At 37.1% G+C, this 67,813-nt stretch overlaps 1 long non-coding RNA gene across 1 annotated transcript; it reads right to left on the minus strand.

Annotated features, from left to right (window-relative positions):
- Nucleotides 1-29,528: 29,528 nt before the first annotated feature.
- On the minus strand, nucleotides 29,529-37,775 carry LOC108713248. Its single transcript, XR_001935134.2, has 5 exons — nucleotides 37,618-37,775; nucleotides 33,638-33,770; nucleotides 32,924-33,073; nucleotides 31,939-32,007; nucleotides 29,529-29,999 (listed from the first exon to the last, which is right to left on the minus strand). It is a non-coding gene; the product is annotated as an uncharacterized LOC108713248 (long non-coding RNA).
- Between the last annotated feature and the right edge of the window lie 30,038 nt (nucleotides 37,776-67,813).

The following is a 67,813-nucleotide window of genomic DNA, read 5'->3' on the forward strand; positions in this document are numbered from 1 at the left end:
ATAGGCTATTTGATGTACAGACACTTAAGAGAATATAAAAATACTGAATTAATGGAAAGAAATATGCACATTGTGTTCCTGGTGTGTATAGTGAATCAATTGCCAAACTGCAGTGTATATAATAAAACATTTAGGGGCACATTTACTTAGGGTCGAATATCGAGGGTTAATTAACCCTTGATATTCGACTGTCGAAGTTAAATCCTTCGACTTCGAATATTGAAGTCGAAGGATTTAGCACTTTTCGTTCGTTCGATCGATCGAAGGAATAATCGAACGATTAAATCCTATGAATCGAACTAATTCGAAGGATTTTAATCCATCGATCGAACGATTTTCCTTCGATCACAAATTGGATAGAAAGCCTATGGGGACCTTCCCCATAGGCTAACATTGAGGTTCGGTAGGTTTTAGGTGGCGAAGTAGGGGGTCGAAGTTTTTTTTAAAGAGACAGTACTTTGACTATAAGAATGGTGAATTTGTCGAATTCGGTGAATGGTCAGTTAGTCGTTTTTAGTTCGAATCGTTCGTTTCAAAGTCGTAGTCGAAGATCGAAGTAGCCAATTCGATGGTCGAAGTAGCCAAAAAATACTTTGAAATTCAAAGTATTTTTATTCTATTCCTTCACTCGAGCTAAGTTAATGTGCCCCTTACTGTATAGCAGTTGTTTTGCAGCAAAAAAATATTCACACCATCTTCAAGGTGGTCTAAATAAGGGGCAATACACATTCAAAATTTGCAGTGTACTTAACTGTCTAATGAACCATTACTACATTGTATTACATAATATTGCTTTTTTGATTTATTAGATATTGGAACTGTTTTAATCTTTACTATCAATGTGCTTTTTAATGCCCATATCAGATACCACTTACGTTATGTGCCTGTTGAGTACAGTAGATAGAAAGTGATACTTAACCACAACCAGTAGACCACCGTTTCTTAACTTGTGGGTCTGAATCCCAAAACAGGTCCCCATGCCATTTAGGGTGTTTCACCATGATCACCTTAATAATGTTAAATGTCCTCCTACAACAGTAATAAAATATTTAACTAATGTTAATACAAACTCTTAGATCATGATGCCGGCTTAAGATGGCCTCTTATAATGCATGTTCATACTTCCCAATATTGAGACGCCTTTGTCCATACTCTGATCTGCCACTCAGAATTTTTGTGACACTAGCTGATATTATATTTGTACAGGTATGGGACCTGTTATCCAAAATGCTCTGGACCTGGGTATTTCCAAATAATGGATCTTTCCGTAATTTTTATCTTCATACCTTAAGTCTACTAGAAAATCATGTAATCATTAAATAAACCCAATAGGCTGGTTTTGCTTCCAATAAGGATTCATTATATCTTAGTTTGGGATCAAGTACAAGCTACTGTTTTATTATTACAGAGAAAAAGAAAATTATTTTTCATTTTTCAATCATAGGAGACGGCCTTTCTGTAATTCGGAGCATTCTGGATAACAGGTTTCGTATAACAGATCCCATACCTCTACAATGTAATAAACTGTATATGTCAATATTTTATACAGTCTTATCTTAGCATTATCCAAGTGCGTTTATTATATTATTGTACTGTTTCTATTTCTTGTTTATACACTACTAGTTCACCCAGAAGTAAAAAAATGTGATGCAAAAGATTCTGCTCAGGAGTTTATAACCTCTGGCTCTGCAATGTTAGTGTAACAACCACATTATCAGGAACCTTGTTCAGTGACTGTACCTTGCGGACACACAGGTGATCACCTTTTGGGGCCCGGGGCTTTCAGCTGCGGAAACCAACAAGGAAGTGTGTAACAAAACCGTAAGCGAGTTACCAGCAGGGTTGTAGAGAAGACGTAGTCGAAGTCAGGCGATAGATTCAAGGCAGGCAGCAGAAATCGTAGTCAAGGGTCTGACAGAAGTCAAAAAACAGGAATCCAAAATCACAAACAAAGCTTTGGCAGGTACAGTAAAACTGGAACCAGCTTGGGCATTCACAAACTGGCCTTTTAAGCTGTCTTTGGCGCCAAATTCTAATTTGACGCGCACTGATGACGTCATGACGCAGGCATCACTAGAGCAGGAACCCGGAAATGTCTGTATGCGCAACGCCATTCAGGGAGAGACGCGCCGGGAGGTAAGAGGCTGGAACAATCTCCCGGCATGTCATACAGTTAGCCTATTTATTTGGCAGTCAACAGCATTGTTGTGAAGGTCCGGCTGTAGTTTAGCAACAGATTGGGTATCATGGACTCTTGCCATGTTCTGCTGTTTAAGAGGTGCAGTGGTTATTTGAGATGCTACTTTTTCTGTTCATACTTCTATTGTACACATCTTATTTTCTAGGTTTCAATTTGCAGCCAGCTATAAGAAAGAATAAAGAGAAAAATACATTACGTTATTAAAGAGCCACGTGTAAGTGCTGGCAGAGTGTCATGGTTACTTATTCTCAAAGCCTTTCCTCCCCTCCCTATCTTTGCCCTGGGCTTGATTGGGGAGTACCCTGCTGAGCAAGGTCTGCTCCATATTATCTGTAACCCATTCATGGCTGGAGTAGATGCTACCCTAGTGACAGATAATTCACTGCAGGCTGCAGAAGCACTTATGGAGTAATCAAAGCTTGGGATGGAATCCAGTTCAAACAATCTAGGGGATATGGGGGAACAATTACATTTTGGCAGCAAGCAGCCATGTACCTAATAACAATGTATTTGCATGTTTGAGCGATGAGGTGACTGGGATCAATAGCTGGGGGGCTAAGTAAAAGTGAGGCCAGGCATGCATGAGGTCCCAGATGAGGGACTTTATAGCTTTTGGACATGCCGGGTAATGGAGTGAGCGCTGATCAGTTCAGCGGTAACATAAATACAAACTGTAACAAGCAGACTGCATTCGTTCCCCAGCCAGCATGCTATGCCTCAGAGGGTCACTAGGGTTTATAGCTAAGGCTGCAGGTAAACATATGGCAAAATGATGTATTACTGAATAAAGATAGCTGTAATTAGAAGAAGAGACCCTACAACAAATAATTAGCTCTCTCTAAATCAATTACTGCCTGTCCATCCCTAATGAGCATATATGTTCCCGAAGACGTGAAAGACTAAAACACTATTAAGTGAAAATGCATTGTGCCAGACTTCAGAAAGCAGAAATCCCTCAAATCCCTGAGCTTTTCTAAAAGAATTTCTTTTGGAGGCATCCACAGTGCAAAGTTCGTCCTGATTTAGAAAATTCCCTCCAGATGTAATGACATTTGTAGCAGATGTCGCACTATGCCATGGTCAAGCAGCTGTTTTGTTGAGTAGGTGTCATATAAAAACATGGCAGTAAAGAGGATTTAGCTAACATTGTTCATTATACTGTAGATACCCCACAACTTAACCAGATCAGCAAGTATCCAGGCTGTGGCTTCAGGGAGCCATTGATACCTTCATTCGCCAATCACATATAGGCCCTGCAGAGTTGAAGTTGTCTGCAAACTAGATTAGAGCTATATCACAAGGTTCACTGTCCAAGGTGCTGCAATCCTGACCCCCATCTTTTTCTACAAAACTAAATGCCTACACAACTGGTATAAGAAAATATTCTCTCTATAAATAATATTCTTTGTAACACTGTTATACATTCCAAAGCAGATACAGGTAAAGCTTGTCAATCTGTGGTTCTTGTATAAGCTGCATCGGAATCTTCTATTCACTGTCAGGGCCCAAAGGCACAATTTGGAGTGCGGACCGAGGAGGAAGCAAATAGGCAAACACAGTTCGCGGTACAATGGATTAGGCAGAAGAATCGTCAGTTCAGGCAAAGGTCGGTCCAGGCAGCGAAGAATCAAGGTCGAGGTTTCAAAGAAAGGTCAAGAATCAAGAATCAATAATTCGAAAACACCCAGGAACTCTAGATAGAGAGAGAACCTTCTGGCGACCTTAAATAGGTGGATTTTCGCGCCAAAACGCGCTAGATGACGTCACAGGACGTGCGCCATAATATGCGCCAGCGTCTGCACGTTTTGGACGCCAGTGTCTAAAGGATGCGCCAGCATAAATACGCTGCGCGAAAATGCCAGCGTCACGCTGGCGTCTGATGGCCGCATGGCCTCTTCTAGGCGCGCCATCTTGGACGCGCCGAGGTCACATCATTAGACATATACATGGTCCTAGGGCCAGATTTACATAGTGGACGCCCCAAAGCCCGATGTTGTTCATCGCCTCCGTCCCCTCCCTTTTATTCACTCAAATTTTCCTCATCGGGACCAGAGCAATGGGGATTAGCACACAGGAAATTAAAAAAATTACCGGTATTGTATTTCCTGCGCATCCCCAGTGTTTCTGAACCAATTTGGATGTGGTTGGGTTGCCACCATAGGCCTGGACCATGTGGCCTCTCCACAAATCTGGGCCTGCATCGGCCTTTTAAATAGCATTGTCCAAAAGCTTGTTGAAATATCTTCTGGCCTTCTGGGTCCTACTGTCACTTGGGTTTCTTCTAACCTTTTGTGTCTGCTCCAAAATGAAAAAAAAAAGTAAAAAAAAGGTCTGGTCTAGTTACTAATGATAACGGCACAGCAGGTGACATTTACTGGTCACTGTTTCAAAAATCTTAGTTACTATAGGTTATTAGAACTGGGCAAAATGTGCAGATTTTTTACTTGACCCCCCATCATGTTTTAAGAGGTACATTTCTAATAAGATAGTGGAAGGATGTGCATTATCTGTATAACAATTAAAAGGCTGGGCTTCAGCATAGCAAAAGGATTGTTGGTAGCACACAGGAAAAAGCAACATGGTGGTGCAATGGTTAGCACCGCTGCCTTGAAGTGCTGGGCCCTTGGTTTGATTTCAGCCAAGACCCTATCTGCAAGGAGTTTTTATGTTGTCTGTGTGGGTTTTCTTTGGGAACATCTGTTTTCTCCCACATTTCAAAAACATACAGGCAGGATACTTACTTTACCTGATAAAAGTGACCCTATTGGCTTGCATGTGATGGGAAACTAAGCTCCACTGGGGCAGGGACTCGTGTGAATGATTTATAGTTTCTGTAAAGCAATGTGGAATATACAGTGCTGTATACAGTAAACATTCAGGGTTTGTCTATTCCAATGATACCCTACAGATCTACATATGAAATATATCCCCAATGTTATATGATCCCTACAGTAAAAAAAATCTTTATAGGAGCTAGCACCATTGCTTACAAAAATATCTTGCAGAAGTAGCAGTTCTCCATCAATATATTAAGACAAGCATGCTTCTCCTGTAGTATCCTTTTCCCGGATCTCTCTCTTGGAATAGAACATTTTGTGTTTGTTCATCATGATATATTTACTGTAGCCATAACATGACTGTTTTTATTAAAGCCTAGAACTGGACAGCAGCGACTAGTTATAGTTTAAAACTGAGCTGCACCATCATACTCTAGATTCTTACTGTTTGATTGATGCCTTAATTTAACGTTCAAGGCGCTGAGACTCTGCATAGCTTCCTTAGATAGAAAGCCAAAAAATGTTCGCTATGGTAATCTCTGCTTTCTTTTGAAGCTTAAATAGCTTATGATGATGCTGGAGCTTACTGGTATAACTTGAGTATAATATATAGTGTACTTGACATCTGCAAAGCATAAACTGTGATCATGGATGATAACATTAGATAACAGAAGGAGCCTAATGTGATAAACTAAAGATACAACGATAGTCTCCAAGTGGGTTTAGTGTATATAAGTAAGCTATTTATAATGTCTATTATGAGAAAGAATCGTTGGTCTTTGTATGTAAGTAGTGCAACAGCTATTTCCAATTCAATATAGATGTAATGTATTAGGAATTAATATGCACAAAAGGGGGGTATGTATGTAATCACACCCCATTGTAATATTTACAATATTATCATGAGCATGACAGGCAAGAACCTACCCAATTCATAAGAAGTAATCCTTACCTTCATAGATACTTCAATGAAAACTATGGTCTGGACATTATGGAACCAACAATGAGTTGCCTGTTAACAAGAAGCTCAACTTTAAGATACACAACGGGGCCGATTCACTAAGGGTCGAATATCGAGGGTTAATTAACCCTCGATATTCGACTAGGAATTAAAATCCTTCGACTTCGATATTCGAAGTCGAAGGATTTAGCGCAGAGTTTGATCGAACGATCGAAGGATAATTCCTTCGATCGAAGGATTTTAATCCAACGATCGAAGGAATATCCTTCGATCAAAAAAAGTTAGCCAAGCCTATGGGGACCTTCCCCATAGGCTAACATTGACTTCGGTAGCTTTTAGATGGCGAACTAGGGGGTCGAAGTTTTTTTTTAAAGAGACAGTACTTCGAATATCGAAATATTCGAACGATTTTTAGTTCGAATCCTTCGATTCGAAGTCATAGTCGAAGTAGCCCATTCGATGGTCGAAGTAGCCCAAAAAAAACTTCGAAATTCGAAGTTTTTTACCTTCGCATCCTTCACTCGAAGTTAGTGAATTGGCCCCAACAACTTTTAATTTTAACAAACCTTGATCTATTGCAGTCTCGAGGATAAACAAGGCTAACTTTTATTAGTCACCAAACCAGCACAAACCATAAAGTTTCAGTGTAAATATCGCCTAGCCGCACACTGAATCAACTCCAAGGGGACATGCAGTCGGCCAGCTTCCGCCGAATGCCTTTGCCAATTCAGTCAGAATATTTGGCAGCCTGTTTGAAAAATGCTTGCATCAAATGCATTCTGACATAAGATCATTAGCAGATCATTTTCGGTAAATTAAAAGCAGGCACCAGGACTTCCCAAAAGACCAAAGAGTTTCCTCCATTGAAATTCTTTTTTTAATTTATCTGTAATAAGGAATAGAAAACTTGAAACAAGTCTTACATAAATGCAGGTCTGTGCGAAGCTGGTAGCACCAAATGGATTACTGTACACCAGCAACCACCAGCCAACCCTGGACTAAGGAAATCCTTCAAACTGATTCCCGCTACTATGTTTGTTTAGTTATCTCATGTTTAAAGAGCTAATTTTTCTCAGGATATAGGGCTGCTTCTGATAGCAGGCATAATAAATATTACAAATTAAATAGCAAAAGAGCTATGAATGTAGAAGGAGAAAATGTGGTCCAGTAACCCATAGCAGCCAATCAGATGCTAATATTTAATATTCTAGCTCAGTTAGCTGCCAATCAGGTGTTATTGTGCATTGTTTTAGCTGTATTAGATCATTAGGAGCTCGCAACTGGATTACTTGTGCAGTGCATAAACAGCTCATTGCATAGAGAACCTACTTTTGACTCTGTGAAGCCTTTTCTGTATTATTACATGAACTTGCTGTTGTGTTTATAAGAGCCAATAATACTAAAGGAACCCTTTCTGCAGCAGAAATCTACCCAACATGTCCCAGATGCCGTTTTCCTTGTTAGAGATACAAACATATAATTTTGCTGATCTCATGTATCACAATACTACAGCAGGTGCTCGTTCAATTACCCACAGACAAAGACTAACATTCTGTTCATGGCCTCAATATAAAAAAAATATTTATATTGATACTTTTGTAATTGGACAAAAAACATGAAAATTCTAAACATATACTGTAAGTGTCTTTATTTAATTCAAAATAACTCATGTATGGCTAAATTGCCCCAAACTATGAACTCTTCTTGAAAAAAAAGAAATCACTCGATATTAGCATGTCAGTAACGGTATATGGAACACAGGATAGAATTTCTTTTAGATATTTAAGTACTGACATTGCAATACTATCACCTCTTTGTCATGTTTCCAGTCTGGCAAACATAAAATCCGCATGGACATTCCCCATCTGTACAAGTGAAACTAGATACAAAACACTTTAGTTTATGGGCTAAATGTTGCACACAGCAGCTGAAAAACATCCTGTATCCTAGAGAAAATGTAAGTAGAAGTTTATACATTTTCTTTTCTGTCTTTAGAGTATTTTGCTTAGTTTTATAATTTGGCAAGTCAAAAATTACAGACAGTCAATGCAAAGATGGGGAAGTGAATGGTGGCAGCAATTAAACAATAAGGGAAGTGTATTCTGTATCCATGCTTGAGAACATTTTACTATGGGCAGCACAATGCACATTTGTTAGCATTTGATCTTGTGCTAAATATTAAACAGGCCATGATTTGCTTGGAGTTTTTGTGTTCTGCCTGTGTTTGTTCTGTTTTCCTCCCACACTCCACAACATACAGATGGTTCACATGTCATTCCAGTTATACAGATCATTCTAATGTCTCCTTACATTAAAATGAATGGCAAGTTGTACCTTTATGTGCTATGTGATTTGTTTCACCTGTACTAGTAAATTAAATGGCTTCTGATTAAACCGATTCTAGTCTGTGTATGCAGGCACCTGCTGTATGTCTGTTTTAGGCAAATTAGGGTAAGGAATGAAGAACAAATTCCATAAAGCATGACTAATATTTGCTAGTATTGGTTCATAAATTGATAATAATATGTTATATGTATCCAGATGGAGATGACCATAACATGCAGATCATAGCAACTACGCATGAAAAAGGCCACATTCTCTCCAACAGAAAGTATGAAATTATTTCATGGGACCTATATAAGAAAAGAATAAGTAAGATGTTCATCTGCACAAGGTTTCAAGGCTGCTTTGGCATCTTCCTCATAATACTCCTTTAGCAAGTCAATGTTGTCTTTAAAAGACTCCAAGTAGGAGTAGTAGACAATGTCCCTGATCATAATGGGGCCCTGGATAGCAGAGATTGTATACAGGTAAAGCATGGGGAAAGCTGAATAATAAATATTTACATTAGTGCCAATATACAGGTAGTATATGTAGCAGAAGATGGAAATTCCCAATGACATAGCAGATATGGTAGGGCAAGATGGAGACCATAGGTCAAAATAATAAGAGTTACAATTTATTATTGATTTCTACACAACCTATTGCAATTCAGCTGTTGCTGCACCCTCCCTGCTCTTGGTAAGCAATACCTGCATTGTATTCAAATAAATGCAACTCAAAAAGTGTGTTCTGCACTAAACCAGAGCACCACTAAAGACAGCCTTAAACTAGAGATCCCAGAGTATCGAGAAACTCCTAGTGTTTGTAGGCCACATCGGCTGGATACACAGTTGTCGTGAGATAATTAAAAGAACCGTTCAGGTTCCAGCAAATCATATTTTGTATACATGAACAAATTCTGTTAACGAGATTCAGACACAAATAGCTTTGTTGTAATTTTCCATCTCTGTTAATCTGTTAAAAATAGCAAGTATACAGTTTGCTCTGTTCCTTCTCCGACGTCCCATTTTTTAATCTAGTCTCCCACGGAGAAAGGACAATATGATTGAGGAAAAAAGGCTCTTCTTTGAGCGTTTAGAAATCAGTTGGGAAAAGAGCATGTCATCCAGACTCCAAATATTTCTCTACCGCAGGGCTATGACCTAAGAGAGTCTTCACTGCTGTGTGAATTGTTTCATATTGGCTCCCAATGTGCGCATTTCTCCTAGGAATATCCTTTTCAAGTGCCTGCCTTACTGAGTGCAATTGCTGTCATATTCTATACGGGAAGTGAATACTCATCAGAGTAGGCAATGAATTGCACACAAACAAAATGTCCTTGGCAATTTCATGTATACAAAGAGATGCGGCTCCTGCTTAAATGAGTGGGCTTGTATTTTAGTTTTGATTGTCTATGCCAGCATAATTATATTGTGAAGTCTCTGATTATTTCCTGTTGATTTAGCTACATTTAGGGGCAAATTCATCAAGGGTCGAATTTCGAGGGGTTAAATCCCTCGAAATTCGACTGGGGAATATAATCGAATAGAATCGAATAGGCAATTCGGGCGAATTTACCCGCTGGCGAATAGTCGAATTGGCGAATATTCGCCAGGCGAATAGGTGCTGGATCGAATATTCGCTTGAAGGATTTTCATTCGATCGAATGCCTTTTTATTCAATCAAAAACTTGGAAAACAAGCCTATGGGACTTTCCCATAGGCTTTTAAAGCAATTCGGTTGGTTTTAGGTGGCGAAGTAGGCAGTCGAAGTATTTTTAAAAGAGACAGTACTTCGACTATCGAATGGGCGAATAGTCGCAGCGTTTTTGAGCTCGATCCAGTACTTCGACTATCGAATGGCGAATAGTCGCAGCGTTTTTGCGCTCGATCTATTCGAATCATTCTACTCAGGCGAATTTACGCCAATTCGATAGTCGAGGAGCACAAAAATTCTAAGTTTTTTTACTTTGAATCCTTCACTCGAAGTTAGTGAATCGGCCCCTTAGTATTACTATATTATGAGATTTTTTTTAAAATGATTTGATGTTGGAGTATTTGTATATAAAGGTAAGTAGTAGAGTTAACATTTTAATGTTTGAGCCTCTATATCAGTTATGTATACGTGTATGAAACTCACCGGTAAAATGTCATTCAAGAACATGACATGATGGAGAGTATCACAAAGTCATATGTTTCAAAATGCAAATGGTTCTGTGACTATATAGTCCAATTTAGGGGAAGGGGGATATAATTTGTAAGCCATGGAAAAAAAAAGCTCAATAAAGGTTGTTATCATTGGCACTCTATTTCTTTAATTCACGTTTCCCTTTCTTTCATTATTACTCCTCTACGTTTTTCCTACCCTTCTCTTATGCTTTGCTCTCACTTTATTTCCCACTTGTATTTTTTCAATCTTCCCCTACCTTCCCCTTTCTCTTAGCTCTTCATATAATCTTGTTGCTTTTTCTTTCCTCTCTCATTTTGCTGCCCTTGTTTGTACTACCTTGATCTCCAGTTTACAATTCTCTCCTATCACATTTTTACTGTCCCATCTTTTCTCATCCAATTTTATCTACCCATTTGCTTCATTCTTCTCCCCATGTATCTTCTTTTTTACTACTAATCCTTCTCCTTTCCTCTTTTATCCTTACTTTTAGGATGGAGTCACTTTCTCTCATCTCTTCTGTTCTGCTTTCTTTTTATGCTTTCCCTCAACCTTCTGTATTAAAACAAATATATGGTCCCACGTTCTTCTCTTCCAACTCTTCTACCATGATCTTTCTGCTTCTAATAAAAGAATAGGGCTTCTGAAAACTCTAGACTTTATAAAGCAGTACAACCACTTCTTAGCGATTGTTACCTTCATTTCTTTCGACTGATCCACAATTGATAGCACTTATAAATGGAACATTTTAAGATGTTGCAATTTTGATCTAATTGACATTGGTGGATTCTATAAACAGTGCCAATCAATACAGAGACAACCCTAAGCAATATAAATACTACATCCATGATGATGGCAATAAACATTTTACAGTTCAGGTAACATATACTGTATGGTACTGTATTTCTAAAGCCAATCACTGATCAAATGGGTACATGTAGGTGTTTTTATGGGAAATAAAAATACATATTCAAATGTTCTGTACAGACATACACATATAAACCTTTGTTTTATTACTCATATTTGACTTTCTGTTTCCCAAACATGATTCATTACTTTTGTAATGACATTGGCATTCTTTATATCTGTCTCACTCTATAAATATATATTTCTATTTGTACTTTTTGTATTGTTCTATGTAAGTAAGTGAGATTTTGGAGAAATGCTTACTTGGTGTTGTGAGGGTTGCTTGTTAATCTGCTGAGGCCCAGGTTGAATATTTGCTCCTAAAGCAGAGTAAGTAGGTGCCTAAAGCCAAAGCCAAAAGAAAGACCTTTAAGAACCTATTAAATCTCACAAAACATACGAAAGGTCTCTGTATTAAAAAAAATAAAAAAAAGATATCATACCCAAACTACCATTGAATTTTGAACAACTTCTTGTCCTGGCTAAAGGATTGATTTAATGCAGTTAACAGACCAGTCATCCCAATTACAAACAAAGGGAGGAAGGCGATATTTATAACAGCAATTCCCTACAGACTGCCCAGTGCAGCACGCAGATACTAATACAAGAAGCCTTCAGCATGCATCTGTCTTCCTGTACCTCACTGAATCTCAACCACTAACAGGCCTAGTGTAGATATTAGCTGGAAACAAACTATAAAACCAGCTGCCCTATGGAAATGATAAAGGCTGAAACCTGATTTAACACACCAAAAACTATTTTCTACATTGTTATGCAAAGAAATAACAGCCACTTTAGCGATGGAATCAGTTATCTGGAAATCCATTACCCAGAAATCCCTGAAGTATGGTGATCCAAATTCGGCAGAAACACCCCATATCCGGAAAACCCTAGGTCCCGAGCATATCTGGATAACTGCTCCCATACTTGTACTCGGTTTTGTTTTATGAGTTAAAAATAATTGGGAAGTGAATTTAACTAAAAGCTTTGCTTTACATACTCTGGTCTTAGCATGGAGAACTCAAGCAACTACTGAACAGCAAATGCACAAAAACAAAATTTTAATTGCAGAAAGCTGGCTATACATACAGCACAACCCAGTCACTAGTGGGGCTGGCAGAGCATGGAGAGTCGTTGAGGGTCTTGGCTGCAGGCCCGGATTTGTGGAAAGGCCACCTAGGCCCGGGCCTAGGGTGGCAGGATCTTAGGGGGACGGCATGCTGCCCAACCACACCCACATTGGTTCAAAAACACTAGGGAAGTGCTGGAGATACAATAATTTTTTTTAATTTCCTGTGTGCAAATCCCCATTGCTCCAGTCCAGATGATGAAAATTTGCATGAAGATAAAGAATAAGGGTACAGGGGCGACGAACGGCAGTGGGCCTAGGGGCGCCCACTATGTAAATCCGGCCCTGCTTGGCTGGTGGCAAAAATGGCCCAACACCGCCACTGACCTGCTTCTAGGGCAACTAGTCAGCCCTGACCCTACACACCACCGACTGGAAGACAAAGTTTATTAAAGTGAATTAACCCTTTTAGTGGCACCTCTCTTTAAAGTGGACCTGTCACGTACAATAAAAAGCTGTATAATAAAAGTAATTTGCAAATTAAACATGGAACCCAAATTCTTTTTTTCTTAAAAGCATCCATACCTGTTATAAAGGACTTTATATCTGAGCTGTCAATCAAATAGTACCTGCCACACCTTTATGTCTGAGGCATAGAGGTGGGGTAGACAATTACTTTCAATCTCTATTCAGCACTTCCTACATGTCACTGCTCTCCACACATCCCCCCTCCCTCTTAACACTCTATAATTTGGTAGGGTACTGTGCATGGGCATTAGGTCCCCCATTCTGGTGCATACATAAGATTAGTGATACACAATTTGTCTTAATAACAGTGTCCAGAAAATGGCTCCCGCCTGCTTGCTGTGATTGTGTAATTCCAAGACTGAAAGAAACAAAATGTAAATAAATAAATGTACTATAAGTAATTTTATTTTGCTCAACTAAAGATATAGAAATTCATTTGAATTATTTCTTAGGCAGCAGTCCCCCTTTAACAATAAATCAATAGATGGAAGAGATACCAGCAACAGTAGAATCTACAATATTGGCACTATGGTACATTTATGCCAAGGCAGCACTATAATGGTTAAAATTGTTTCCTAGTGTAAACATAAGAAATTCTGCATGAATAAAAAAGTATGAGTATTTCTTTTGATGGCGGTCTAGTTTGGAATTTACTATTTTTTACCTGTTTTTAACACAGACTTCTTGATTCTTCATCACCAAATAAATTTACAGAATTCTCTTCACTCTCTTGAACTATCTTTTTTCCTCACTTGTGTGGTCTTCAGAATTCCTATATTCCATGTCTGTTACTTTCAGAAGACAGAAATGCCATCTTTACAGCTTGCTGCCATACTTTCTTTATTCGTGCTGCACAGGTCTGGTCTAGAACATGCCTAGAGAGTAAGTTCTAAAGGGCAGGAACCTGTTTCCTTCTTTGTCTCTTACCACATGGCACTGTATTTTTCTATATTACATTTTCTATATAAAATTTTCTAAAATAGTACAGCACTATATATATATATATATATAGCAGCACTACATAAACAAAGTTATACATGCATACACATTCATGCTCCAGTGTCAAACAGCCTCCCCCACAATCTCAGAGCCATAAGGGTGGCCAGACCCAGAATGATCATTGGATTATCTGTGAATGGGCACAGATAACTCCAATCTGATCGGGATACTGGGAGGTTTGGTTCTTCAACAGCTGGAGAGCTGAAACTTGTAATACTTTGTTAGTTGCATAAATTTATTATTTATAGCATAACAATAAAAGGAGTTTGTCAAAACTAGGTTTGCACATAGAAATATCTTGAAAATCTAAAATTTCCAGCATTTGTACGGCCTTTAGTTCCTCAACAACTGATGATCTGGCCTCAAATTCAAAGAATATTGGTTGAAAGCTTTTTACCTTGATAACATTTTCTATAAAAAATGCTAGTGTGGTAAAAAAGTCCTAAATTCTTTACACAAAGGTTACAAACAAGCTATAAATTGCAAGAGCTCCCGTCATCATTTCCCAGCAGATCCAGTCTTGTTTCTTGGTTGCTGGACGTGTTTAATGATGAATACATTTGGACCTTCAATCAGTGACACATGGTGCTCCAGCTGTATCATCTCTATTCTAATATTCTAAAAAAAAAGTGAAATGTCACACATTTTCCTCTAACTATAAGTTTCTGGGACTTGTTCCTGAACTTAAGAAAACCCACCTAATTTTATTTCTGCTGTATATTCTGTTAGAGGGTTGTGACACATTCCATGGTAACCTCATGCGTGCCAATAATCGTCCTTAATGATCTAATGTCAGGTCTACAGTAGAATGTTCTGTGAACCTGTAATCTCTGCCTCGCATCATGTGCAGAACAAATGATGGAAAGACAAGCCGCAATGAAAGTGGTTTTATGATTTTTATGAGTTCTGATTGTCTGACTTTATAACCATTTTGGATGCATTAAACAGAGCCAAACTAAAACATAATAATTGCAGATCAGTTCTCTCTTTAGCAGATTGTTTATGTGCACCTGACATTTCCTTAAAAGCTGGTCACTTCATTACTTAATTTTAAATGCTGTGTGAAAAGTAACATAAAAATGTTTGACAGGGGTCCCTCAAAGGCCCAACAATTGTGCGTGCAGCACATGGCTGAAAGGAAACAAGGGAGACCTTTATATAACAAGTGCCAATAGCAGGCAATAAGTACAGCACTGCCTAGTGCCTTGCAAAACCCTGGCGCTTCTGCTGACAACATTCTAAATAAGGCCCAAACTAAGGTGATACCAACAAAAAGTTTTGACTTAGAATGCAAATTGCACAGCTAAGGCAGCATTCGTTGATCCTAGGCTTTTTTGCACACTCATGCGCTATGTTAATAAATGTGGATGGCTTCCGTTGGTATTATTGTTAATAATACTTTAGTTGAACCAGCCTTATATATTAATTCTTAAAAATAAATAGAGTGTGCTTTCGATTTCTTTTCAAAGGAAAACTATACCCCCAAAATGAACACTTAAGCAACAGATAGTTCATATCATATTAAGTGGCATATTATAGAATCTTACCAAACTGGAATATATATTTAAGTAAATATTGCCCTTTTACATCTCTTGCCTTGAGCCACCATTTCGTGATGGTCTGTGTGCTGCCTCAGAGATCACCTGACCAGAAATACTTCAACTCTAACTGTAACAGGAAGAAGTGAGGAAGCAAAAGACACAACTCTGTCTGTTAATTGGCTCATGTGACCTAACATACAGTACAGTGAATCCTACGATCCAAGGGGGCGGCCCTTATTTTTTAAAATGGCAATTTTCTATTTATGATTACCCAATGGCACATACTACTAGAAAAGTATATTATTATGAAAATGGTTTATTTACATGAAGCAGGATTTTACATATGAGTTGTTTTATGCAATATCTTTTTAAAGAGACCTACATTGTTTGGGGGGGTATAGTTTTCCTTTAAGATTTAATAGTTAGTGTGTAGGAATATAACGGAGGATCGTTCAATACTGAGGACTGCCTGCCCTTTGGAGTTCAGCGTGAAACCTATAGTTCTTTTCCCTTAAATATATAAGTTTGCACATTAATATATAATGCTTCAACAAAAGTCAGTGACTGTCCCGTAAAATGGTTGTAAAAAAGTTGTACTGCAGTTATCCTTGAGTGATTAAAGGGGTGGTTCGCATTAACGTTAACTATTGGTATGTTATAGAATGGATAATTCTATAAAAAAAATCAATTGGCCTTCATCTTTTTTTTTTTATAGCTTTTGAATTATTTTCTTCTTCTGATTCTTTCTAACTTTCAAATGGGGTTCACTGACCCCACCTAAAAACCAAAGGCTCTGTAAGGCTACAAGTCAAAATTATATTCTCTTTGACTAATTAAAGTAAATCACTCTTCTTCATATCAAACAAGCCACTATATATGCCATTCTCATCCATAAATAAATCAATGACACTAACCCATTTGCTGACAAATTGGCAACATATATAATCACATGTCAGCAGGGTGTGCACCTACAATTCCCAGATACAATGTACATGGCACTTTTTAAGATTACACAGACAGTAACTTATTAACCCTCATGTTTATTAAAGTAGCTTTCAGCGAATGCCAATGTACTCTTATATGGGAATTGCTTATCTTGAGGTGTATACATGAATATTCCAACTCATTTTGGCATGGAAAGTTTAATAAAGGAAAGGCTGAGAAAACAGGAATTTGTTGCTTGCCATTTGACACGTACAGATGCATATGTTGCAAAACATTTTCATCATTTAGCTTTTTTCCCCCTCTGATTTGTACCAAATATACAACTGCTCACAATTTCCACTTAAGTGTGCAAAGGGTTTTTTGTTATTGGCTTAACACATTGTAAATTGCCAAGTAAATGTTCTCATTCAGTGCTTCTTAAGGATGCAGTTTTTTTGGACGGTATTGTGCACCACTGGTATAAAGCCATAGCACTCTTGTCATTCCTGGTTATAAAGAGAGGTGAAGACAGCTTGTTCAGGTGACAGACAATGGAACTCCATTGAAATCTGCCGTGTCTGTCATCCTCTATTTCATGCGGAAAGCATGTCCTAGATAGCGTGTGAAGGGTTGCCAACTTTGTGATTTCTAGGAGTATATGTTGACCAAGAATAGTTAACAAAAAAAGGAATGGACATTAAAAGGATGATACCATAAGAAGTGGATTTGTGTTATTTTTAGGTGTTGTAAAATAACAGAGAACTATTTTTTCTAGTGCAAAAGATAAAATGATAAGGATATGTTATTATTGCCTATAATGGAATTTTTCGTTTATGTAGAAACTGAAAGGGAAATTGGGAATTCCATAGGGATTTATTGAGTCGTCATATGTTTGAGTTGGTCATGTAATTGGCCTGCTTTGAGGAATTGAACTCCATTCGGTACTATGAGGTGTTAGAGCTCAACGGTCGAATCATTAACTCCTGAACATTACTATAATTAATGAAATGCTAGATAATGGGTGGCTTAAAGAGGCCCAAAAAGTGAATTGTTAACATATTTGGGTTTCTAAATATTACAGTTGTGTTTCTTACAAACAGTTGAAAAAACATTAGTAAGTTAGGGATTTCACAGTTGCCACAAACTGTTTCAAATTATTAGTTATATATTTTCATGAGTTTGTGGCCCTGTATTTATCCAGTGTCATAACTCTATAGGAAGCAGACAGTGACGGGTTCCTCTATAGACGATCTTAGGCCCAGATTTGTGGTAAGGCCATAAACACCTGGCCTAAGTAGGCAATAATGAAGTGGGTGATGGATGATGGAGTCCTCTGGATGCCGTGAAGAAAAATCCAAACCTGGCTGTTCTAGTTCAAAAAAATATGCGTTTGCATGTTTGAGTGGGCAAGGAGTGGAGCAACAGGTAGGTAGGAGAGCATGCCGGGCCCCTTCAAAGAGTTTTGTGCAGGGGTGCCAGTTCTTGTTACGCAGTTGTACTGTATTTATCATTCTGTTCCTGGTTCCATATGGCAATAGTTTATGGCTTGTGTTCTTTATCAATTAAAGGGAATCCCATCTTCCTATAGATACAGGGCAGACAAGTATTTTCAGATCCCCAATGTGCTCCTATTTATTCATGTTGAGTTTCCAACTTCCCACTTTACTGCTTAGTCTTCCTAAATAAAAAAAATAAATGGCTCAAAATGCTGAATTGCATTCAAATAGGACTTGAAACACAAATATCAAAAAGACAGAGACAAGGATTTATTTACCAAAGGTTCCTTGTCCTCTGATATAAGGAAGTTGTTGAAACAAGGAGTGATGGAAGCAGAAACCAGAGCAGCAAATTGCTGGTGGGGCTAGATGCATAATAATAAGAAGCACTTTGTTTCACCACGGAAATCATTAACTGACTTATTGTCCCTTAACCTCACCTTGCATAAGTAACACAACTTGGTACAGTAAGTAAAGAAGGGACAGAAATAAAATATTTAAAGTCAGTTCCATCACATTACTGTCAATAGAGTTGACCCGCAGTAACTTATGAGCTGAAATGATCAAACGCCTAGGAGTTCATTTATTAGTACTTGAAGGGGTCTGGTCTATTTCTATTGCATTTTTTTTTAATAAAAAGCCTGCCATTTAAACCATCAGCACCATGTCACCAGCTACAGTTAGCAGGGAAGACCATGTTGCATTATGGGGCCTGGACAGGCATCATAGTCCAATCTGCAGATTTAAAAAAGAAGTGGACTGTAGATGTATTTGGCTGTAATGTGGTGTGGGTATATATATATATATATATATATATATATATATATATATATATATAAATCAGCAGGAAGTAGTACAAGTAACCTGTTAAAAAGTAAGCATCTTATTGGTTGCTACGGATTACTGCACCTAGGGAAACTTTGTTTTATTGTATATGGGGAAAGCTTCAAGAATGCTGAGAATAAAAGATTTTTGCTGTAAATGTTTCTTTTCACTCTCTATTTAATATTGTTGGTGTTCAAATAAGACAGTTACCATAGCTGGATGGGGGAAAGACTAATAGCTATATTTATGAAACTATGCAGAAAGAAAGAGAATAACACCACACATGGCCACAATAGTGCCACAATCAATTTCAAGCTATTTTTGTGTATTTCAACTATCGAATAGGCCAAAATTTGATTTGAACATGAAAGAATTAGACTATTCGAATATTGAAATTTATCATGTACGTCTCTTTAAAACTTCAACTTCGACCATTCACCATCTAAAATCCTGACGAATCGCTGTTTTAGCCTATGGGGGACCTCCTAAAACCTATTTGGAGTAATTTGGTGGACTTCAAAAAATTTTTTGGGAAAAATTTTGAATCGAAGTAGATCTTACTTCGTTTCGAACGATTCGAATACAGCCTATTCACCCGCAGAAAAAAACTTTGATTTTTTTTCTTAAATTTCACTTGGTCTTTTTGTCTTCAAATTCCGAAGTTATGGGAATTCAAAAAAATTCCCATCAGTTTGAAATTCGACCCTAAATCTTACTTATTTATAAAGCTGTAATGATTGTATGGATGGCCCCAGCCCAGTTTTATCTAGCTATTTACAACACTCTCTCTACCGAAATCTGTCCCATCGACTTGAAAACTAAAATAAAAGCATCATGCCAGGTCTGGGGTGGTTTTAACATCATCAATTAAAAAATATGCAACTTTCATACTAAATATTCATTTTATTACACCCTTTTTGGGTGAACGGGTATGGGATCTGTAATCCAAAATGCTCGGGACCTGGGGGGGTTCCAGATTAGGGATATTCCCGTTATTTAGATCTCCATACTTTGTCCACTAAAAAATCATTAAGGGGCACATTTACTAAGGGTCGAATTTCGAAGTTAAAAAACTTTGAAATTCAACCATCGAATTTGATACTTCGATAGTCGAAGTATTTTTTCGATCGAAAACGGGCGTTTTCCATCGAAGTAAAAATCATTTGATCGATCGATTAAATAGATTCGAACGATTTTACAAAATAATACTTTGACGACTCAAAACTTAGCCAAACACTCAGAAAGGTTATAGGAGGTCCCCCATAGGCTAAACAGCAATTCCGCAGGTTTAAGGTGTCGAAGTCGAAGTTTTGTAAAGAGACAGTACTTCGATTTTCGAAGTCAACGTTTTTTCAAAGCTTTTTCAATTCAAATCGAATTTTGGCCTATTCGATGGTCGAAAATTACTTCGAAATTTGAAGTTTTTAAATTTGAAAATTGACTTCGACCCTTAGTAAATAGGCCCCTTAATGTTACACAAACTCAATAGTATTTTTTGGCTTCTAATAATGATTAATTATATCTTAATTGGGATCAAGTACTGTATTTTTCTTACAGAGAAAAAGGAAATCATTTTTTAAACTTTTGAATTATTTGATTAAAATGGAGCCTATGGGAGATGGCCTTCCCGTAATTCGGAGATTTCTGGATAATGGGTTTCAGGATAATGGATCCTATGTACAATATGCTCCACGGCTTTTGCAATATGTCCCTTAGAAGGATACACACAAGGATACCAGCTCATACGGCAACTGAATACAACTGCCATTTGATTACCATGAGCTAACAATCCCCTGAGCAGTGCAGTCAGATCATGCTCTCCTTCCGGGAATTTAAATACAGTGGGCATATGTGTATTTAGAATAAAAGACTATGTCTGAAATAGAAATCAAGCTGTTTCCTTGGTAACATATAATGAATGAAAAATGTTGTGCCCTTGTGATTTAGAAGCTGCCACATTTTCTTCTCTGTTCCCTCTAATTATTAATGATAGTCATACATTGCTTAACGGTGATAAAAGGCAATTGCGTGAGCCACAGTGCACACTGGCCATTACATTTCAACAAGAAATATAGTACTGGAGTATGACAGTATCATAGGAATGATCTTGTCTGTGAGCTTTAATATCCTGTAATTAAGATCTAATTATATTACGGATGATCTCACTGCTGGTAAATGATTAGTCTTTGTGCCAGTAATGTACAGTACAAGCGTTTCAGAGGTAACATGTATTATATAATAATCTTTATACAATAAAACAGATACCTATAAAATATTGATTATATAATTTTGTAAGAAAATCCGTATTATATAGTATATTTTGCTGCAACACTGATATGCTGGAATGATCCTTTGCTGATCACTAATTCTGTTTTTTTTTATAAATGTCCCAGAATGATTTTTCACATCTCCTTTGCCAAGTTAAAATGAAGTATCATCATCAGCAGGACAGCCAAAAGTATTTAATTGTATCTACGTTGGGATCAAGTACAATGTACGTTTGAATTATAACAGAGAAAAGGGAAATTATTTTCAAAAATGGGAATTATTTCATTGAAACGGAGGCACTGGGGTATATTTATCAAAGAGTGAAGTTAGAGATCGCCACAGTCCTCTAGAGTGAAATTCTGCCTCTTTCCATAAATTTCAATGGGATTTTTAAAACAGTATTTATCAATGGGCGAAAGTAAAAGTCAATCCATTGATAAATACGCCTTTCAAAATCCCATAGAAATTAATGGAGAGTGGTGGACTGTGGCGATCACTAGCTTCACTCTTTCATAAATATACTCCTATGAGAGATGGCCTTCCCATAATTTCTGAATAACGGATCCCATAGATGTAGTAATATAATTCATCTTTCCAGCTAGGTCCACAAAAGCATAGGGGGTTATTTATTAAGGCACAAACTGAAAAAGTCGCAATTTTTTGCGATTTATTATGCCCCAAATCTGTTCTTAGTTAGAATCTGAAAATACTCCATCTAAAACCTGCCGAATTCATATAAAAGTCAATGGCAGATGGCCTCATAACCATTTCAAGATGTTTAACCCTCACTAAATGTTCAGAGATTTCAGGGATTTCAGGTTTTTCGAGTTTATTTTATTGACCATGTGTTGATTTGAATGAGACTGGTATATGACTACGAGAGGAATATATATTCGAAAATATGGAAAAATGAAAGCATTTCCTATTTTCATCTATTTTGCATATATAGCCTTTACTACATTTCCTCATACAGACAAACTACAGCATACTTTAAAGGTTAATGCACATACTCAGATTTCATATTTAATAATACATAAAACAATGTAGAATATATGCTGTATGATTATAACTAATCAAGCCTCCACCAGTATTTGTTTTTTTAATTTATCATATTACCTGTACCTGTGAGACTGTTCAACAACTGTGCAATTTATCCACTCAAGTAATGTCTAAGTGTTACAATGGTTCTGTAGGCTGAATCACAAGTACAGAGCTTATCCCAAATCTCTAACAGGTAAACATGACTGTATGACTGTAAGTCATAAGTTTCTGTAACTAGCTGTCTTAAAGCTGCTGAAGGATTGTATCCAGTTGCATTAGATGCAATTTTGCACAACAATTATTTTGGATATTGGACTAAAACTCCTTTAGGTTTTTAGTTTTGCAAGTGTAGGGGACTGGTAAATTAGTTCCCCAGTATTATTTAGCAGGCAGTCCCCTAGTGTTATAGACACCTAACTAGGCCCTAAAATACAGTTAAGTGGGGGTACTGTTTCCTACTCCTGCTTTAAGCTATGTCCCTTGTTGTTTCTCACAGTGACCAATAGATGGCACTGCTAGAGTATAAAAGGATCTGAATCCATGCTTTCAGGGTCCATCTTGTGCTGGCTCTAGCCTCAGCAGGCAGGCAGAGCTCAAGTGGAACCTAGACAGGTCAAGTCTAGCAAGGATAGGCTACTCACCTTCATAGGTCACTCTAAGAGTGACAGACAGTCAGGATATTTAGCTGAGCATCTTGAGGCTCCTCCGAGGATTGTGAGTGGGATTAAGATCCAATTGACCAGAAGTAGGGACTAAGTGTACAGACCTAGGAATGATAGTTTCTCCTCAGGTTTCACTTAGGGAAATGGCTGAAACTGGGTGTACCTCCTCAAGGCTGCATACATTGTCCTCGTTCACGAGGGGACTTATATTGACCAAAGGTGCTGTGCGTATTGCCTATCCAATGTCGATGTATGATCCTGCATGCTATTCTTTATGCACACTCCACTGAGGATTGTATGTGTTCAATAAATCTGTTCAATGGTTAAGTTATAAGAACCACTAGCGCCCCAATTATTTGCACCCTGAATACAGTTACATTTGCACTACACCGTTGGAGGGCTTACTCCCTAAGGTTTTAAGGTCTCATCCGGAGCACAATACTAGGAGTGAAGCTTTTAGTCAGAGAAAGGTGCACTCATTTTACTATAGCGCTACACAAGCATTGTGTAACAGTTATTTGTTAATTTATTTACAGTATATTTGTTTAATAGCATTTTAATGATGTGCTGCCCCTATATAAATGATATTGCTCTGCACTTGACCCAGTTACTGGCTTTTAGACAGTTTCATACAGGGGCGGGCCAAGCCGACTAGACACCCTATGCAACCCAGCAGGACACGTCAATCCCTCCTTCACATGTGGAGGGTGAACACACAGAAAAGACCCAAGAGTGGCCAACCCAGGGAGCACTGCAAACCTGGACTAGGGGTAGGCAGTGGACCCTTCAGGAGGTACCCGCCCAATGCCCACCAGGCAGGTGCTTCTTCTGCCTACCCCTAGTTCCAGCCCTGGTTTCATATATCCTTGTATAATACCCCAGATACCAAAAATAATTTCTTATGCCAGCCTGTATATGATTGAAATTTCAGATTGCCTTTAAGATTGGTAGAAGTTATAATGATTAAGATAATTATCTTTCTTTAACACAGAAATAGATATCAGTTCTGAGTGGAACATGGTTGGAGGTATTGTAATAAAGGGCAGCATTTCTGCCTTGCAAGGCCAGGGTTCTAAATTCAATTCTGGTCTGGGCACTGCAAAGTAGGGATGAACTGAATCCACTATTTTGAGATGCAGCCGAATACAACATCCTTCGTGAAAGATTCGCCAGAATCTCGAACCGATTTCAAACCCTAATATGCATATGCAGGGTTAAAAAGAGCCATGGGCAATGCATGTGGTTTTAAAAAAAAATGAACGTCCTTGTTTGTGTGACAAAAAGTCATGTGATTTTAAGGATTCAGGTTCATTTCGCCAGGCACTTGGATTTGGCGAATCCAAATCCTGCTGAAAAAGAACCGAGTACTGAACTCCGAGCATCCCTACTGCAGAGCTTGATGTTCTTCTCTGTATGCATGGGTTTCCACTAGGAATTCTAGGTACCTCCCCATACTCCAAATACATAAAGGCAAGACAATTGGCTCCTGATAAAAGGTATCCTGGTGTGTGAGAATTTAATAAGGACCTTACACTGTAAGCTCCACTGGGACAGGGACCAATGCGAAGAATGTATAATCACTTTAAAACATTGCATAAATGTGTCAGCGCTATACAGTATAAATTACAGATAATAAATCAGTACATAATTCCATAACATAAGTAGCCCTTTCCTCCATTCCATTATAGTTAATTTCTGTACCTCTTGTTTTTTGCTAAAGTAATGGTTATACCATAGAGACAACCAGCAGAGCAGCAATATAGATACCAACATGTCAAATGTCAGTGTAGGTCAGTAAATATATGGTATGGGGTATTCTTTCATGTGACTGATTTACTATAAACAGTCAGTATTTAGTGAGCATTCTTTTGTACCTCATGCATTTGACAGTGTTTGGGGTCCAGTCATTTTGTTAAAGATCTTTGCCACTCCTGCTGCTTAAATACAGCTGTTTTCCTTCTACTTTAACGTGGTTCAGGTATGGATCTGCCTTACATTTTTTACTTTATTCTCTCTCTCTGTTGTTTTCATGTGCATTGCTCTGAAGCATGAAGTATAGTGTAAATTTCATAACACTAAAAATGCCAAACCACTTATTTCTATGCAGGGCGTACACAAATATTTTCTTTGAAGCAGAAGTCATGTTTTTATCGCAGTATGTTCTCTATCAGTCCTGGGGTGTTCAGAAATATTTTACTTTATTATGTTGATTCTGCTTAGTAGCACATAGAGAATACATATTCATAATTTGAATTTTACTAATTTGAATTATACTAATGGCATCTTAAATAGAATTACAATATATGGCTAAAACCTCTTCTAAAAACAAGTCCTAAGTTGGAACATATTAAATAGAGAAGTTGTGGTGAATTATGTGGGGGAATGCTTATATGCTCTACTTCAGGGATCCCCAACCTTCTGAACCCGTGAGCAACATTGAGAAGTAAAAGGAGTTGGGGAGCAACACAAGCATGAAAAATGTTTTTGGACTGCCAAAAAAGTGCTGTGATTGGCCATTTGGTAGCCCCTATGTGGACCGGTAACCTACATTGAGGCTCTGTTTGGCAGTACATCTGTTTTTTAAGCAACTAAAACTTGCCTCCAAGCCGGGAATTCAAAAATAAGCTCCTGCTTTGAGGCCACTGGGAGCAACATCCAAGTGGTTGGAGAGCAACATGTGGCTCACGAGCTACTGGTTGGGGATCACTGCAGTCTACTTGATAACATGAAGTCCTTTTTGGGAGATCTCTGTATGCCTATTTCCTTTACTAAACATTCCTTGAAAACCATTCTGAAGGCTGGTTCTGGCCTTGATAAAACTATAGCAGAGGGATTGCTTCAGCAACTATATCTGAAAAACCTTTTTATAGAGGGTTATTTATCAAGGTCCAAATTTATCTCAGTATTTATAAGTTAGAAATCCGAGCAACTCCGATTGCCCGAATGGACCTTATTTATGAAGAAAAAAGACAGAAACCACAAACTCATCGGATATCAGTACAGACATCAGCGCAGACACTGGAACCTTCCCCATTGAGCTTTTAGATGCTGGGGGTTTCAGATTCTGAGTTTTTAGACCATTGGACTTTAATAAAGTCCCTCTGAAAACTACGAATTATTCGAGGTTCGGATATTCGGACCTTGATCAATAACCCCCATAATGTTAAGTTGTCCTTAACCAAAACTGTGTACACAAAGAGGAAATGGCACATAAAATTAAGAACACTACTGCATTATATCAACCTACACCACTCTGCATCCATAGTCTGACTACTGCTGCTGAAATTATATAGTAGTTGCTGATTAAGGCTGCAAATATGACAGCTATTTTATTACTGGCAATTAATTCTTCAACACAGGATTGTGAGTGCATTCGCCTACAACATGGCGATTGTTTTGTTCAATTCTTTTTTATATAATACTTATATAATAATATCTAATCCCTTATATAATACTGGTTCTGTGCTGACAATGAATAATCTGTATTTTTCAGTAAGTATTATTTAATGTATAATGCCCATGCTTGCATAATGCAAAACACATTGTGCAAATTTTAATCTATTATTACTGTATATCAAGGGTTGATAAAATACAACTTTTAATTCTGAGGCATGCCTAGTTGCTACAATTGGTATCCCAAAACCAGAACAATCCCCAAGGTCCCAGTCATGGCTCATTCTTCCACCTATAATAGCCACCTTTGGCTTCAGGAGGAGCCCTCCACTACTCGGGTGCCCCCAGTTTTTAGTGTGAGAGGACCAGGGTAGGATTCTGGATAGGCATGGGAACTGCAGGTGGTACAGGAAATTGAGAACAAGAAGTGTAGTCGGAATCAAAGGCCGGGTCAAACATCAAACGGGCAGAGCGGTACAGTATCAGGAGGTCAAAGGCCGGGTTAGAATACCAATAATACAGCATCAAGACAGAATCCGAAAGAGTGTTCAAAGTATAGGCAGAGGTCGGAACAGGCAAAACAAGACTTGGTCAGGATCAGGCAGGGTCAAGAACAAATTAGAAGGACTCAGAATCGCAAATAGACCTCTACGTTGGACAATGCACAAAAGGCACCTGCGCCTTTAAATATTAGAATTTCGCACCCGCACAATGACATCAGACGCAACTGTGGCGAATATAGCCGGAATTGGCTGAAGACATGTGAAAAGCCAGAAGATGCAGCGCACAAACTAGGAAGGTGCCGGAGGAAGCAGACACGGCAGGCGTCCCCAATGCACCCCCACTAGACCACCAGGCAAGTTTCTCACACTAGTTCAACAATATCAAAAGTAACCAATGCAGGCTTATCTTTTGTGTGCACTCATACAAAGATTTGTGTGCGTAGACATAGGTGGGTTCAAAGTATTTCTAAATTAAGGGGGTTATTTATTAGTCTGAATGCCAAAAACTTAATCCGAAGATTTTGTGGTTTCAGGCAAAAATCCAGTAAAAAATCCAGAACTAACCCATGCAGATTTGGTCAGATTTTGATAAATATTGTTACTAAATCTTCTCTGCACACCACAATTTGTGTGCTAGCCTCAAAATGTATGTGCCTAAGGCCAAGGGCAGATGGATTGTTGGCTCTACTACTCTCGGCCTGTGTAATTTTTTTTAGGCTGAGAAAAGCGGATCTGCACCATACCCCATCTCCATTGATATGTATGAGATCTGCTTGTGTGCAGTCCTAGACAGCGGAGAGGAGGTCTTGCCAAAAGCAGGCATTTTTCTGCTTGACTAATCTGTGTGTTGACTTCACGCAAGTGATCTTATTCAAATAAATGGAGCAGCAAAGACAACGCTCCTTCTGTCCTTGGCCTTATGGCTCATACTAAGAGATGTCATTTTCAGCCATAGTATACCTAACTGATGGTTGAAGAAGAACCCAGCTACAGACCCAGCAAATTCTATTTACTCCCCATGTCAGTGCCTCTTTAATTTGGGGGGAAAAAGATGAACATTTTGCAAAATGAGAACATTGTGCAGTTTAATGGAAAGCAGATGTTTTTGATCATTTCAACTAAAGATAACAATCACTTACATAAAAAAACACTTTGATAAAATATGCAATTATAATGTTGCTACAAAAAAGATAAACTTCATTCATTGTGTACAATTTGTTCATTTATTGAATGGAAAAATGCACGAGCATTCCCTGTAAAATGATTTTCATATATTTTTAAGCCGACAGTTTAGTATTGAATTCTGGAAAACAATTAGCGTTGATTTTTCCTGTTCTGTTTTATTCCAGACCTTTGTCTTTGTTCATTTTTTACACTCCAAATATGTTAGAGAACACCATGATAAAGTTCTCTACTCATGACGACCTGTCCTTAAATAGGAAAAGATGTTCCAGACAATGCTAAAGTTTGAGATTACTTTTGCCCCAGATCTTAAAATTTACAATTTATTCTGTTTATAACATCAAAGCTTTAAAGTCTACACATTTAAGATCTGAGCAGAGATCACTGTTTGTACAGGCAGACAGTATGAGTAAATGGTATAGAGGAAGGCAGGTCCGGACTGAGAATTAAAATAGGCCCTGGAATTTCAGGTACACAGAGGCCCAATCAGCCCACACAGAGGTCCATAAAACCCCTACCAGCCCACTAAATACTGAATTGCTATGGGACCTTATAGCAGCCCCTCTGGCATTTGCCAGAACCCACAGATTGCCAGTCCGGGCCTGGAGGAAGGTGAAGAGGAACATTGGCTCCTCTGGAAAGTTCACGTTTTCATCTGTCTTTATATGTCAAACCAGCCTGATCCTATGTATTTCATAGGAAATGCATATCATCTGGGTGACCATACATGCACCAGGAAAAATATATGATCTTATCTGTACATATATGGCCAGCTTAATTCATGTCGGTACCATCTTTAAGTGCAAGTTCACCTTGAACTGAACTTTAAGTTGATATGGTTTTGGTATATTAAGAGTATTTAAAGTTTGCGTTTGTTAGTGTGGGGCAAATCAGTCCCATTTTACTTTGCAGAAAAACTTACAAAATGCAATCTATAATCCTTTTTCACAGCAACTTTATTCAAACAGTACAGTTTTTATTACAATACATTGGAGTTTATGGGTGTTTTTTTGTGGTGAAACCTGGGGAAAGATTTCACTCATTTAGAAGGTCATCTTTGGTCAGAGATCAAGTTGTGTTACAGACACCTGTAACTCTGCCCTGGTGTTTAGAATGAGGGAGGCCTAGATGCAAATTTCCTATACAAGCCCTTAGTGGAAAGTGCATGTGAGAATGACTGCTCTAGGGAGAGGCAAAATAAACTTTAAACAGAACCTGAACAAAACTCATCATTCATGTTCCTTAAAGGGTTACTGTGACGGGACAAAATGCATGACGCATCATTTAATAGTGTTGCTCCAGCAGAATTCTGCACTGAAATCCGTTTCTCAAAAGAGCAAACAGATTTTTTTTTATGCTTTTGAAATCTGACATGGGGCTAGACATATTGTCAGTTTTCCAGGAGTCCCCAGTCATGTGAATTGTGCTCTGAAAAATTTCAGTCAGTCTTTACTGCTGTACTGCAAGTTGGAGTGATATAACCCCCCTCCCTTCCCCCCCAGCAGCCGAACAACAGAACAATGGGAAGGTAACCAGATAACAGCTCCCTAACACAAGATAACAGCTGCCTGGTAGATCTAAGAACAGCGCTCAATAGTAAAATCCAGATCCCACTGAGACACATTCAGTTACATTAAGTAGGAGAAACAACAGCCTGCCAGAAAGCAGTTACATCCTGGCTCTTTCTAAAAGCACATGACCAGGCAAAATGACCTGAAATGGCTGCCTACACAACAATTATAACTAAAAATAATACACTTGCTGGTTCAGGAATGAAATTTTATATTGTAGAGTGAATTATTTGCAGTGTAAACATTGTAATTTAGAAATAAAAACTACATCATAAAAATCATGACAGAATCCCTATAAGTTTCCATTCAGGTTCAAACATATTTTTCCTTGACAGAAACACCTCATTGAGAATGACCCCTTATATGATGTTTATCCAGGGAGTGGTCACATTACCATTTTGAAGCCAGAAAGGATTTTTACTCCTGAGTAGCAAATTGAAAAAAATGTTCTAAGCCCATGCAAATTAGTGGTTGTTTTCTATGTATAGAAAAATAAATTATATTCAAAACGAATAAGGAGAATAAGGAGAGGATGTGAACTAAATTTCATACTGAGCCATACATGTATTAATTGCTGTTCTCATTACATTTACATTTCTCGCTCCTAAATTTCTGGTGCTTTTTTTGGCTGCATGTTGGTTCTAGTTCTTCCATCTTCACAACAGCTACAAAAAAGCAAAGTGGTGATCATGCCTCTATCCCTATAAAATATGTGTTACTGCAGATCATGACAATTCAATTTCTTTTCAGAAAAGCCGTTTTCCATAATTCTAATTATTCTGCAATGGATTTTCTTTAGAATAAAAAGAAAAACCAGATTTCAACAGGCACAGAACTACCAAGCACAATGGACATTTATTTGTGTAGCAATGTTGGTAATGGCAATACTGCCTTGCAATGAAATGGTTCCTATAATTTAATATCCTTGTTTCCCATGCTTGTTTAGAAGGTTCCCCCTATTCTATTCAGAACTGCTTTACTTTAAACACATTGGTAAGTTTTTTAGTGCTAAATGTATGGTTCCTTAATAGCAATGCTGTATTTCAACAAGTTTTTTTCCCACCCCTTCTGGAATTTCCTTTGGTTGTTGTAGAAACATTGTGATGACTACTTGATTATCGTGTTAAGGTTCAATATATATAATGAGTTTTAAATTCAACAGAGTTGGCTGGAATCAATCCTGGCTGTTTTCAAACAGCTGACTCTAATTATCAACTAACTGTGGTCAGTTTGTTGACTAAGTAACTAAGCAGTTACTTTTTTTACATGGGTGATGTGGGTGTTGGCTAATGTATTGATAATTTAAAAAGCGTGGTATGTGTTCATTCTGGTCCCCCTCTGTCTAAAATTAATTTTTGTTTAATGACCAGAAACCATTTAGTCATCATTAAGGGAAATCACTGTATATGGGAAAGCCTATCCATTATAACACTAGAGTACAAGTAGGGTGAAAATTAATATGGAGAAAAACAACAGCAGCTGCAGTGGGAGTTAGTGGTGCTACAAAAAAACAGGAAACACTTTCATATTTCTTTGCCATGTCAAAACAAACAAGTTTTTCTTTTATATATGCCAATATCACTTTAAGTCATAAAATTAGACTTAGGCATTATGGGCAAAGAATGTAGAGAAAGCCATTTCTATGACTGCTCTCTTATCCTCTGAATAATGGAATCTTTATTTTAATATCATTTCTACGGTTTTACACAATTAGGCAGGTTTCCAGTACAAGAGAAAAGCTATTTGGGTCTGACATTGGTTTTCAAGAAGCCTGAGAAAACTGTGTCAGCTATTTGCCTGGTGGGTGTGTAGTGGGCAGAAATCTATGTATGAAAGCAAGAAATGGCAAACTGCAACATTTCTGCAGCCTTCTAATTGTGTGTTTATGACAAGCATATTAAAATGCCCACATGAACCTCATTAGTCCTGTTATGGCCACAGGATCCTTAGCTATTATCATTAGCACCAATAAATATTCTTTGACCTTGTGATTTGCTCCAATAGCTGACACATTGTCTTATAATATATGCCAGCCCTATTTAGAAATAGTTATATATAGCTTTCAACAGAGATAGAGAAAGGGATAGATAATGTACATAGAAAGTTTGTAATTATACCAATTCTGGTTCCATGTCCTCATATTTTTCAAGGAGTTCAGTTGTTTTCCAACCCAACCTCTATAGTGATCTGTACATCACATCTACAGTGTTATATAAATTTTGATTTAATACTGTAGTTTATGCATGAATAGTAACCCATATCAACCTGTTATTTCCTCATTGTATAAGAGCACAGCACTTTGTTTATTCATGAATTTATGATCCAACATGGACATTTAAGGGGTTATTTATTAAAGTCTGAATGTTGAAAAAATTTTAATATAAATTTTGAATTTTTAGTGGGAAAAAAACTAAATTTTTTTGCTATTTATTAAAGCCCAATGCTTAAAAAAGTCAGAATCTAAAAAATCCAGCATCTCAGACCTCCGGAGTTTGTTAAAAAACATAAAGAGTAGGAGCCAAAGGCCAGTGTGGGCACTACCACAGTAGATGGAATTTCAATAATATGTAAAAAAAAATAGTATAAAGAGGAGGACATACTCACAGTTCACCCCAGTCCACAGGTGCATATCCATGAAAAAGCAATAGTTGTGAGTCCCTCCAAAAAATCAGCCTTGGGTAAACAAAAGTACAAAAGCATTTATTAGGACATAATGGATAGAGGCCTAACGCGTTTTGTGCCTGTTGGGGCACTTACTCATAGGCTGTATATTAGTTGTATATTAGTCAGTGGGAGAGGTCCCTATCCTATTTGGAAGTTTCTGTGGTCTGTGCTGGAATTAGCCAGAAAATCTGACTATTTCGGACTTTTCAGGGCAAAAATCCGAAGAATTCTGGCTTTTTTTTTGATTTTAACCAGTTTTTCCCCAATCCAATTAAATCGTACTTTTTAAATAATATATAAGTTCAAATCGTGGATTCTAGTTTGGTCGACTTTTTAATTTAAAAAAAATCAGATAAATTCAGATTTTGATTAATAACCCCCTAAAAGTCAACTAACTCAGTGGCTACAATGAATTAATGCGGTGGTGTAACTAGATATTTCTGGGCCCCACAGCAAGTTATTTTTCAGGCCCCCAAAATGTCTGGAGGCTGACCTGTTTTACCAATATTTATTGAAATTATATATGAATTAGGGTCTCATGGGGCCCCTTAGCTCCTGGGGCCCCCTGAAGCCGCAGGGTCTGCTTCCTCTATAGTTACACCCCTGAATTAAAGCCACACTAAGGGGACCATCCCATTACAGCAATTAATTGTTTTTAAACTGAAATGGTATAACTATCTATGTTTATGAATTTTGGTAGAAGATTAGTTTATGATGAATCTAGAGATGTGATTCGTGCTAATGAATTACCTGTTTTCAAAGAGTAATATAGTTATTATTTTTTTAAGCTTACATTACTGAATGTGTTTTTGATGCACATTCCTTAGTCCTATCTGGCACAAATAACCATGTTTTCTAATTCATTCTAAACAATCTAAGTATACATCCCTATGCACTTAAACCATTTTGTCCAGCAAAAAATTACCATACATAGCTTTAACATTGTTACTTTCATTGCCATTCTGACCCATGTTTCACACAGATGTATACGCATAGCCATTCTATCCCACGAGTTCTGCCTAGTCCGTCTTCAGCTTTTCAACCATTGAATCAATCGCAAGCATTTTGTTTATTCCTGGTAACAGTAAACAGTAAACATTAGTAAGTCTTTGAAATTTTCTTCCTAGAACACTAGAAACAGTCCTCAGTTCCAAAAAGAGTATATTTCTTAATTCCAATTATATTTGTAGGCAGATAGATCAATCATGGGACAACCACCTTATAATCTAACTATACTTCTTACTGGATATGCTTAAAATATAGACTAATTGACCAAATCATAAAAGGTCAGGGAAGTAGAGGAGTCTTTACTGTTGAAACTTTAATTATAATTGTGAGAGTAAAATACATTTAAATAGGTTCCTTTTGTAAATAATGTATTTCATTTTTGCACTTGTGCTAGGCAGTTTGGTTTTATTCAGTTTCAAATATCAGCAATTTTACTTAATAATGTAAAGCTACAGTGAAGTTGTTTCCTGCTTTGCCAAACTTTTAACAACTCATTAAATTCAGCAAAAACTTGCAGTGATGTAAAGAATGGCTTTCAGGTAGGATCTGGGGCCACTATAGTATTTATTATGAATGCTAGAATTTCAGCAAACTACGAAGAATTCCTTTTTGTCAGTAAAATGAACAGTACCTCAAAAGATGATGGGAATTTCTTCTTACACACGTTATTTGAGCATTTTAAAATCACTGTAGGCATTGCAGTCCTGCAGGGTACTGGAGTTGTAGCTGTCTTCCTCTCTGCTGTGTTCCTGTGGAAAACTGAACTGAAGATACATTTCTGGATAAGAGATCTTTCCATGAGTTGAGTCACCATAAGAGATACAGTATACAAACTTTTTTGCTTGGAATAGTTGCTTTGGTACAATTTTTTTGGGAATCTACACTAACATTTTGCCATGTGGTCTGTTTTTCCCAAAAAAATTGCAGCCTGTTGCACAAATAGCTAGTGTCTGCTCCCTAGCCTTTTATATCAACCAATGGCTGTCCAGTGTTTGGAAGATATGGGCTTCATGGGAGCATTTTTATGAAGTACAGCTAATGTATATTGAATATACTATTGCAGGGCTAAAAATGCCTTAACCACATAATTTCACCTTCTCTTTAATGCTAGTGGATTTTGGCAAAATTTAAATTGTCTGAAATTTTTGTATTCTTATGCACTTTGCACCATAAAAGGGAGGAAGGCCCAGTGCTCATTTTTCGAGTTCAGAGGCCTGCTGCATGCCCATTGAAACCCGTTAGTCAGAGCTTTATCCAAGAGGAGGGGTGGAGGCACATATGTATCCTTCCCCCCGTTCAACCCCTAACTTGCATATTATTCAGATGTGAATTGGGCCCTGTAAGGACAGGGCTATCTGTGTCTCCTTATGTTGTGGTCTGCAGAATACAGTTACTCTGGGGCTCAAGTACTTCTAAAGTGAGCACTAAGCATGTACTGTACACTTGTGCTCATTAGTGCTTTAGTACCGGGTTATAGTAAATTACCATTACTGTCTTATTCCAGATAAATGAAACCATAAAAAAACAAGAAATGCCCCATTTACTTTAATAGTGCACAATGCCTGTAAGTGGCTGAAAAAGCAATAGATAGGAAGTGGCTACCAATTATTATGAAAATCATTAGCCTTGAGCCTTTCTCTCTCCTTATGTATACAGTATGTTTTTAATCGTTGGATTAATAAAAGATGGATTTCAACACTGAATGAATTTTCCGTGTCTGCTGAAACCAAGTGGGATTCTTGTGCGCCTTTCAAGTCTTTTCTACCACTGTTGTAGCCATGGCCGGAAAGGTTTGTGATATTACCACTAGCTTCATGTGATTGGATTTCCCCGTGTGAGATTCGGATCCTCCTTATTAAAGACTTATTAAAGCCAGTTTTTGAATAAAGTATAAATGAATATCTCTGCACTGTAAAATGCATGTGTGAATGGATGGGAATGAATCTAAAAGTGTTCAGATGGATGTAAGCATACAAGTATAACTGATCCCAGCAAAGATTCTGTACAGTCCTTTCTAATCCGAGGGATGGCGATATAATCATTATTTAATAAATACAGTTAACATTGTAAAATATTCTTCAGGAAGTAACAACTAAGAAAATTATAAGCAATTTTTCAAGTGTGTCAAATGCATAGTCGCCAGAACTGGATAGGACAGGCTTGCTAGAATAACACTGTATTATAGCAATGGAACTTTATAAATCACCTGCAAAACAAAACTCAAACTTTTAATGGGGATTTACATTTAAAAACAATATTTTGAGACTATAATTCTGTGTAACTTTCCAATATATAATAATGTTGCATTCTCTGTTTTAAAAACCTATTTATCAATGTAATTGCTGATCAATGCAGAATCTGTCACTTGCTGTTCTTGGCACTGCTGATTCAGACTATTAAATCATTAAGAAGCCAGCTTAAATTTAAATCTAAGGAACTTTTAAATAGACATAAATTTAAGCATTTCAATGATTTTAAAATCTATCTGTAAATGTTACTGCTAATCAGTTTTTGTAATTTATTTAATTTTGAATATATAAATTATGGTTCAGATTCATTTCAGTCTATATTGGACTATTCAGAATTTGATTGAATCCAAAAATTGTTAAGGGTACCCCTAAATAAAGTGTCTGCAAGTTTTATATTTAAAGAGAAATTGGTACTGTTTATGATTGCTGCAATTTTGCTTAAAGATGTATAACTCCATTCTTATTTTGGTTGAACTTGGAAACCATTTGCATGCCAGTAGGGGTCATCAGTCAGCAAGGGTTTTCCATGTTGGCCAATCAGCTGTATAGTAACTGTATGGTCTTAAGTTACTTGTGTAGTAACACATCAGCAGGTAGCATTTGCTGGTTAGCTGAAACATCTGATTGGCTGCTATGGGACCCTAAATGCAGAAAGACTTTTTATTAAATTACCATTTTATTTGTATTGCTGCCTACTGTAGTGTAATTCTGGGGTCTTGGGTTCAGGGTTGACCAGGGCATTATCTAAATGAATATCTACTACCAGTTAAACATGAAAGCAAAGAGCTGTTTGGTTTCCATGGGCATCTACACTGGTGAGATAAATCAGACCACAACTAACCCATTTTTTGGCATTTTTTCCCATTAAAGCAAACAATAATTCCAAGGTTCCTCTAGTGCAGGGATCCCCAACCTTTAGAACCCGTGAGCAACATTCAGAAGTAAAAGGAGTTGGGGAGCAACACTAGCATGAAAAATGTTCCTGGGTGCCAAATAAAGGCTGTGTCTGCCATTTTGTAGCCCCTGTGTGGATTGTCAAACTACATTGAGGCTCTGTTTGGCAGTGCACCTGGTTTTTATGCAGCCAAAAATTGCCTATAAGTCTGGAATTTAAAAATAAGCACCTGCTTTGAGGCCACTGGGAGCAACATCTAAGGGTTTGGAGAGCAACATGTTGCTCACGAGCTACTGGTTGGGGATCACTGCTCTAGTGGCTTGCATTCATGGGAGTGGCTAATATTGCTATTGATGCCACATGCATTGGCTTGCCAGAAGTTATACCATACCCACTAGGAGTCAATTTTTTATCATATATATAATTACACATGTTTTTTCATAAAAACTCATACTGACTAATCCCAGTTGGAATCCCAAAACTCCAGATAAACCATGATTGGAAGATGGGGAACATGTTTTTCCAAAACTCTGCCTTGGAATCTATGGGGTCTTGAGATCCCCAATATGAGACCATGTGCTGAGGTTAGCATGCATTTCATAAATTGGTAGTTCATTTTCTCCCATATTGAAGCATCACTCACAAGCTGCATTTGATGCTACATCGCAATTGCAATTACTCTGGAATTCCTAAGAAAATTTGAAAAATGAGTGATTGGAGTACTTTACTTTGAAAATGAGTTCTCAAAGGAGAAGGAGAGGCTAAAAGTAAGTAAGCTTTATCAGAAATGTCTATATAAATACACCAGTAAACCCTCAAAGTAATGCTGCTTTGAGTCCTCTGTCGAAAGAAACACCACATTTCTTTCCTTCTATTGTGTACACATGGACTTCTGTATCAGACTTCCTGTTTTAAGCATACACCTCCAGGGCAGGGCTTGAGCATGCTCATTTTGCTTATATGGCAGCTTCTATCCTAAACAAACAGAGACAGTGTCTAGAGCTGTTTACTCAGGGATGGTAAAGCATTCTGCATAATAAATATTGTGGCTAATCTGTTGGCAATAAACTGTCGTGGAGCTTTCCTTCTCTTTCAAGGCTTCAGGGACTATGCCCAATTATACCTTGTCTTATAACTGATCCAAATTATGTTTATACCTACAGTGCAGTTTATACCAGCAGAACATTCAGCCCTGCAATTTATTTTTTCTTGTAAGAAATCAAATTTTTCCTAGAAAGCCATTCTACATATTTTAACATCGGGAACAAACACATCCTCAAATAGAGTCAATTAGTGCAGTAATCTATGTTTTATTCATTGCAAGGCTTCCATTGATTGCTATACTGTCTTATCTTTAGGAGTAAAATGATTTTTGGCAACTGACTTGTCTTTAAGACTGGAGACAAACAAACTGTTCTAGCCAAAAGACGAAGGAATGAGAAGCAGGAAACAGCTTGCATTGCTCACCATTCAAGGCCAAATTAGTAGGTTTCTCCTGGGGGTGGATGTTACTATCTGCATCTGAAGATCCCACTTCCCTTTATTCTGAAGCGTTTGTTCCTTTCCTGACCTCAGACCTGCAGCATCCCATTCTTCTAATGTCACAGGGAGTGAAGGTTTTTCTCTGGCTGTGTATTAGAACAAAGCAAAGTTATCATTCTGAATAACATGTGGGTGGCAAATTTGTTCTCCATGTTATAATTAAACATTTGAGCAAAGCTTTCCATTCATGCAAGTATTATTTTTCCCACTGACTGCCTGTGGGCTGCTGAACACCTCGTCACAGCAGAATACACATACTGTATATATATATATATATATATATATATATATATATATATATATATATATATATATATATATATATAGATATATATATATATATATATAGATATATATATATAACAGCACATAGTTTATGAGATTTGATTGAATGCCAAGGTCAGGATTAAGATCCCACCATAGATACTGTCTTTAATGATTTTACATCACAAAATCTTGATATTTGTTCTTCAATTTAGAAGTGTCGTGCTTGCTTTTCCCCCCAGCCCTTTAGAGAAATGATTCCACTTTTAGATTTCTTACTATCAGTTATTGACTAAACTATCTATCACTCCTAGAGTGATCTATGAAAGAGTATAGCTATCCACTTTACTAGGGCCTAAGCACCTAGTTTCCACTACCCATTCCCTTCCTGCCTGCTTGGTAAGGGCTAAAGCAATGGACCCAGACCGCATGGTTAGACCTTTATAATATAGCACAGTGCCATCTACAGTACACTGTGAGAATAACACGGGCTTACATAAGCAGAGCAGTGTCACAAGTCCCTATTAGGACCCATTTAGGCATCTAAACCCTTTAAGATTTGCCTGCCAATATTATGTGAGGGTGTCTAAATTATCACATCCCTACACATACATCTGATAACTATTAGTCATTACCCGTGAGCCACATTCAAATGTAAAAAGATTTGGGGAGCAACACAAGCATGAAAAAGTTCCTTGGGGTGCCAAATAAGGGCTGTGATTGGCTATTTGGTAGCCCCTATTTAGACTGGCAGCCTACAGGAGGCTCTGCTTGGCACTATACTTAGTTTTTATGCAATTAAAACTAACTTCCAAGCCTGGAATTCAAAAATAATCACCTGGTTTGAGGACACTGAGAGCAACATCCAAGGGGTTGGAGAGCAACATGTTGCTCACGAGCTACTGGTTGGGGATCACTGTTTTACATAGTCAATTCCTTGCCTCTGATGTGGAGCCCATTCCAGATATACTTACTTCTGCCTCTCTGCAGTTCTGGGATAAGGTTTTGACTAGGCTTCTTAACCCAGAGTACAGTAAAGCTGTCACTAAATGATATGGCTACAGGGAATTTCCTATATTATATCACCATTACAGCAGAAACCCTAAGCATATTGCAAAATTCCTATATTAGTAACTGCACTCCTCTGTCATGTTTTATTTTGGAATCACAGTAAAATGCAATGCACAGACACAACATGATCAATAAGTGAATGAACCTTCCTTACTTTCTTTATAGATGAAGTATAGTGATGCTGTAGGCGGAAAACTGGTTCACAAACAAGTGTCAAAGGTGTGGGCACAATCACTTAATGACATAATTTGGAATTCTAATAATAGGTTTCACCAAAACCTCTGTCCCTTATTTCCCCCGCAGATAATAATATGTTCCTGCACTGTGTTATTATTTATGCTGCAATGTATTCACCAGCATAGGAGACAAAGTAAGCACAAAAACCTATAAATGTATATACTTGCAATACAGCAAAGTCAAGGTGCCCTAAACAGGAAATATACAAGTCATTTCACACTGAAATGATGAGCTTAAACTATTTGTATTGTTATTTTCCTTACTTTACAATGCAGATGGACCAATGTATAGTTAAATATACTTCCCCTATGCTACAAAGTACATACAGTAATGTACTTTATATAATTCAGTAGAACTGAATATTATTGCCCATAGTGCAAATTGATTTTCCAGTCCATTCTATTTTAATTTCCTTCAACACTTCGGTAATCATTGCACAATGTAAGAGGTGGCACAAGGACAGAAAATTGCCATGAACACTGTTCAGTTTGGAGTGTCTATAGCAGCACACTTCTAACACATGGAAGCTCGGCGCTGTAGCACATCAATCTCTGCTCTCCTTGGGCAATGGTTTTGGTGTACTAGGTATGTCTATGATTTGTAGCTGTTTGACAAAGGATACTGCATTCCCTAATATCTACCAGCACTAGTTGTTTCATAAAGTTACATAGTTAAGTTGGGTTGAAAAAAGACCAAAGTCCATCAAGTTCAACCCCTCCAAATGAAACCCAGAGCACATACTTACACCCCCCCCACTGAAACTATATATATAGAGAGAGAGAGAGAGAGAGAGAGAGAGAGAGAGAGAGAGAGATGAAGAAGCTCGCACTCACAGGACTTATAAGGTCAAAAAAGGTGTTTATTTGGATCAAAAATCGACTAACGTTTCGGCTTGCACTCAAGCCTTTCTCTTTGAGAAAGGCTTGAGTGCAAGCTGAAACATTAGTCGATTTTTGATATATATATATAGTGGTGTGAAGGATCAGCACTCTCCCATTAGTTTAGTGAATGAAGTGTTGTTTTATTGAATACACAACATTAGATCCAACGTTTCGGTCCCACTTGGGGACCTTTTTCATCCTTGCACCCCTGCTATAACAAGAAAAGAGTGCGGACACCAGCAACCATTTTATATATATATATATACCTATATATATATCTATATCTATATATATATATATAGACAAACGCTCACACTCTGATCCAGTCTTGGAGATACTGTGGGTGCTGGGTCAAAGCTTCAGCATACAATCATTGGATAAGGACCCGCACTCCAATGTATATATATATATATATATATATATATATATATATATATATATATATATATATATATATATACTGTTCCAATATCTATATTAAATGTAGATTTAAATATCACTATAGCCTTGAATATTATGCTTGTCCAAGAAATCATCCAAGCCACTCTTAAAGGCAATAAAAGAATAACAATAACATCCAGCAGATCCACTTACACTGCTGCAAATAAAAGTTATTTTTCTCCCACTGGCGATCTATAATGCCCTCTAATATACTTAGAAAGAGTAAATATGTCCACTGGCAAGCATCTTTTCTCCAGGGAAAGGCAACCCAACCTTAACACCTACCTTCATAATTTAGATTTCATCCCTCTAACCAGTTTAGTTGCAAGTCTCTGCACTCACTCCAGCTCACTGATATCCTTCTTAGGGACTGAAGCCCTAAACTGGGGTCTATAAAGAGTCAAAATATGTTTTCATCCCTTGAGTTAATGCCCTTTATTTGCTTTAGTAGCCACAGAATGACACTGCCTGAAATTAGACAACTTGTTATCTACAAAAACACTGCCATTTAGGGGGTTATTTAGTAAGCTTCAAAATTTTTCTAGTTGGACTGTTAAAGGGGAAAATACAATTTTTGCATGTAAAAAAAACTCTAGTCCAATGGTGTTAAAAGTCAGATGTAAACAGTACTCCAACTCAGACCTGCCGAGAACATGTAAAAGTCAATGGCAGATGGCATGTTACCAATTGGAAGATTTTCTGAATTGCGCTGGGTTTTTGAAAAAAATCATTGCTTTCTGGAGATTTTACGTAACAATCGTAGCTTTCGTGTGCAAAATCCAGTAAAACGTAGGATTCAGTATTTTTGACAGTTTTACGGTGACATTTTCCGCATATGAAAAAATTATGAAATTTATTGATAAATAGGGTGGAAAATATATTTGCAGTCGTTTTCAGAAAATAGTGAGCACTTTTCAGATTTTGATAAATAAACCCCTTAGTGTATAACTTGCAATTATATTATTTCTGCCAAAGTGCATAACCTGCATTTATCAACATTGATCCTCATTTTCCAGTTTGCTGCCCTGTTTTCCAACTTAGACAAATCACTCTGCAAAGTGGCAGCATCCTGCATGGAACCTATAGTTCTGCACAATTTAGTATCATCTGCAAAAATAGAAACAGTATTTTCAATGCCCACCTCCAGGTCATTAATAAACAAGATGAAAAGCAAGGGACCTAGTACAGAGCCCTGCGGTACTCCACTAACAACACTGGTCCAATTAGAAAATGTTCCATTTACCACAACTCTTTGTCATGTATCTTTTAGCCAGTTCTCTATCCAGGTACAAATTCTAGGTCCCAGGCCAACATTCCTTAATTTGATAAGTAAACATCTGTGTCTGTGTCATACAATTTGGGGATTTTATACAATAGATATTGGTCAGTATACTATCTCACTATTGCTGCCTCTTTGAGCTTTCTCTAATTAACTAATAACATTTTTACTTTCCTCTTTCATTTACCTAATGGTGACTTGACTTGTGGCAGTGCTATTTGTGTGTAATTACACAGTGATTGGTCACCTAGCAATCATTTTGGTGCCGATTTTAGTCATATATGGAGTTTCAGAACAGCTCTGTTTATTACTTGTTTATATTCTCTTGATGAAGGTCCCAGTAAAGGACGAAAACATTGAGTATTCTGCATGTGGTTTGTATCTAAATAAACCTCTTTTGCTATTTTTTCAAATCCTAAGAGAGTACACCAGCATTGTGTATGTATATATATATATATATATATATATATATATATATATATATATATATATTACACACAGGCTCAATATAACTGAATGAAGTGGTCCAGAATGCTAGATGTACGATAATTTTAGAAATAAATAAAAATGTCTTTAATATAAATGGGTTCTACTGAATGCATATCACCAGTGAATAGATAGTTTAAAAATTTTTAAAAAACGGTCTGTAATTAGCATGGTTCTTTTTAACGCTCAATAAAGTATGTCCATACCTGGGATAAAAATCGTACAAATCATCAGTGAGGGTCCTCAAAAAATTGGGTGCAATTGTCATGTCTTCTTAGGGGCATATTTATTATGCTGTGTAAACAGCAGGATAATAAACTGCACATCGGCAGGCTTCACTGTGTAAAAAATAGCATAAAAAAGCTCAAAATATTTATGCATTTTGACTTCCGCCGCTCAATCTGGTGTTCACATGGTGTAAAATTACACACCTTGATAAGCTTGCCATTTATTTTACAAATCTTTTTACACCCATTTTTTTGGTGAATTTCATTTTACACCGCATAATAAATATGCCCCTTTATGTACATAAAAAGAGTTTATAACAAAGAGAAAAGATGCAGGCTGTGTTGGGTTGATGAGGAAGGTGAACTTGAATCCATCATTCATAACTGTCTGTAATCAATACAGTCTGTAGTCAAGAAAGCCATACTATAGTGAGTCTCATTTGATACAGAAGGAATGTATAATTGTTTTGGGAAGCAAAATTTAAAAGTCAAACAAATTATATGAAAAAGCGAACCAACCGTACTGTGACACATTTAAATATTAGTATATATTTATATATCAGTGTCCAATACAAGGAATGTACTTGTTATCCACCGTCTGTAGCTTAGTTTCTACAGACAGTTTGCATCTTGCCTGAATGAGCCATCATCTGGACAAGAGACAGAACAGAAAGTAAAGTGTGTTTAGTCAGTAAGTGCTTTTTAAAAGCAACTAAAAATAGCTTCTTAACTGTTGCCATTTCTTTTACCAAACTGGATAAAAAAATGAAGCAGTTTCGGCTCCATTTATAGACAAAATAAAAACTTTCCTTATCATTGTATTGCAGTGCACAGTGAACGTATTATAAACAATTCGACTTCAAAATTAGAAACCTGATTAATCTATCATAGATGACAGAAGGAACAGAAAATTACTAGTTTCAGAATGAAAAGGATATCCCTGTTGCTAGATCTTTCGAAGGACATTAAAAAAGTTTGACTTCCTCCTCTATGTGTGCATTTAATTGAGAGAATTTATAGAGTGGGTAACTCAGTTGGCAAAGTAAAAATAGGTGTGGAATTCAAAACATAAAGACCTTTGACTTGCCCATTTCCCCCTCAGAGATGAATTGTTGCCACAAGAAACCACTAAGAGAACAATGGCATATGCATTGTAACACAAAAGGATTTCATACCTTTTCTCTTGGAACTATGATGATGACGGCAATTGAGTTTATTCCTCAAAAACATGGTTTTTGATACTTTACCTATGGATGGATTGGAGGAAATCTGATGTCATTCCAGTATTTAAAAAGGGATTACTATATCAGCCTGGCAATTAAAGGCCAGTAAGTTTGACTTCTGTGCTGGGCTTGAAGACTTGTTAAAGGAGAACTAAACCCCCTTCCTAATAAAAACCCCACCCTCCATAGTCACCCCTTCCTGCTGCCCCTGCACAGGTAGGGGGGACTATGGAGGGTAGGGGGTAAAAGTTTTTATTATCAAGGGGGTTTTCCCTCTAAATATTAAGAAGGTCTTTTTTACCTTGAGAATTGTACAGGCTGATACATTAGATAGCTTTAAGAAGTGGTTGGATGGCTTTTTAGCAAGTGAGGGAATACAGAGTTATGGAAGATAGCTCATAGTACAAGTTGATCCAGGGACTAGTCCGATTGCCATTTTGGAGTCAGGAAGGAATATTTCCCCCACTGAGGTAATTGGAGAGGTTTCAACTAGGGGTTTTTGCATTCCTCTGGATAAACTAGCAGTTAGGCAGGTTATATATAGATTTAAAAGGTTGAAGGATGTGTGTCTTTTTTCAACCTAACTGCATATGTTACTATGTTGTTTTAAAGAGATCCATTAGATGCAGACTTTCATTTTTGCCCAGCTGACTATTGCTATTGTAACAGACATTTACTCTGCAACCTTTTTTTTTAGACCAATGACCCATGGCAAAACGAAGGCAATAAATCAACTTCATATCATACATTGGCACTGTGCTTTTAATAACCCCAGCACATACCTAGTGTTTATACTGATACAATAATGTCAATAACTTTTATATTTATACACAAAAACTATGCCAAGAATAATTCCTACACATTAAAAACAGTCATAAAATAATGCTAAATGGTTCAAAATGATGCCCCTTAGGGCCCAAACATAGAGCAATTGTAACTGTAGAATATACAGGTGCAGGCTGGGAAAGTCAGATTTGCAGTTGTTATTTTACACTGCTTCAGACCTTTGTAAGTGAGTTCTGGCGGAAGTTGCTAAAAAAAATGCACTTAAAAACACGCCATTTTTACGCCATTTTTTAAACAGCGTTGGGTGGTGAATTATTCTGCTATTTTTTACACCACAAAATAGATTTGTCTGTATAAGTTCTACTTAGGTGAATGCTATCCTCACAGTGATGTCTCATGAGTATAAGTTGACATATTATTTGCAGTCAATGTTATTCTCAGAGCCCTAGGCTCCTAGGCCGCGCGGTCCTAGCGCCCACAGCTCTCTAGTGAGCACAGGCACACTGCGCGCCTAGGAATTTGCCGCCCTGGGCCGGGCCTTTGTGGCCTAGCCACAAATACGGGTCTGGTTATTCTGTGACCTCCTTTGTGGCTTGTTCTAAATAAAACTGTTATGGTTAAGTTATAAGAAACATTGACACCTATTCTTGTGAGAAACTAAAGAGTGCAGTTTAATAGTACTCGACTCACGCTCATGCCTGAGAGAGCTTGTAGGAGAAGGAAAGTATTTTTTTTTTGCTTGGGGGTGCCAAAAGCTAGGCACCCCAAGTGATTGTATTTATTTACCTGACACTCCGGGCCAGTGCTCCTATCAGCAGAAAACTGCACCAGTCGGGGTCTGCCAGCGAGCACCACGGATTGATCCTTTTCCGGGTTCTTCTACTTAAACGAAAAAGCCAGCTATTTCATCCTACTGTGAATGCGTCTGCCCCAGGAAATATGAAAAAGCAAAGAAGATGATTGCTCAGCGGTTCTCGCTGGCAGAACCCAGGGTTGGTGCAGTTTTCTGCTGATTGGAGCACCGGCCCAGGGTGTCAGGTAAGTAAATACAACCACTTGGGGGTGCCTAACTTTTGGCATCCTCAAGTTAAAAAGACTTTCCCTTTCCTTTATCTGGCGCAAATATAAGGTAAAGCTCATAGTTTTGGAGAAAATGGTAGCTTTAATTTACTATAGCGTATATTTTTTGTTTGTTTTTAATGTACTTATATCCATATTCTATAGAACACAATACATCCATATGATGAGATGTCTTGATGCATTTTATAAGCTGCCCTTCATACATGGAGCACGTTTTAGCAAACACCTCCTCAATTTAATATTTGGTCATGCATGTCTGCCAGTCTCTCTGCTTTTGTAAGGCTGTAGATTTAATCTGTTAGCAGATTCATTTTTAGAAAAAACATTGCGTAAGACATCCGTACATGAAAAGACAAACTGTAGTTTCCATGGAGACCTGAAGCCACAACCTCCTGAACGGACAAGAGCTAAACTTGTAATGGCTTTTTTTTTTTTTCATTTGGAACATTATCAGCCACAGTTAAAGGGGACCTGTCACCCAGACATAAAAAGCTGTATAATAAAAGTCCTTTTCAAATTAAACATGAAATACGAATTATTTTTTTTTTATTGAAACATTCATAGCTGTTGTAAACTCATTTAAAAATCTCAGCTGTCAATCAAATTGTCACGACCGGCACCCAATACCAGAACAAGTGCCAAGCACCCTGGTCTCGGCTTCACCAGTAGTGTGACGACCGTTGGGCTTCGGGAGGAGCCCTCAGCTTACTTGGGTGCCACCTGGACTTAACGAGAGGTGCAAGGCGAGATGTTCTGGCTGGCGAAGGGGCACGGCTGTTAGCAGAGTCTTTTGGGCCGAAGGTCACGGTACAAATGGAGCAAGCAAGAGAATCGTCAGACAGGCTGGGTCGAGGCAGGCAGATATCAAGAATCGTCAGGCAGGCAAGGGTCAAACCGGGTTGTCAATCAAGGGGTTAAGCAGGAGAGTTGTCGTAGGCAGGCTAAGGTCAGGATACAGAGTTCAGAGTAGTCAGGATACAGGCAGGGTCAAACACAGGTTATCAGACAGACAAGATTCAGATCAGATGCACTAGGCTCAGGAAACCACAAGAAACAAGTTCTATCATGGGCAAGTAACAGTACACTGAATGGGCCTTAAATAGTATTCAAAATTCGCGCCAAAACGTGTGCAAAAACGCGCTGGCGCAAACACGCCAGCGCGCCTGCGCCTTTAAGAGGCGCACAGGCGCGCCACGCACGCCCTAATAACAAAGATGGCGCCTAGGAGACACGAGGCGGGCATCCCCGTCGGTGGAGCGGCGGCCGACCCCGCCGTGCAGGTAATTTTATTACACAAATATTGCCTGTCTCTCCTCTATGCCTTATATATAGAGGCGGGACATACAATTACTTTCACTTTCCATTCCGCACTTCCTAGATGTCACTACTCTTCCCACATTCCCCCTCTCTCTATACCATTTAATTGTGTAGACAGTTCATGGGGATGGTCATCAGGTCCCCCATTCTGGTGCACAAGTAAGATTCTGAGATGATGCAAGGCTTGCCATCTACAAAATGGCTCCTGCATGTTTGCTATAATTATAAAATCCAAGACTGATGGAAACAAGATTCATATCTTTTATACAGTGTAATTAAGAGTTGACTAACATGTTAAAATAGGATTTGGAATATTTAAAGGTGCCCTTTAATTTATGGATAGCTGACATTTCGTTCAGTGCCTCATTCTTTCTGTTATATTGTATCCTTTATGGGCTAGGTACATAAGTGGTTATTCACACGGAAATTTGGAATCTTTTTCTCATATTTTTCATATATAGGTACATGCCACCTGGCTCACTCTCATTCATTGTCATTCGGTAGAGAATACATTGGTACATTATAAACAAATGGTCATTTCAGTCATGTTTTTCACCAGGAAACCAGATGTAATGAAACAAGCCCAGATCTGGAGAAGCTGATGGTTATAATAAACGAGAACTATTAAAGGGAGAGAAGAAAGGGGATGCTGTTTTCCTGCATGAATAATTTAATATAGACACCTCTCACTTCACTAATTCATCTAATTTTCAACTAAATTTCATCTCTTGAAAAACTGCTAGTGCCAAATGTGTGGGGGGCAGCACTACTGTTTCTGTAAATCATCAGAACAATGTTGTTGCTAAGAAACATAAATGAAGTAAACATGATTAAAAGCACACTATCTGAGGCAGCTATCAAAATCCTGTATTCTGAGCTTTCTGGATAGTGGGTTTCCCGGATAATAGATTCCATACCTGTAATAAGAAAAAATAAAATAAATTCTTTAAAATAAATTCTTTATTGGTTGCTTAGGAATGGGTATCTCCCTTGCTGCAACTATTATTCTCCTAAAAACTGCCACCAGATAACAACGGCCATCTACCAAACCAATAAAAATTATGGGGGTGGTTTAGTGATTCATGAACATCAGACCAGCTTACCATACTCTATATGCATCTCTTGCTTATCTTACGTTAACAGTCAATGCATAACACCCACTGTAACAACAAATAATGGAAGTCAACAACAAACTCACTGTGTCTTCTATAACCTATCCGTCTCACCCTAACCAGGTTGGTGTCTCTGCTCCTATAACCTTCAAAATATATTATAGATATTTAGCTTAATTAGTTCTTCACTGCAGCCACAACTAACCTAAAGCTTGATGGTCACTTTGCATTTCCATTGCATTATGTTAATATCAGATAGTTTGGGGAGTTTTCACAAAAGTGGTGATGCTGAGACAAAATAAAAACGGTAGATAGATTTGTCGTATTTTGCTCCATACTCACAAACCTCCACTTCTGTGAATTTGGCTTTTAAATGAGAACTAAACCCTAAAAATTAATATGGCTAAAAATGCCATATTTTATATAATGAACTTATTACACCAGCCTTAAATTTCAGCTTGTCAATAGCAGCAGTGGGCTCTGAGCAGCTGTTAAGAAGCTAAGCTTAGGGGTCATCTCAAATTATCAAGCAGAAAATGAGGTTTGTCTGTAATATAAGCTGATATTTCTAGTCTACTTTTTTAGATAAGCTTTAGTTCTCCTTTAAAGGAAATAGGTGATAAAGCATGTGTTCTGCTATATTGGCCTTTAAAATAGGCAGGGAATCTCTTCTTTTGAAATCACACAATCATTAGTACAGGGCACAGGTACAACTGAGGTTTAGGAGGAGCAAAAGAGAAATTCAAAAAAAAATGTTAAAATATTGTGCTAAGATAACATATGGAAAGTGTCTGTTAAAATAAGAAGTAAGACCTCCTTGCAAATTTTTAGATTTAGCATACATCCTCTATTCCACCTGCCAAACCACATCATTTATACCTGTCCCAACTCCCCCAATTGTGGCCCAAGATGCATCCAGAACTGCAGAGCCACACCGGCATATTTACCCATGTAACTTTCCTTCCTATAATGGATCTCAGCCAGTGTTGGACTGGGGGGGGTCCAGGCCCCCCCCCCAAATTCAGGCCCCCCTCCACCAACTCAAGGCCCCCCAATTGCGCTCTCTGCACTAGAAAAGCCAAAATTCTGATTTTAAAATGGCAATTTCAGCTCTTTAAATTACAAGGAAAGACTTTTTGCCGCCTCAGTAACATGCCGGCTGCTACTGCCTGAGGCGAGTTTCTCAAGTTTCCTTATGGCAGCCCCCCTGCTGCCAGTGTGCATGCACCACTTGCTGATCTACAAATGGATATTAGGAGCAGAAACTACACCGCTGAAGGTGGCTGGGGGCTGTGTGCTGTTACTGAAACTAAAAATTTGGAAGCAGTAAAGTAAAGCTACTTCCCCTTTAAAAAAAAAATCTAATATTGCCTTAATTGGCAAAAACTACCAAATAATGCATGTTTTGGTCACCTATTTTATGTTGGCAATAAACTACTTTTATAAATAAAATGGTATAAAATACAGGCTGATGAGGCTTTTTTTAAATTCTATTTTGGTTATACAGAAAATGGGACTTGTACCCTGACAATAGGATGCTAATCCCCATAATTATGCTAATGACTCACCTATACTGCCACTGTGGAGAGGTGAATTGAGATCGGAGGAAATAACGCAGAGCTGAGGACAGTAGGGAAGAATAACAGAATTTTAATCCATTTTTAAAATGTAGAGTGAAAATGCCCTTTAAAATGTAAATTTGTTTCTCCATTTTTGTCGTTTTAGCAACATATTCACCAAAAAACATCTGTAAATTGTCTTTCTTTCACCAAAGTATGAAATGTGGCAGCTGAGTTGGAATTTTGTTGGATCTCTGTTTGGGAATATTGAGATTGTATTTACACCAGTTTTAAAACTACTTTAACCACTTACAGGGCACACATATCACTTGCACGCCAAACCGCGTAAATTATGCCAGGCAGACTTCAAAAATATTTTGGAAGCATTTATAATGCACACCTATAGAGATTTAATTTATTTGTTTACCTGTATAAACAAAAACCATTGGCGCTGCTACAGAACTTTGGTGACCATCATGCCCCATCTGGCTTTGTTCCATAACAGTTGGTATGCTACAGACTAAAGACATTTATTGTATTATTAAATAAGTAGATTTTTTTTTGCAGCAAACTACAAAGGTGATTATGCAATTAGTATGTAAGTACACATAGTTACAAAATTATTCTTGTGTAAATTTGTGAAGCAGGTACAGTTGTAATTTTATTTCGCAAACTGCCCCCCCCCCCTTTTAACAATAATATACATGATGGCATCAAAACGAACGTTAAACCTTTGTAAATTATAAAAAACAGAATGTTCCCACATCAAATATCCAATTTTAAGACTTGAAGATATATGTGCGTCAGCTCTCCTATACCTCACTGGAAATGTCTTTCATAGTTATTTATAAAGGACAGACTTGGAGAAATATTTTATTTCTACCTCTTATATCTGGCCAAAATGTTGTCATCTCCCATAGCAACAGATAGAGGGAGAATAATGAGACCTGCATTTTGGTCATTTCACTAAAAACAGCACCAGGAATAACTACAAGTACTTGTTTTTTCAAAGTATTGGGATGTGAATTGTAAAAATGTTGTTCCATGATGTAGTACCTGCATGGTACTATAAATTATCTTTCAACATTTTGTGAAACAAATTAACTAGTTTCAGTTTTTTATAATTTTTTTTTGATTTAGAATCTGTTAGTTTGTTCTGTCACAAGTGGGCCAATGTAATACTGACAGCTAGAATACCCATAGTGATAAATAGTAAGTCAACACATAATTGTAAGCAATTGCTTTACAATGTAACAAGTGTGTCATTGATTAAAATATTTTTATTCCAAGATGACAATACAGGTATGGGACCTGTTATCCAGAATGCTCAGGACCTAGGGTTTTCCGGATAACGGATCTTTCTGTAATTTGGGTCTTCATACCTTATGTCTACTAGAAATTCATTTAAACATTAAATAAACCCAATAGGCTGGTTTTGCTTCTAATAAGGATTAATTATATCTTAGTTGGGATAAAGTAAAAGCTACTGTTTTATTAGTACAGAGAGAAAAAGGAAATAATTTTTAAAAATTTGGATTATTTGGATAAAATGGAGTCTATGGGAGACAGCCATTCCATAATTCTGAGCTTTCTGGATATCGGGTTTCCGGATAAGGGATCCTATACCATGACAAAAGAGCTACATTACATGGCCAAAAGTATCCAGCCATCTGCCTGTCCAACATCTCATTCTTAATCTAAGAATAAATGTGAAGTTGATACTCCTTTTGCTGCTATAACAGCTTCTACTCATCTGGGAAGGCTTTCCACTAGGTTTTGAAGCATTGTTGGTAGAATTTGCATCTGTTCAGTCACAAGAGCATTAGTAAAGTAGGACACTGATGTTGGGGATTAGGCCTGTCTTTCATTTAGTCACAGTTTCAACTGCAGGTGTTTATTTCAGAGTGAGCTCTTCCGTTCTTCCTCTCCCATCTACTTACGCACCAATGTTCTTCATAGCATTTAGGTTTGCTTTCAATGGAACTAGGGTCCTCCTCTACTGAAAAGTTAACAGTGGCATTATGAATTCAGACAGGTAATAATCTCCTTATCTGCCAAACCCATATTTTTCGGTCAGATTTCCAGATAGTGAAATGCTATTTTCTAGAGACAGTTTGGAACTTAGCAGTGGATGTTCCAATTGAGGACATGCCATTTTAGTCTTCTAATACTTTTAACTAGACATGTGTCCTGATACTCTTGACCACACAGTTTATTAAATAACAAATCATCAGTAATTCCCACTACAATATTACAATTCTTTTCTGCAGAGGGGAAAACCAGTCATGAAACTTTTGCAGTGTCTTCAAATTGGAGCTGATAGATGTTATTATAACTATAACATCATTATAACAAACCCTTTCATACATGTTACCACATGGCACTACCACTCCCTGAACAAACATGCTGCTCACTTTTGCTATGTTAATTGAATCATAAAGCTCCAACCCCTTGAGATTAATACAAAATTAATCCTTGATAAAATATTGCTAATATATATGTGATCCCATTTCTAAGAGTTTCTTATTTTAAAAGTAAAAAGTAGTAATTAATTGAAAGGCATTAAGCATGACTAAAAATGTTGAGCAGTTAACCAAGTGCAGATTAATAGCTAGACATGCCCCAGCTCCAACCTAGTTCTGATGCTGACCTGTCCATGGCCTGCCCTCTCTTTGCCAACACTGGCCTAATTTATATGGGCCCCAGTCGAATGCCCAGATAGAAGATTTGTGAATGAGTTACCCCTTATAACAGCAAGGTGGCTTTTGGATGTCTCATTGGAACTGTGATTGCCTCTTGAATTCCTAAATCCCACTGATAAAATGCTATTCCACTTAAGCTGGTCATAGATTTATATATTTTTAAAAGATCTTTTCGTTATCGTTAGACCAAGCTTAGCTTGAAACGATCGCTTAAATGTATGATTTGTCCATCAACTAAAAAGACCATTTCAAGCGAAGTTGTCTTGTTGAAGCTAGGAAAACTGAGGGTAGCTGCCTGCTTGGCCCTGCAAACAATTGGACAATAGATAGATTTCACTGTGACCGATGGAAATTTTCTAACCTGGCTGATCAATTTTCTGACCGAAGTCGGACGAAAAATCATTAGATGCACAATCATTCGATTCCCACTAACCTCACGATAATTTGACAGATTGGTTGGATCAGGGCTGCCATTTGGAATCACGGCCCCTGTACAACAACATTTTCAGGGACCCCTGGGCCCCCAATACCAGTTAAAAAAAAAATTGGGGCCCCAAAGAATATTTTTTTTAAAAAAACATTGGTGCCAGGGCCCCCATTACAAGTTAAAAAAGAAATTGGGGCTCCAATGAATATTTTTACACTCGTACCCCCTGTGCCCCCCTGATGGTGGTCCTGGGTTGGATTGCACTAAAATCAGTCGTTCATCAAAGAACAATCTATGCGTCTATGGGGACCTTTAGTCAAACAGATTTCTGTTAACTACGTTTCTGTAGTCAGGAAAGTTGTGGACATTAGATATTGCTTTTAATTGCAATTTTATTTACACATTTAATTTTTAATTCATATTTATTTGAATGTCCAAGCATCATGCAAAATATTTTTTTCATTACCTGGCTGGCTATTATATTTTAAGATATAGTTATCTTTTTTTCCCCTGAAAAAAGTTTATGACAGTTTGATTAGAATTCTCTACTGTAAAGTTTACATTTTAAAATTGTCAAAATGATTTTCTTTACACATACTTTTGTAGCACAGAGTAATGAGAATGTATATAATCTAAGAGTCATTGGCTTGTTTTATTGCTCGAGTCGATTTCCATGTCGCTGCCTTTTATTTGGAGTGGTGTGCATGGGTGTACGGGTGACACACAGCAAAGCTCTAATGAAATTGTGTACAAAACATATTGTGAAGCACTGACAATTTTATGGTTCCTAGGAAAAAATTCTGACAAGAATTACCAGGAGGGGAAAGGAGCTACAAATATCAGGCTATTTGCTGTATGCACTGCTCTGAATCATCTAACAAATCTTTGGCCAATATTACATTTTAAGAGTACGCTCATTTATAATTAAAGGTTAAAGTAGAGAGCATATTGTCAAAGTGAGAGAGAAATTCAGTTAAAAAATTACTTCCACCTGGAGTCATCATAAGGTGCTCATGTGAATTCTCCAGAAATATTTAGCTGAAAGGGGATCACCCATTGCAAAAATATTGTTTTAACTTACATTGATATTTATATCTGGCAATACTTTAATATAAAATACTCTGTTTATTACCAATAAGATTGTTTTAATCCGTCTTTACAGTGTAAGTGGAATTTCCCAACAGAAATGCAAAGCACTGTGCTTGGAGACAACACTATGGTTTAGTAGCAAAGAATGTGCATTGATCAATCCCCTTTTATGGAATGTTTGAAGTACATTTGGCCAGATCAGTCATACTTTTACCATTATTATTTTAGCAGAGTTTTTTTGAAACCACAACTAATCTCGAAAAAATAATATATATACCTCTAAAACCTCTAGAGTTACAGTTTTTCAGACAATTTGTAGCAAAAAAATCCCTGCTTGGCTTAAAAATGTTCCAGTAGAACCAGCGCTCCTCCCATTGACTTCTATAGAACCTCAACAACTTTTACTTGGCAAAGATTGGAATGAAAGGCTTTTGTGGCTTTTTAACTTCATAAATCTTGGTGTAACGTATGGTATCCCAAAACCAGTTTGGCAACAGATGAAACAAGCCATGCTACTTGCAATTACCAAGCATAGCCATATGAATGAACCAGAGCCTTATCTGTCTGCTTGCATAGAGCAGTGGTAATGCAGACAGCACAGGAACACCAGGTCCCTGCTTCAACTCCAGGCAGGTTATCAAACTTCATTTTTAGAGCTTTTTAGAAAAATAGGAAAACTTAACTAAAAAAATGTAATTGTTAGTAAATGGGCCTCTTACTCTCTTTGCAGCTTTCCTTCTGCAGAGCCATTTTAATTAACCAATAAGCTTGTGTTGGTCACCTATAGCAGTCCGGTATCAATCTGATCCATGCTCTAATAGATGCTTATTTTCTGTTTTAGATGTAGGGATAGAGCATGGCAGTCCACTGTTTAGCATTACTGCCTTGCAGGGCTTGGGTCTAGTTTTGACTCCAGCCAGGGTACTATCTTCAAGGAGTTTCTGTGTTCTTCCTGTGCTTGAATTCCTAAATCCCACTGATAAAATGCTATTCCACTTAAGCTGGCCATAGATGTATATATTTTTAAAAGATCTTTTCGTTATCGTTAGACCAAGCTTAGCTTGAAGGCAGGGGTGGCTATGAATGATGTATAACTCTGTAAAGCATTGTGGAATATGTCATGGCAATAGAACTAACTATACTAAATAATAATAAGCCTAGGCTGAAAAAGTCACAGTTGGGGTGACTGGTTACTTTCTGCTATAGATTTTCTTTGAACTATAGCAGGATAACCTAATTGTTTTCAAAAAAAAAAAAGAAAAGCTTTTTATGAGGTGCAGTGAATTTCTTGACCAAATGTTTCTACGTAAATTTGAGCCCAAAAGACCACAACAAAGAGCCTGCAAATCAAATAGAATAGGGAATAACTGCTGGCAAGCAACACCTATAAGGTTATGTCCAGTTATAAAGTAACATAGTAAGTTAGGTTGAAAAAAAACACACAGCCATCAAAATCAACCTTTTAAGTCTATATATAACCTGCTTAATTACTAGCTGATCCAGAGGAAGGCAAAAAGAAAACATTTGCCTCAAAAATGGCAATTGGACTACTAGTCCTTGGATCAACTTGTACTATGAGCTATCTTCCATAACCCTGTATTCCCTCCCTTGCTAAAAAGCCATCCAACCCTTCTTTAAAGGAATTGTTCAGTGTAAAAATAAAAACTGGGTCAATAGATAGGCTGTGCAAAATAAAAAATGTTTTTAATATAGTTAGTTAGCCAAAAATGTAATGTATAAAGGCTGGAGTGATTTGATGTATAACAAGTCAGTCAGGACACTACTTCCTGCTTTTCAGCTCTCTTGGTTTACACTGACTGGTTACCCTGGCTACCAGGCAGTAACCAATCAGAGACTTGAGGGGGGGCCACATGGGTCATTTCTGTTGCTTTTGAATCTGAGCTGAATGCTGAGGATCAATTACAAACTCACTGAACAGAAATGTCCCATGTGGCCCCCCTTCAAGTCGCTGACTAACTCAGAGTTATAGAGCTGAAAAGCAGGAAGTTGGATTCTGGCTATTTTATTAGATATCTGTTCACTCCAGCCTTTATATATTACATTTTTGGCTAACTAACTATATTAGAAACATTTTTTATTTTGCACAGCCTATCTATTTACCCAGTTTTTAGTTTCACACTGAACTATTCCTTTAAGCTATCTAATGGATCAGCCTGTTCTGCAGAGAGCAAGTTACTGAATCTGGAATTATTTAGGTACACAGAGGCACCCATATATAATAAATATGCAGAAAATAAATACACACATACAAATAAGAAACAATGAGATGTATTTGTAATAAAATACATTTCATAAGATATAAACATTGGTGCCATATTCAGACACACTGAGCACTTACTGTATATTGTCAAACTATCATCACCAAATCTTTTAACAGTCCGTATCAATTTATTTTTTCCTGATAGATATTATTGGGTAGATAACTGAGATAACTGTGGCTCCAAGTTTTTACCCATAATAAATAAGGAAAAGTGGCAAGAAGAATAAAATGCAAACATGTAATTACTGCTTGCAAACAAATAGCTACCAAGGAAAGCAATAATCCTCCCCTTAGGTCTGGAATGCTACCTGGCCACTGCCTTCCAATTCCTTCAAACTATTAGCTGCTATCCACTTTAATAGTTTAATAAGCCTAGTTTTAAGTAGGATTTATATTTATCTATTTTGTATAAATGTAGAAGATATTGGCATGGGTTATTATGCATTGGTCTTACTTATGCCATTACGGAATATGTATGGCATTACACTTTAATTATAGAAAACTGCTGTGCTGTGAAAATAATAAAATACGTTACTGATTTAAAGAACTTTAGCTACTGAGAGAAGGATTTTGGAAATATAGGTGGCACAGCCTTATAAAGCAGATGAGATTGCTGGTTCCACATTCTAGTTTTTCAGAATTTGGGGGTTTCAGTCAATTAAATTTAATTACAGTATACATTATATATATACATATATATATATATATATATATATATATATATATATATATATATATATATATATATATAATGTATTTTTTCTAACAATTTACTAACAATTCTGATTTAAAAGTGTCCATTCAAATCATGCGGCATTTTCAAATTGTTGTCCCAGAAACTTGTCGGATTATCTAACAAAAAACTGCGTTAAAAGAAACATGAAGGCAAAAATGTTCCAGTTGTTAAAGGGACCATCTGCCATTGACTTTTACATGACTATTTTCAGTTTTGAATTTTAACAGCTTCGGAGCATATTAAGGGGCAGACTTTAGAGTGTCGAATTTCAAATAAAAAAAATGTGAAATTCGAATAAAACAAGACCAACCGAAATCTATTAAAAAAAATCTAAGTTATTTTTCGGGTCAATAGGCCATTTTAGTTCAAATTCGAATCATAAAAAACAACGTAACAATGTATTCGATCTAATTAAATTTGAATTTTTTTCAAAAAAGAACTTCGATATTTCCTCTAAAAATTTGAGGTTTTCCCCTTTATAAACTCAAACAGAATAATTTTAATAATTTCATTTAATTAATAAGGTTTAATAAATAGAACCCTTAGTGTGGATGAGCATACTTCTTTCAATTTGTGAGTCACAAGTTCTTGCACTATGAATAGACCATTTATCAATACAATTGTTACTTGAAATAGTACAGGATTAGTATAGATCAAAGCACCCTCAACTGTGCCTGGTAACTTCACAAGAATTTGGAAAAAGTTTGTCTCCCTAATCCCTGAGACCTGTGCATGATAAATATGTCAATGGGCAGATTTATAGCCATTATCTGAGTCAAAGTACAGATCTCTTTGCAAAGCAAATAATAGTAGCTTCAAAAGTCAGCATCTGACTATTCTATCATTGCTCAAGTTATATACCCACCCTTTAGGCCAGTTATTTCTGGATGTGAATCTTAAATGTAAAAAACTCAGATGGACCTTATTTAGAGTTCAGCCCCTTTTAATACAATAAAGGTAAAAGCAAGCATTATTTGTAGGCAATATATTTTTTCTATTCACTAGCAGACCTGTAAGGACCTAGTTTGTTCAATGAAAAGGCACAGTTCACCAGGACACAAACCTTAGTTTGAATAGCATTGGTTCAGATCATAGTACCAGGTGTGATGCCAAAATAAATCTAGTTTGCCTTTTCTATGAACTAGAAAGCTTATGTTGTATTCCTTTCCTTTTAAAACAAAGATCAAGAGACTTGAACCAACCTTACTCAACAGCTCAACCTGTCGCTTCTAGTTCATTCAGGCTCTTACCACATTTAAAATTCTAGAGATATGAACCAAACATGTGTGTTATAACTACAAAAGACTAATATCATGTTGTGAAGCTTTTAAGGAACCCAGACTGGGATTGATAGGCCCTGGCATTTTACATATACAAGCAGCCCCCTACCAGACCATCAAATAGTGACTGTCTATGGCAACTTATTTGCCTGAATTCACAGCTCACCAGTCTGGGCCTAGCATTTAAGTAATCATTTGAATTAGACCACTAAGAAACTAAGAATTAAAGAACACAAGGCAGTATAAGTTGAATTAACAGGACAAAGCATAGAAAAATAGTTGCTCATTTTTGGGAAAGTTTGTGCCCCTCCATGTGAGTAGTACAGCATCCATGGTGCAGATAGCTAGTGCACATGCATGTGAGCCAAACTGGGCTGGGGTATGAAGAGATCAGGGGACATATATTATCCATACTACAGAAAGTTTATGAAAATTGCTCTCTCTGAGCAATCAGAATGGTCAGAAAGCTGGTTCAAGACTATAGTCTCTTCCATTCCAAATAAATAAGAAAAGAGCTTTGAAAAATAAATGGGAGGTCACTCAGGAACACCATAAACAACATTACCAATGATTCTGAACTGATGGCACCAATGTTGACCAAATGGCCCACCAGAAAACCATAGTCTGCAGGCTATAGTCTATTCTATTCACTCACATTCTTCATTCTCCTAATTGCTTCTCCGTACATACTATCATCTATTCTTTTCTTCATTAATACTCTTTTTTTTCCTATAGAAATGTGGCATGGATATGGTAAAGAAAGAAAGAAAGTAGTTGGATCTTGGTGGGTCAGTCTGACACTGTATGGCACCAGCATATTTGGCAGGAAAAGATTTTCCCAGTTTATAAAGTGGATATAAAGGTGGCTGCAGACAGAAGCGGATGTTTTGACCACCATTATTCTCAATGAGAGCACTACAGTTATGAAATGCCCAGTGAGCTATAGTGAACATAATTAATACTATCTTATAAGGAAAAATAAGCTAAAATGGAACAGATGGAATAGTGGACCTTTAACCATGAATTCAATTATTTCATTATTTACCCATGGATGCAAATGGACAAAGACTGCTGCCCACAGTATTGTTATTTTGCATTTACATGAAATAAAGCATTGCCATGATTTGTTATATTTTGGCAGGGTTAGTTACTGATTGCCCCGAGAGCAAACAGTTCATTTTTTTATCTAAATACTGTGCACAAAAGAGTCAGAAGTAAATCATTTACAGTACAAGTAAATAAGAACAACCAGGAGACCTATCTAGAGATCCCAAATTGCCAAAAAATCTAGTTGGATACCATATTAGCTCCTGCTGCCAGTTCACCCTCAATAGCCTATGCAAGCAACACTACAATTCCAGGATTTCTGTAGAAATAATATCTGTTTCTCTTTTACTGACTGTTATTGTTTCTTGGCTAGGCTTGCTAAGTGGTAATTGGGGGAAATCATTGGTTAGATAAGGTCACTCTAATTGAGGTTTTCCCCAGGCAAGTTGGCTGATGTCATAGCTGGACTGTTTGCATTGGGTGTGGAACATACAGAGGGTATCAATTTAAAATTTTATATTGCCAAATGCATACTCCATGTACATTTTGTTGGTTTAGCGGTTGTATATTATTCCATGGTTTGTTGTGAAGAGCTTATTCCCACTAGCTGTGGAAACAGAATAACTAAGGTTTGATATTATCATTTATTTATAACAAGTCTTACTTGCAAAAGTTTGCGTGAAGGTACTGGACAGTGCAAAATATTTCAAGGGCCACTCCCCAGCCTTTCAAAACTTATGGAACGTTATTTCACATACATGTAAATTTGAATATGCCATAAATATTTTCAGGCAAAGTAAGTAAATTAATTAAAATGGTAAAAGGGAAAAAAGCAGCAAAGCTGATTCTTCATGATGAGGGCAGCAAGGTTGTGGAATGCCCTGCTGGGTGATAGTAGTGGTGGATTCTACTGTGAAGGTGGCTTTAAGAGTGTCTGGGATGACAACTTGGACAACCATAATATACAAGACAACTGTGGTCTTAAGATCTACAGTTTGTTAGTATAGTAATCTGTGTATATATATATATATATATATATATATATATATATATATATATATATATATATACATATATATATATATATATATATACATATATATATATATATATATATATACATATATATATATATATATATATATATATATATATATATATATATATATATATATATATATACACACACACACACACACAGTATATATATATATTTGTTTTGATGTCTTTTTTCATCCCAAATAAACTAAGAAACTATGCATTTCTAAACTTCAAGGCTGACATAGGAATTGGAAACCCATGTACTCTAGAGCTTTATGATTTCATTATAATTATTTTGGATGCAGCAATAGACATGTGAACTTGTAATTCCTCCCTGATCAAACCAAACTGCTAAATTTCAAAGACTTGTGGGGCATGCTTCTGTCGTAGTTTAGGTTGTACAGGTATGTGATCCGTTATCCGGAAAACCATTATCCAGAATGCTCCGAAGTACAGAAAGGTCGTTTCCCATAGACTCCATTTTATCCAAATTTTTAAAGATGATTTCCTTTTTGTCTGTGATAATAAAACAGTTCCTTGTTCTTGATCCAAACTAAGATATAATTAATCCTTAATTTAAGCAAAACCAGCCTATTGGCGTTATTTAATGTTTAAAGGATTTTCTAGTAGACTTAAGGTATAAAGAAATTACGGAAAGATCCGTTATCCGGAATTCTCAATAACAGGTCCCCTACCTGTATAACATTTACAAAAAGTTAATTCTCAGGTCACCAAGCATTTACATCTATAGGGTTTTTTTTTCATCCACATGAAGAATTCTTGGCAACGTGATACATTCAATGGCAATGGGCCACAAGTGTTTGTGTTTATCACACAGTCATTTTTAACAGTTCTTTTTATGGAATGGCTTCTCAGCAGATTTACAGTTGATCTCTGTTTCAAGAGGCACAAGATTTCGTAGCCTGGTTTGGCACTTTCAGCAAGGAAGGGGGTTTATTTCCATCTTAAGCAAACTGGCATGACTCCAGAAAGGAATTACCTAGTTAGTATTGCTGTGAATTACATATGTTATCATATGTATTAATGCTAGCTCACTGAGCAAGATCTACTTAATTGTTATAATTAAAGAAATTAAAAATCTTGTTTGGAAAAGACTGGAGTACAAATCTAAACAAATTGTATTTTTATAACTATCCAGAATTTGGGCATTTCCATTATTGTTATTAAAGGGATCCTGTCATTGGAAAACATGTTTTTTTCAAAATGCATCAGTTAATAGTGCTCCCCAGTAGAATTCTGCACTGAAATCCATTTCTCAAAAGAGCACACAGATTTTTTTATATTCAATTTTGAAATCTGACATGGGGCTAGACATTTTGTCAATTTCCCAGCTGCCCCATGTCATGTGACTTGTGCCTCAGTGGGACATGGGTTTTACTATTGAGTGTTGTTCTTAGATCTACCAGGCAGCTGTTATCTTGTGTTAGGGAGCTGTTATCTAGTTACCTTCCATTTGTTCTTTTGTTTGGCTGCTGGGGGGGAGGAATGGAGGGGGTGATATCACTCCAACTTGCAGTACAGCAGAAAAGAGTGATTGAAGTTTATCAGAGCACAAGTCACATGACTTGGGGCAGCTGGGAAATTGACAATATGTCTAGCCCCATGTCAGATTTCAAAATTGAATATAAAAAATCTGTTTGCTCTTTTGAGAAATGGATTTCAGTGCAGAATTCTGCTGGAGCAGCACTATTAACTGATTCATTTTGATTTTTTTTTTCCCATGACAGTATCCCTTTAAAATGTGTGTGTTTTATTTTATATGCTGGAGATTCAAAGTTACACTACAGTTTAACCACTACAAAAGTATCAAAATCTTTCACTTTTATTTAGGTATAAGCAAGTAATTTTGATAGTGATGTTAGCTATTGAAGAAGAGAAAAATATATAGCTGGAATTGGATCATTAAGTATTACATCTCTTCCCGTCAGTGTGTGAGAGATTCTGCACATGTGCAATACTTTCTCTTTAGGTTCTCCATGCTGAATGCCGACAAAGGTCAGAGTTGACTCTGATAAATCTAAGTACCATGCTTATGAAAACTAGGTATGTTATTGAATATTAATTATTGTAATTGTACCCTTATAGCCTTTTATATATTTTATTTTACCTGATGTAAAATATGGGCCCATGTAGGCAAAAACATACACCTCTTTTATTACTGCTGTACTTCCTTCACTACATAAAGCCTTCGTGATTTCCTGCAAATCCTAACGATCATCCCATCATATTCTGTAATTGCTACCTTGATTTCCCCATTTATTTCCATGCTTCAATGGCCAGTATTATGCTTGAATAAAGTATAGGTATTTATTTATATACGGGACGCATTGGCTGCCAGATTAGCCTCACTTAACCACCTTGGCCTGAAGTTTGAATGTTTGAACCTATCTGTAGGTGGCCAGATAACAAAAAATGTCCAAATTAAGTCTATCCCTATGATTGAGCAGAGTGATCAGCAAATACTCTTACTGGCATCATGAAATCATATTGGTAGGGGAAAACACAGAGGAATAAATTATATTGAGATAAATTATTAGAGAGGGTAAAACAAAGAATTATGTATTCAACTTTAACATATTCCTTTCCCTTCAAAACAGCCTACAGTTGGGGGTCCCATAAGAAGCAAGAATACTCTCTCTCTTTTAGTTCTTTCTCTCTGTCTCTGTTACATGTTGTTTTCCCAGTTTGCTGGATGATCCATTTTTACCTTATGAAAATGCCTGAAAATGTGTTTCCTAGGATACAGAGATATGTATGCTTTCAGCCAATACAGTGACAGATTGATATATACTCTAGAGCTTTTTGTTCTCTCTACAGATTTCTTGTAGTGGAGGCACCATAGCTTCCTTTAGGGATGTTAATGACATAGGGAAGCTACAGTGTTCAATGGTGTACTAGAGTTTAAGATACATTTTCTCAGACTGCTTTTGTTTTGTTTATTTTTTAGCTCCATCCTTTGCTTGTATTATATCTTTTAGGCTTTAGATCATTGCTTGTCATTTGTTTTTTTTCTACTGTCATGGGAAAAAAAAATTCAAAATGAATCAATTAATAGTGCTGCTCCAGCAGAATTCTGCACTGAAATGCATTTCTCAAAAGAGCAAACAGATTTTTTTATATTCAATTTTGAAATCTGACATGGGGCTAGACATATTGTCAATTTCCCAGCTGCCCCCAGTCATGTGACTTGTGCTCTGATAAACTTCAATCACTCTTTACTGCTGTACTGCAAGTTATATCTTATATCAACCCCGTCCCTTTCCCCCCTCAGCAGCCAAACAAAAGAACAATGGGAAGGTAACCAGATAACAGCTCCCTAACACAAGATAACAGCTGCCTGGTAGATCTAAGAACAACACTCAATAGTAAAAACCCATGTCCCACTGAGACTCCTTCAGTTACATTGAGAAGGAAAAACAGCAGCCTGCCAGAAAGCATTTCTCTCCTAAAGTGCAGGCACAAGTCACATGACCAGGGGCAGCTAGGAAAATGACAAAATGTCTAGCACCATGTCAGATTTCTAAATTGAATATAAAAAAAATCTTTTTGCTCTTTTGAGAATTGGATTTCAGTGCAGAAGTCTGCTGGAGTAGCACTATTAACTGATGCGTTTTGAAAAAAACATGTTTTCCGATGACAGGATCCCTTGAATGTTGGTCTTGTTTTATTTGTTGTGCCCTGTTGTTTTGGCTTTGGAGTTAGCAAAGGAAAACTTCTTTTGTACATGTTTTGTTTTCTGAGGTGGTTCCTTGTCTTCATTGCCTTATGGAATTGGAGAGGGAGGCCTTTTTCTTCCTTTGGTTCTGTTCTGTTTCACTCTATACTACGCTTTAGGAACACTTTTGTTTGTGTAAGCAAACAGGTTATTTTTGTTCTACAGGGCAGTTGAGAAGTTGTATTACTTCCTGGTTCAAATGAATTAAATTCAAACACACCTTTTCTCACAAAAGGTTTTTTTTTTACTCAGTCTTTTCATTTATTAATTTAGCATCAGATGATACCATGTATTGGTATTTCTTACCATTCTTGCTGTGCCCCCTTCTTTTCCTTTATTTTTTGGTTGCTGTAAAAAAAAAGTATTTGCTGTGTGTCATATGCTGTTTTCAGATTTCCCATAACCCCCTTTCCACCACTTATCACTAGTACTGTGAGCTAATTACAATTTCCCTTTCAAAAAATACAGAATGACACTTTGTCATAGATGTTCTACACTCATTGCTTTACTTATCACATCCCATCTGCAGTCCGCAGTCTAGATCATCTGCTCTTTCTGACTTTGGGAGAATCTGTTTAGTAAATGAGACTAAAAAGCATAATAAATAAATGCAATTAGGAGAGCAGAAAAAGAAACACCAACTATATACTTCACCATATGGAAAGTTGGTTAACCATTTTGTATTTTTGAAGCTCTGAAATTAAGCTTCAATATTTTAGTAAATATAAAAACTGCTTGTGATTTATATTGCTGTTTTTTACTCACACAAAGACTTTCACCTGAATTTATCTAAAGTGAGAATTTTACCCCTTCAAGGTCTTATTTTGTGTAAAATATTGCATTATAGGAATAGGAATTGGGGGATAGTTACCAGTCCTGTAGACTGTAGGTATTTGCACCTCCTTTGTTAATGGAGCACTTTAAATTCACAATGTGAAATTACACGATTACAGGACTGCAACCCATCCCCTCACTCTACCCACTCCCCAAAGCATAAAAAGGTGATTCATATTCTATGTTAAAGAAATGGCATGATGTGACATGTCCTTCATTGTTATAGTGAGAAATAATCCAATGCTGCACCAAGACAAATATAAATGATATCAATGGGAGAAGTGGCACCTAGTGTACAATCACAAAACCTGTTTGGATCCCTGGAGCCCAGTACAAAGCATTGTGGCATCACTAGCATTTGATAATCCGTTTTTTTTCAGAGCCCAGCCCAGCCTCAGGTGTAGACTTTGTACCAATTATTGTACCACCTAATCAAAAAAAATCTGCAACAGTCAGGGCACCACTGGGCTCACAATAATCCAAATAATAGCAAACGGATTGAATATGTATTGACAATGAGAATTTGCAATTGTCATGATTGTAATGAATGCATTTGCGATTTTTGATGAATATGCCCAAAATTGCAGTAAGAGTGGCAAAGTAGATTAGTTAGACTTGTGCAGTATTTCAGGGAGGAGCAAGTATACAATTTTTTTATTTTTATGCCCCTAAAATACAGTTTCTTTGTCATTTCAGTTGAAAATATACCATTTTAGCTGATGTTTTAACTTGAAGCCAAAGCAAAATGTGGGATTAATAAAATGAGGTGCAGTGCCCTTAAATGTGGCTAAAAGCTCTAAGATCCACAGAAGCTGTATGAAGCCATGAGTTCTCAGGTATTCACATGCATATTGTTAGTGGCAGCAGAGGCTAAATTACAGTACAGTGCAATGATACAGAGGATAAAGTAATTATATAGCAATTTGGTCTGTGTATACTTGGTTAACTAAACCGCAGTAGTTAGCCACACCAGTGTGAGGCTGCACTCTGTTACAGGTTCATACAACTGCCATTAGTTCAGCCACAGAGGGAGAATTTAGTGATCAAGGGATTACAAATGTGTGATGGATATGAAGAAAATACAGTTAGAAAATACATTTAAAAAAATAAACATCTAACTTTTTCAGTTTTTTTATGTGATTCTCATTTTAGCAAGTTATATTTTGAGGAATAATCTGCCTGATCGTTATTATTCATTCAATAAATGCTATTTAAAGTGGTATTAGTTGTTTTGTAAAATGTTCTTGATTCTAATCAGGAACCTGTTTATGTTGCTTTGAGCAGTTGAAAATAATTATCTTAAATGATGTGTTAGAGCTCAGAAAAGCGGAATCAGATTTTTGGAAGACCACAAAGGCTTAGGTGTCAATTTTTAAGGTTATCATGATGCACAATGGTGACTGGGCAGGAGATTGAAACAGCTGTCAGAATTGAATGCCTACCCAGTGTAGCTCCATTTAGTAAGAAGCAGGTTGCAAACGGGGTGGCATTGCTGCAAGTGGACACCCTGGCCGAGAGGTGCATCTCATTGAAATCCAGGCCCTACTATCAACCTTCCAAATAGCTGAACACTGATGCAAATTGCAAGATGAAATTAATAATCAAATCACATTGTGTTAAATCTAACAGGACCAAATTTTTTTTTACTTAGAATTAAATAGGTATTTTGGATTCACAGCCATAGCTGCACCAACTGTGCATTTCAATCAGCTAAGCAAAGTAGCTGTAGAGGGGCATATCATTACATATAACTACAAATACATACAACTAATATATAACAGGTGCACAATTTACCTTTTGGGTGTTTTTGTAAGAGCATAATAGAAAGAATGTAGACCAGGGTAGAAAGTCATGTTTTATAAACAGGGACAGATTAAGAGTGTCTTGGGCCCTGGGCTGTGCGTTCAACATGGGAAAACTAGGTGTATGTTTTGGTTTATGGTGAAACTGCTTTTCATTTATTAAGTATTAGTTCTTCACTTATTTTTATACATATCCCTTAGAGTCTCCATTCCTATTCCTACTGTTGTTTTCATGCATACATATGATATTTCTATATGGACAAAGGAACACCAAATGCAAAAACTTTGCCGCTTGTGTGTTTGTTATACCTTTAGCCACATATCCTATTTTTTTTTTTTTTGCTCATTGCATGAATACGGAAAAAAAGAAGGCAAACTAGGGCACTGTCTGCATGGAGTTTGTACATTAGGTGAACAAAATAACACCTAATTTAAGTGATTAATATGGATTCAGAATATCTTTGATCCTTTTTGGAATGATGTTATTTAAAGGAACAGTAACACCAAAAGTAATTAAAACATAATGTACCGTTCCCCTGCACTGGGAAGTATCCTGTGCCTTTTCTCCTTTTTTAGCTTAAATGGTCCCCATGCCCCCATGGATACACAGCAGCTTGTTTATATAAACTATAGTAGTCTTCCTAAAGCAAACGCATAACTCTTAAGCTGGCCACAAATGCAAAGATACGATCATACGAATCAATATACGATCGGACTTTCCCATCTCCCGATCTGCCACTAACCATTCAGATCAAAGTCTTACCATTCCGACCAAATAAAGTAGTTAAAGAACAGATCAGCCGATGTTCTGCCCCTGACAGCAATCGTACGATAGACAAAGCTAGTGACAGTCTCCCACTGAAAATCATACGATCTGCAATACACGCAGAGATATTACCCGGAGCCGACAAATTTTCTAACCTGTCCGATCGACCAAACGACCGATCTCCGCTTGACGAAAAATGGCCGGACTCTCCACACACATTGCAAAAATCGTACAAATCCTCAATTCGTACGATGAGATCTTTGCGTCTATGGCTAGCTTTACCAGTACAGGGCAACAATACATTATATTTTAATTACTTTAAAGCACTTTTATTTTTTGTGATACTGTTTCTTTAAGTCATAAACTGTGTATACTGAGATTTGCCACCATTCCTCAAGAAGAGAAACCATCAGTTCT

The sequence above is a fragment of the Xenopus laevis genome, chromosome 3S (genome assembly GCF_017654675.1).
Source record: "Xenopus laevis strain J_2021 chromosome 3S, Xenopus_laevis_v10.1, whole genome shotgun sequence".
Lineage (NCBI taxonomy): Eukaryota > Metazoa > Chordata > Amphibia > Anura > Pipidae > Xenopus > Xenopus laevis.